The 72,089-nt window shown below is 38.3% G+C and overlaps 2 protein-coding genes across 7 annotated transcripts; both read left to right on the top strand.

Moving 5' to 3' along the window:
• Positions 1-16,357: 16,357 nt before the first annotated feature.
• Positions 16,358-41,937, top strand: PRPS2 (phosphoribosyl pyrophosphate synthetase 2). Of its 3 annotated transcripts, none has more exons than XM_035336820.1 (8): positions 16,358-16,520; positions 27,517-27,700; positions 30,357-30,377; positions 33,778-33,876; positions 34,959-35,083; positions 37,520-37,693; positions 40,541-40,700; positions 41,641-41,937. In XM_035336820.1, exons 1-8 carry the CDS (start codon positions 16,399-16,401, stop codon positions 41,731-41,733), a joined length of 978 nt encoding a protein of 325 aa, XP_035192711.1. In that variant the 5' UTR covers positions 16,358-16,398; the 3' UTR covers positions 41,734-41,937. The 3 variants fall into 3 exon arrangements, with proteins under 3 accessions (XP_035192711.1, XP_035192783.1, XP_035192864.1); XM_035336973.1 differs by having other exon boundaries at positions 16,382-16,520; positions 27,487-27,700; XM_035336892.1 differs by lacking the exon at positions 30,357-30,377.
• Positions 41,938-49,500: 7,563 nt separating this feature from the next.
• Positions 49,501-63,801, top strand: TLR7 (toll like receptor 7). 4 transcript variants are annotated; one of them, XM_035336711.1, is made up of 3 exons: positions 49,501-49,861; positions 50,388-50,435; positions 55,522-60,784. In XM_035336711.1, exons 2-3 carry the CDS (start codon positions 50,433-50,435, stop codon positions 58,660-58,662), a joined length of 3,144 nt encoding a protein of 1,047 aa, XP_035192602.1. In that variant the 5' UTR covers positions 49,501-49,861; positions 50,388-50,432; the 3' UTR covers positions 58,663-60,784. The 4 variants fall into 4 exon arrangements, 3 of the variants coding, with proteins under 3 accessions (XP_035192602.1, XP_035192413.1, XP_035192496.1); XR_004753789.1 differs by lacking the exon at positions 49,501-49,861 and adding an exon at positions 63,662-63,801 and having other exon boundaries at positions 49,889-50,435; positions 55,522-58,739; XM_035336522.1 differs by lacking the exon at positions 49,501-49,861 and adding an exon at positions 63,662-63,801 and having other exon boundaries at positions 49,889-50,435; positions 55,522-58,699.
• The last annotated feature ends 8,288 nt before the right edge of the window (positions 63,802-72,089 follow it).

Genomic DNA, 72,089 nt, shown 5'->3' with positions numbered 1-72,089 from the left:
GCGTCATCTGAAACACTGAAAGAAAACAGGTGTTTCCTTCTCATGAGTACACAGTGTACTCTCCCTAATAATGTAATTGTTCTTGCTACGTCCATTTGTAGAACTGTTGAATTTGATTTTCTTTCTAGGCAGAGGGGTGATTTAAAGAGCTTAGCTAGACCACTTAATTTTTAAAGGAAATTCCATAGTTCCTCAAGAAGAAAAGCATGAAATTCAGGTCAAGCTATCTCTGTCTTATTTTAGTGTTGCTAAAAAGTGCCTACAGTCTAGTGTGTTTTTTTTTGTTTGTTTGTTTGTTTTGTTTTGTTTGTTTGTTTGTTTTGATATATCAATGGGTCTTAAAAGTTTTGTCATGAAACTACATAATTTTAATTTTAATGTTCATAGTTGAATGTTGGCAAGCTAATATGGTTTTATAATTTAATGTCTTCGTATTTAACTGAAAGGTACTAACACTGTCATTAACAGATAATGTCCTAATGTACAATTTATGTACCATAAATAAGAGGAAAACAGTAGTCCTATCCCATAGATATTGCAGCAGAGAATTTAGCTCTGAAACTGTGAAAAATGGATATTCAACCAAAGTGTTACATCAGGTTGCAATTTATGTATTTAATGAAAAAAGATTGTGCAATGCCTTGGTGAATTTACATGTATACTCCCCTTCATCTTCTCTGTCTCTTTTTTTGGAGTCCTACTGGAATGGAAAATGCATGCAGCTGCAATCAGATCCAAATCAGAGCATAAAGCACCTGGCTACTGTGGAGGGAAAATGATATAAATGGCACATATGATATAAAAGGCACATATACTGTGAAAGTTAAGAATATAAATACATACACAAAGTCTTTAGATTGACTATTAGATTGCCTCTGTCTTCCTGAGGCAACTAAATCCTGTCTTTGCCATTTGCCTGTCTTTGCCGTTGTGCTTTGAATAATTCCAATCCATTACTTCCTTTTTTTTTTTTTTTTTTTTTTTTTTTTTTCCCATGGAATAACATAAAATGTGTTTTCTCTTAAATTACAAGTAAAGGTTAGCTTCTCCCTTTTATAAGGATGTTTAATCCAAACAGTAATAATATTGGGGCAAAAACATCTAAAGCCATCTTACATTAAAGAAAACCAGGTAAAGTTCATTTTTCTTCCAGTCATTAAAAACAGGACAAAGAATGACAAATTGAAACTAGTTTTTGGAACTATGTGAGACCTGATGGCAAGAAACTAAGTCTTTTGATACCCAAGGAATTATACTCAGGTCTAAAGGAATGAAAAGCAGGCCTTTCCTCAGTAGCCTTACTGTAGGTAGATTTTGAGCACTGGCTGACATTCAACATTTTTGTACCTCCAGAAAACATGAGGCTTAGCAGTAGGTTTGTTTTGCACTTGCTAAGTGTCTTTTGTTTGCTGGAGAGGTGTGTCTGCATTTATTTGTTTGTTTTTACCCTGGGAAAAACTGTAGGGTTCAGATAAACATTAAGTTCTCCCTCCAGTCCTCAGTGTAGCCTTGGGAGTACTGTAGTTTGCTGTTAAGAGGTATTCATTATTTAAGTAATTCTAAAGCACCTGTCACTGACAAAGTACTTAGGTGCAGAACATTAATCTATAACTAATGGAAAATCCAAATTAATGGACCAATTCTAAGTCCTTAGCACAGAGACCCTTCAATGTTGTACAGATGATCAGAACTATTACAGAATCACACAGAATCACAGAATAGTCTAGGTTAGAAGAGACCTCCAAGATCACCGAGTCCAACCTCTGACGTAACGTTAGCAAATCTTCCACTAAGCCATATCCCTAAGTTCTACACCTAAACGTCTTTTAGAGACCTCCAGGGATGGTGACTCAACCACTTCCCTGGGCAGCCCATTCCAGTGACTAACAACCCGTTCAGTAAAGAAGTTCTTCCTAATATCCAACCTAAACCTCCCCTGGCGCAACTTTAGCCCATTCCCCCTCGTCCTGTCACCAGGCACGTGGGAGAATAGGCCAACCGCCACCTCCCTGCAGCCTCCTTTCAGGTACCTGTAGAGTGCAATAAGGTCGCCCCTGAGCCTCCTCTTCTCCAGGCTAAACAGTCCCAGCTCCCTCAGCCGCTCCTTGTAAGACTTGTTCTCCAGACCCTTCACCCTTATTGGAAATGGGTAAAAGATTCCTAATGAAGTGTAAAATTGTGACAAAAGGTTTCTCTCCACTTAAACAGAGAAACTCTTCTACATGCTTTTAGACCAAAAATCATTTTAAGTGGTGGCAATGAGGATATCTAACTTTCAGACTGCTGGAAGAAGTGATTTTGCCTCTTGTACATGTTATGCTTTCCGTGGCTTAACCTTTGTTGTCATTATGTTTTAACAGGTAGGGAGCACTTGGGACATAGGATTATGCAAGTTTTTCCACCTGGAAAGAATATTTTACAGTGTGATTTGATGTGAACTCTACTTTCAATTTGAAGCAGAAAAAAAAAAAAAAAAGGGGGGGAGGGGGGGTGCAGAAGGGGGGAAATAAATTTCTAGTGCAAGTAGATTAACCCTTATGAGAGGAAACAGTTTCTGACAAAGGAAAAAGATGGTTCTTCTCAGATATTTTGCATACCCAACTCCTGATCACCTTCAAAAGCAGTCAACACTTCATAATTACAGAATCATGTAGGTTTTAAGGGATATCTAGGGTTCATCTAGTGCAGCCTCTATTTAAAAGTAGATCCAATCAAGATCCAATCTTGTTGGTCCAACAACACCCTGGATGGGTTGCTCAGGGTCTTGTTCAATTTTGCATACTTTCAAAGATGAAGATTTTTCTGCCTTTCTGCGCAGCCTGTACTGGTGCCTGACCACCCCAAAGTGAAGTAGGTTTTCCTGTCTTCAATGAGAATTTCCCAATTTCCAGCTTGTATTATTTGCCTCTCATCCTGTCAATGTGCAGCTTCAAAAAGGGACTCCCTCTAATATCTCTACCTCTAGCTTTCTGATATGAGGTAACATCTCTCTGTCTTCAGACTGAACTGTCGCAGTTCTTCCAGCCTCTCCCATTGCATCATGTCCCTCTAACAATCCTGGTGGCTCTCTGCTGGATGCACTCCAGGGTGTTGATGTCTTCTACTAGAGAGCTCGAAGCTGAGCACAACACCCTGGGTGGGTTGAGTAATGCTGAGCAGAGGGGAAGGGAAACATCTCCCTTGACCTGCTGGCCACACTCCTATCATTGCAGCCCAAGGGTGCCATTGGCTGCCTTTGCCACAAGGGTGTATTCTTGGCTCATATTCAGCTTGTCCAACAGGAGTCCCAGGTCTCCATCTGCACAGCTGCACCATAGCTGGCATGTACTGGTGCCTGGACTTTCTTCTCTCTGGGACCAGGGCTTGCCATTTGCTTTGTGGAATGTCATGAGGTTGCTGTTGGCCCATTTCTACATCCAGTTGAGATACCTCTGAACAGCAAGCCTGTCCTCCAGCTTATCGACCACTCTGCCCAGTTTGCCACTGTTCATTAACTTCCTGAGTGTGCACATCTATGTTACTGTTTAGGTTGTTAATTATGAAATTAAACAGTGTTAGCCCTAGCAGCAATCCCTCCAGCATGTAGTTGGTAACCAGCTGCCAGCTGAACTTTGTACAGTTGACCACAACCCTCTGAACCTAATGAGCAAGCCAATTTTCCACTTACCTTATCATCAACTTCTGTAGTCCACAACTCAGCATTTTGGCTTTAAGGATACTGCAGAAGACTGTGTCAAAAGAATTTTACTTTCTAGGAATGTTTGCATGTGACTATTTGAATTCACTACTCTAGATGTCTACCCTCTTCTCTGCTCATTATGTGTAGAGCAATCTCTATTAACCATGGAAAATAAACTGTCTCAGAGTCCTGACACCAGAGATGCCTAATATTAGCCCTTGCTTTTGAGAGTCAGTATAGGCACTTCCAGAAGTAAATTAATTTGCCAAAATATGAATTAACTCCAAGAGAGTTCTCCTCCTTTCCTAGTAAATTAATGGACTTTTTTTTTTTTTTCCTTTTTTTTTTTTTTTTCCTTTTTAACCCCTGCTATGTCCCTTAACCCTTCTGACTTTATACTTATGTGTTAATTTTTTATGTCAATTCCTTCATATTTATGGACAGATGTCTATATGCTTTGTATGACTTCTCTTTAATTTTCATGCTGTTGAAAAACTCTTGGTATAGTCACAGCGACTTTGCTTTCTGGCTTGCATTAGAGACCTTTTCTGTTCTCCATTTATAGTCCTTTTCAGTTACTGTTACCTTCCTGGCAGTCTTCTGACACTTAAATGAAGTTTCCAGAAGACTCCATTTGCTGTGCCAGATCAGTGAGTTTGTCACAATTTGCTTTATTTTTGTTCTGTTTGACTCCTTATTCTCCTTACAATAATAAACTTTTCTCATTCACTTTCACTAACCTTGGTTCCCACTTTTATATTTTCATTCATTTTGTGGTGAAAAACAAATTGAAAATAGCCATGTCACCACTAGCTTCTTCTAGTTTTTTTTTTTTTTTGTTTTGTTTTGTTTTTGGTTGTTGGTTTGCTTTTGTTCGTTTTTTTGCTAGTTGGTTGACTTGGCTTTGGATGTTGTCTTTTTTAAGGAGGGAGAGAAGGGGAAGGGCAGAGCAGCATAGAAATCATTGCCCTCAGAACTGGACTACCTGTGCCTATATGAGGAGATTTCAGGTTGCCTGAGAGCAGTGCTGATCTTTAGAGCCTGACCTGTTAAGCTAACAAGCTGTGAGAATGTGTCTTGGTGCCCTGCCAGCTAGTGCTTTCCCCAGAAACTTCTTGGGTGCAGTTTGACAGACCATCATTCTGGGGCTCATTACCAGTAGGCACCTGTTATGCAGAGGCTGACTAAAGCTAAGAGATTTTATTTAATGACATGCTACTTTGCCTTGATGTACAGAAAAACAAAACAAAACAAACAAACAAACAAAAATCTTGGATGTGTTTAATTCTCTGGTATAGAAGATTGTTCTGCATCCTGTAAATTTGCTTCTCCAAGAGATTCGAAGACTCCGTATATCATCAGGTGCTGTCTTTTCTAGGCTTTTGATGACAGCTTGAAAAATCCCTCCTCCTCCTGATTAACACTTTGCAGATTTTTGTGGTTAAGCAGGCCTGCGGCTCATCTCTTCTTGAGCTTCAGAGGCAGTATACCTTCTTGATGGGAGCCTTAGCAGTGTTACCACTTGCATTTCTGCTCCTTAGTCAACAGGGCATGTCTATGCCTATTCCAGCCAAAAGGACCTCTTAATCACAGCAGCCTTGGTGTCTGTCTGTATTCTTCTCAATGGTAATGGTGGCTATGACTTGGCTACCAGTCATACCATGGACAGGCTTAATGATGTTTCTCTCTTCCTACCTATAGCTAAGAGGATTTGGTTAACCAGTGTTAGCCAGTGACCAAAACAGGTTCCAAGACACAACGCTGAAAGGAACCTAAAATCTTCTGATAATTAGGATTCTGATATCTGATATAAGGGAGGACTGAGACTCCACCACAACTCAGAAGTTATATGAGCAGCATTTTTTAAATGTTTAATGGTTTAAATAGTTGAAATTATCCATTCTATATGGTTTTAAATAGAGATTTTGCTGCCTTTTCACTGGGAGAAGAAAGTAAGATACTAAAAACAGTACTTTTAGACTTGACACATCTTGACACTGTAACATGTGTGAACAGAGTTCTACAGAGAGACATGTCAGGTTAAGCAAATGCAACTGAACTTTATCACCAAATAAAGATCTCCCTCAAACTTTGGCACAGACAGATTGTATGGCACAATACTGAGTATGGGCCTTATTCCACCATATAGTGAGTCAGATTAAGAGCTGGCTCAGTTTCTTTCACAGCAGGTAGGTGACATGCAGTCTTGGGAGAGCTGGCAGAAAGGGATTGGAGTGCTAAAAGGAAGCATAAGGGGAAGGTTGCTAAATGCCAGTGGATGCTCTGAAGCCTAGGAAAGCTGGTCAGGACTTAGGAAATTTGAGGAGTTAATGCATTGGGGATTGGACAGAAGACAAGATTTAGGTGAGGATCAGTGGAATGTCAGAATGTTGCAGAGATGGTTCAGAAGGCCTATTGATAAGCAAAGGGGACAACAGTGTCATAAAACCTCTTCCCCTCCCCGCCCCCAGCCCTGTTTGTAGCTGCTCCCTCACTCTTGTGACCCCTTCCTTCTTTCTCAGTCCCCTGGCATAAAAGATTTGTCAGTACCAGCCTAACAGCAGGGAAAACAGAGGGCTGTGCAAGCAGAAGGTGAGGATTTAGGTTATATGTGCTTCTATAACAGCTGTAGGTTTTAGCATAGGAAAAGAACTCAAGAAGGGATACATTTTTCTATATGTATTTTTTAACTTGTTCATCAGGTCTGGAACCCGGCTTCACTGCTCTCAGAAATGTTTATACAATTACACATTTCAAACAGCAAATGTCCTTTTGGCTTTTGTAACAAAGCCAAATGCTTTGTCGTTGCCACTAGATTGCCAAGGCTACTGATACAGTATATTTGCTCATAGAAATAATTTAACTTCACCTTTCCTGATACAGAATATTTGCTTGTGGAAATAATTTAACTTCACCTTTCCTACTCAGAGACCTTGCCAGTTCATGAATATTGAGTATCCACTGGCAAATCTGTGCTGTGAATCAGGACATGGTTATCATGCCAGAGTTTATGGAGATCCATGGAGGTTCCAACATAGCTACTCAAAAGAAATATAGAAACAAGATAGATAAAGGGGCAAGGCATGGATCTGTCTCTCACTTCTTGAGGGACTCAGATCTCTGTTACTGGCAAGAAATGGCTTCAGGTTTTTCATTCTTTTCTTATACTTACGTATAAGTGGTTGTAAAGAAAAGAATTTCCTTCCTTGCAGAAGGAAAAAAAAATACAGGTTTTAAAGTTTTTTAAAAGATTTAAGGATTTTAAAGATTTGAAAAGACAGCCTTCTTTCAATATAAATAATACATGAATGCTCAAGAATGATTTGATGAAAATGGACCTTCAACACAAGGCAAGAAGTCTGTCTATGCACAAATACAGATTTAACCTTCATCCAGATCATAAAGTTCCTCAACTGTTGCATTATCATTTTGTATATGAGTGATTTTATTCACTGATATGTTTCAAAGAATATTAGAGAAAAATTTCATGAGTAATTTCAAGTCAGAATACAAGACAAGATCAGAAAATGAACCCCTGTAGTACTTTTAGGGTCTGTTACCATGGATCTGAATGTAAAGTATTTACGTTCAGATATTTGTTTTAAATTAATTTCAGAAATTTATTTTCTGAAATTTGTTTTAAAATAATTTCAGAAAGAAATAAGCACTGTCATGTTGCACTTCTTCAATATGTATTTCTCTCTACTTAATCTCAGAATAGACTGAACTTTAACATCTGGATGGTTTGAAGCAGGTTTGTAAATATATAAATATATTGTATATATTATATATTGTTATATATGTATAATCTGTATATTATAGCACATATATATTATACATTATATATAATGTATTTTATTTTGGTAAGGGCTCCAGATTTTTTAACATGGTAAAGTATCAGAAGTCTTTGCAAAACCTCGCTGAATGTAGAAATGTTTCTGTTTTACCAATGCTCCTAGGTTTTGCAAGGTCAAACTTTCATATATGTACTTGAAAGATTATAGTTCCTACTAATCTTGGATGAAACCTTTAGTGTGAAGTAACGACCCAGTTGTACAATTGCCAAGCTGTGTGGAAATAACTGCTGTATTTTTATGGGTGCTTTAAAAAATCTTTTTTGATCATGTATTCAATTTTTTTTTAGACAATCCATGTCTCAGAGCAATTATAACATCCAAGACTTAAGTAGGTCTACTTAAAATAGAAATGTTCTTTACATATGTTTTGTCTTTACAAGTCAATGACCCTTTCACTAAGGAGATTAGCAGTCCAACTGGCAGTCTCAGCAGGGCCGTGGCAGTGCCTATGAAATTTACATAACTGGGGAACACATGCACCACAGCAGTCAGTGCTGTGAACAGGTATTGATCTCTTTCACTCCGCTTCCTCCCAACTCCTAAGTCTGCACCTGATCATGGGAGATGAGATATTTTATTTTTAGTAAGAATGAAGCCAATAAACACAAACCACTGTAATTTCTCCTTAGAGTAAGAATACAGTAAAACCCAAGGTGTCCAATCCTGAACATAATTAATGAAAACATCACTGACTACTGAAACCTGGAATAATCAAAAAGAATCAAATGTTTGTGATTTAGCCTGCATTTGGTTTGATTTGTATATTATGGTAGGCACCATGAACAGACATTTGAAAGGTGGAGTGACTTATGGTGAGTTAGGGGTACCCTAACTGATCTGCATACCTGTAATGTTTCATGTACTTTCTGTTTCTTGGTACTTATGCCACTGTTAGTGAAACTTGATCTGCATACTTGTCTTCATCTCATTAAGAAAATATTCCTTACATCCTTCTTCAATAAAACACACACCATTTACTACTGTTTCGAATAATAATGCTATGGTGATGTTGATTTGGAATGCTTCAAAATATTCATGGAAAAATATTCTTTCCAGTCTATATATCAAATGTTTATTTAGAATTTGAATAATAAGCCTAAATACTTATTATTTGGAAAGAATAGACAGGAAAATAAAAAGTATTTTGTTCCATTTTTCAACTACTACAGAAAGATTGAAAGAAGCTTCCACAGAAGGTTGTGGGTTTTTTAATTATTATTATTTTTTTTAATCAAAGAAAATTGCTTAATTTTAATTTGTTATATCTCTATTATTTTTGTCTGTGACTTGTAGGGATATTCTGACTCAGGAAAAAAATCCTATTTTTATTGCTGCTCTTCTTTATTAATTTTTTATATTTTTTATTTTTATTTGGTGTTATATGAACACTCTATTCCCATTTCTTAAACAAATAGGAGCATTTATAACAATTACACTTGGGATCAGGGAAGGGGAATAGCAGGGAAGGGGTTTTATCTTAGCAGTACATGGGATCCTTTCATAGAATCATAGAATGGTTTGAGCTGGAAGAGGTCTTAAAGACCATCCAGTTCTAACCCTCTGCCACGGGCAAGGACACCTCCCACCAGACCAGGCTGCCCAAAACCCCATCCAACCTGGCTTTGAGCACCTCTAGGGATGGGGCATCCACAGCTTCTCTGGGCAACTTGTTCCAGGGCCTCACCACTCTCTGAGTGAAAAATTTCTTCCTAACATCTAATCCAAATCTCCTCTCTTTTAGTTTAAGACCTTTCATTCTTGTTCTACCACTACATGCCCATGTAAAAAGTTGTTCTCTATCTTTTTTTATAAGCTTTTTTATAAGTATTTTTATAAGCTTTCTATAAGTATTGAAAAGCAACAATGAGGTCACACTTCTCCTCTCCAGGCTGAACAGCCCCAGCTCTCTCAGCCTTTCTTCTTAGGGGAGGTGCTCCAGCCCCTTGATCATCTTTGTGGCCCTCTGGACCCGCTCTAACAGGCCCACATCCTTCTTGTGCTGGGGGCTCCAGACCTGGACACAGCACTCCAGGTGGAGCCTCACAAGGGTAGAGTAGAGGGGGACAATCACCTCCCTCGACCTGCTGGCCATTCCTCTGGTGATGCAGCCCAGGACACAGTTGGCCTTCTAGGCTGCAAGTGCACACTGCTGGCTCATATCAAGCTTCTCGTCCAACAGGACCACCAAGTCCTTTTCTGCAAGGCTGCTCTCAATTAGTTCTTCTCCCAGCCTGTATTCATGCTTGGGACTGCACCTTGCACATAGACTTGTTGAACCTTATTAAGTTCACATGGGCCTACTTCTCAAGTCCAGGTACCTCTGGATGGCATCCCTTCCTTCTGTTGTATCAACCGCACCACTCAGTTTGGGGTCATCTGCAAACTTGCTGAGGGTGCACTCAATCCCACTGTCTATGTCATTGATAAAAATATTAAACAGCACTGGTTCCAAGATGGACCCCTGAGGGAAATGACTTGTCACCAGCCTCCACCTGGGCATTGAGCCACTGACCAGAACTCTTTGGCTGTGGCCACCCAGACATTTCCTTATCCACTGAATTGTCTACCCTTCAAATCCATATTTCTCCAGTATAAGGATCTGTTTTGCAGTTCTTATTTGTTTTGGAGTTAATTTCAGATCTCTTCCTTTTGCTATGCTTTATTTATTTATTTATTAGTATTCTTTTTATTCTTTTTCTTTTCAAGTGGTAGCTGCTAATTAACAGTGCACATGTAGATCTTGTCCTGACATGGAACATTCACTCATATGTGGAAGCAAGGAAATGTTTTGGGGTCTCACTGCATATCTGCCACAGCCAAAGAAAGAACAGGACAGCTCCTAAAAGCTTCACTTAGTGACTTTTACCCAATGCTGATGGAGAGTCTATGTAATCTGAATATGTGATTTTTCCTTTTTAAGTAGAACTACAATTATGTTAGTAGAACAAGCATCACTGACATTGCAGCGACCTACCCTGAGACTTTCAAAACAGACTTGGGGCTATCTCCTTCCAGGGAATCTTTTATTTATTTTGACTTGAACCCCTGGATTTCGGCACTGCAAATGTTAGAACATGGGAAAATACCAAAACAAGGTGAGAAAGCTAAACATGGTCAGACCAAATCTTACACAGTTATCTGACATTCTAGACCTTCTAGAGCCAAAAACAAATGCCTGTGGTTGTGAAAGTATGATGTAGAAAAGGGTGCAGTCTCAAATCATGATTTCTTTTCTTCTCCTTTCTTATCTTTTCCCAGTCAAAAAATGTCCATGCAGAATGGGTTTCTTTTGGAAAATGTGATTTGACAGAATTGAGACACAGAACGGTGAGGTGTTGATTTAACAGAAGATTAGAGTTGAGAATAAGCAGACAGCCTTTCCGGCTATGCCTGAGTCCTATGGCTGCCCAGACATATAACCAAGATGCATAAAAGATGAGCTAAAACTCTCTAAATTAGCCTGAAGCAAAATGCACAAGCTTTTGTCTTGCAAAAGAAACTGAAATCTTTGATCTTTTATCTTGAACTAGGCTATTTTTCTCCAAGTTTTAAAGGGGTATAAGACAGTTTTCTATACAGCTTTGGTCTTTTGCCTCTCATATCTTGAGTGGATGATGTATATTGATCTGCTCTCTCCTTTTGACCTTAGTTTCATGAGGATACACTAGTGTGGTCCCTAGAGTTTGTGTTCTGTGAAGGAACGGCAATCTTCTTTATATACAAACATACAAAGAAATATTTAATTTCATGATTAGTCTGCTGTTTTGCCTTTATGTACTCATGCAAGTGGTAACGCAGAAGATGCTGAAGACTAGCTCTTGATTAACTGGGCAAATCAAAAGTAAAAGCCCTGGTACTAGAGGTGAGATGAAGTGTTCAAGGATGATTATGAGCTAATGTTCCTTTGGAGCTCAAGTGGGCAATATTATGGCAGAAAGGAAAACAAACAACAACAATAACAAAACAGTGAAAAGGAATTAAAGTTAGAGGTATTATAGGAACCAGAACTTCTATAAACACTTGAAAAAAAATGATTTAAAAGAGGAAAAGAATGAAAACAACACTTTTATTTCCTAGAGAAAGTTGAGAAATTACCTACTTATAGGAACTAAATATTTGGGCAGAAATCGAAATGTTTCATGATTGAAATCCAAATTAAAGGACCTCAGGCTAAACCATCAGAACAAAACAAAGGGAAACTGATTGCTTCCTACTTAATAGATGACTCACTTCAATTGGGAGCTTCCTAACAGGGTTAAGGTGCAAGAAAAACTTAAGGATCTGAGAAATCATCTTGAGAAGGAAGCAAATGCATGACAGAAATGGCTGGACAACATGACTTTAATACATGATAGGTCTTAAGGTTATAGAATTTTTTCTTCTCTCTGAGAACTCACTGCTGGTTCCCCAGGGGAAGTCATTTCAATGGTGAGTCAGGGGAAAAAACATCACTATGTCAGAAAAAAATGCAAATGAGAAAAGGTGTTTTAACTTACCTCATCTTCAAAACACTTCCATAATGGTCATAAATGATAATATTTATAGTCCAAAAGAAGCACTGAAATAAGTCATGACTCTATGATGTCTTAATATGGAAAAATTCAAAGTGATCAGGAATTACATTACTGTAAAATCCATAAGAAAATTCTGGCAGTGACGATACCTAGAGTAATAGTAGCATTACAGAAAACAAGACTTTAAAAGGATCTAAAGAATTCACCTAGTCTGACTCTCCTCCATAGCAATACCTACAGACCTACAAAAATACTTTCTGCAGATCAATTTCACTGTTGTTATGTGGCAGACAATTTGTTCTCAGGACAAACCACATATCCCACATAGTACCTTTTTAGACATGAGAATCCAGAAAGCCAGTTTGTAAGCTGTTTGAGGAAACTGCATTATTATGACGTGAAGTATACATGAGTATGATAGCGTGTCATAAGTGCAAGAATAATGAAATGATTGCTTACTGTAGTTGAAACATAACCATCAAAGCTCAGACAGTGAAAAGGTTTCAGATTTTCTCAGCACCAAAAGATATTTCCTGTTGCTCAGTTAAAGGCAGTTTAAGAAAACATCTGTTGGAGAAGATATAACATCACTACCAAGGTAAGTATGGAGGTTAAAAACAGTCAAGGTCACTGATGTGGAAGTGTCCCAACGTACAAAGCTTACAGCGAATACTTAAATTGATATAACCTGCAGTTTCAATATTATTTCCTATCTCCCCATTGATCATGCATTTTAGGTGCTGCTTGTTAGATGATGTTTTTAGCTAAAATATGAATGTTGTGATGCAAATTAGGAGAAATTTATGAAGATGTTTTCCTTAGCATCTTCATTCAGAATAAAACTAAGAAGGACAATAAGCTTTTTTATAGCATAAACGTAGGTGAAGCAGTAGAAGCTTTATCTGCTGACAAAGGGAAATGGAACTAAATGATCAAAGAGATTTCACTAGCAGCTGAATAGTATATCACAGAGCTGTGGACCTGAAAGAGAAGCAGCAGCTGAAATATTCAGTATTCAGAAAATATCCAGAGGTAACATTAGAAACAATCAGAGAAACAATTGGTCATAGAGCAAAGCGGGGAAGCAATGGGGATTTGGAAGACAGGTGGGAGTACAACAAAGAAGAGACTTGACTGGAGATATGTGGAAGCTGGGAACATCCTGCCCATTTGGGGAGCAGTAGGTGGCCAAGATCTTGGAAATTATGCTGAGAGATTGGGTGGTATGAACAGGAGTCCTATGACAAAACCTTACACTTTCTCAGCAGTAGTATGCATTTAAGAACTTCTTATGTTTTTATGCTTGCAGGATAGAAAAGCTTTGGAAGAACCAGATCAGCATTTGAAGACAAAAGAATCACAGGTCACAAAATACAAAGATAACGTGTTTGGACAGATGTGACTGTAATCGTGTCAACTGCTGCTGTTCTGTACCAAGGCCTCCAGTATTTGCTGTCTATACTTCAAGCCAAAGCCCTTAGAGTTGAGAGATTACAGGCAAATAGATATTTTATTATTATTATTATTTTTTTTTTCCAAAGGAGATTCTGAGAAAATCTTTAAATCATGACCCCAATGTACATGAACAGTTAAAAATACACATGACAAATAAAATAGCCTGTAACTGCTTAATTTAAATCTTGGATTTTCATGACTATCTCTTTTGAAGCTGGAGATATGATTTGCTAACTTTTGACACTTAGATGCTGTAACCGAGGGCAAAAACTGGCCAACAGTGTTTTACAGATGATGACTATGAGAAGAAGGAATGGAACAGCTTGATATTCTGATCATATTTCTGGAAAACCAACATGGATTTGATCTGTTCTTTTAAAAGGCTGTTGTGTTTTGCTTTTGTTTAGTTTTTCTCCCAACCAATATTCCCCCTGTAAAGATATGTTGTAATTTGGAAGAAAAGAGTAGTCAGAAGTCATCGTGATACAAAAAAGTGCAAAAACACTGGGTTATTTCAATATCCATTTTTTTTCCAGAGTGCAACATTTTTAATACCAAAAGGAAAATCAGTGTGAGCTATAGAGAAAGATTTGCAACACCATATACTCTCAGTGAAACCAAGATGGGTGAAAACTTTCCAGTTTTCTGCAAATCAGCCTCATGGTAGTCTAATTTCTGCTTCTGATACTTTAAATTTTCTCATTTTTTCTTTGCTCTTGTACCTTAGTTGAATGGGCTGTCTGTTGCTGAAACAGAATTATATACACTTTCCCAGGCTGAGCCGACTAGTAATTGCTGCACCTGCAAGTCTTCGCTCTGGCTAAATTGACCAATACTTCCTAACACAGAGCCCCAAGGAAACAGTTACCATTTTCTTGTTCTTTGCTAATTTATTATGTCCTACATCAGACAAGACTATTTCTTCCCACACTATGATAGCAAAAGGAGACAACTTCCCATTGAAATTTTTTACTTTCTGCTGCTAAGAGGGTAGTTACCATACCATCCCATGTATTTAAAAAAGAAAAAGAGGAGAAATAGTTATATTTTTATTACATTATTTATTAATTTTATTATTATTATTATTTTTGCTCTAGAACAGTGCAAAGCACACACTCAGCTTCACAGGTGATAGCATCATCTTTTGAATTCTGGTCTGCTATTTTAGTCTATCACAAGCAAAGAAAACATAAGTGTACTTTGCATAACAATCAACACAATTTCTTTTGTAAGGCAGTCTCCACAGCTAGTTTTAGTGACTGAGATTTCTATATTGTAGCTATGGAATAAACATTAATTAGCTATTTTGCACAGAAATCCTAGTAGGTTTTTGCCAACCGAGGAAGAAAAAAAAAAAAAATGGGGGGGGGGGTGTCTGCATTTTTAGTTAAGTCAGCAAACTCTAAATTGCACGCAAAGACAAGAGTTTCAATTAGGTATCCTGGGGAAAGAAAAAAAAAAAAAAAAAGTGGGTAAATACATCCTCCAAGTAACCTAGCTCATTGTTGGGTTCAGTGGTGCCAAGTAAATAAGTATATATACACATATAAAGTACATATATATATGTATATTTATATACACACAAATAAAGTATATACACACATATGAACACAAAAGTCTCAGCAGCCCAAGTTTTTTCTTGTCTTCTGAAGACCATTTCAAAAGTTCTAGTGTTCTGAGTCTATGATTAAGTGTGGTTTTCCTTTATTATATTATTTTGAAGTTAAATTACCCTTTCCTGTCTGGTAGTGCTTTCAGTCCCAATGATCTTGAGGTCATAACAGCAAGTTTTATTTTGCAAACCCTAGAAACCACTATCATTAATTAAAGCTGAGATCTCCTGCCACAGAAGTGAAAGATCTTTGAATAATCAATAGTAAAAATCACAATGAAGTCAAATAGCTGACAAAAGTCAGAGCTCCAAGTAACTGTAGCTATGAAAATAGTTTTTGGAGATGATGTATGAACCAGAAGAAATTGGCCTGGTTTTCAAATTCTATCACGGACCTTCAGTGCTGACAGTTAACCCCATTTCTTTTTAATTATGTAAAGAGAAAACACAAAGGAGGGCAAATGGGTGAGGAGGCCATATATGCTGACCTCGTATGTGGAGGTTTAGGCAATGTATTGAATACTGAAATAGATTCTGAAGTTGTCTTGTAAGTCGCAATATCTGGTTGGATGGTTTAGACCATGGAGAAGAGGAATACAAGGAACACAAACTACCAACTCTTGGCTCCCTACTTCAAACTATTTATTACTGAGCTGCTGGTTAAAACATTCTCTTTGGAACATATACTTGTGTTTGTTCTTTTGGGAGTGATTTTATTTATTTATTTATTTATTTATTTATTTTGATGGAGAAAGTTCCTTACTGGCCAAAAAAAAAAAAAAAAACACTAGTTTTTCTTTCCAGAAACTCCATTCTGTTGAAAATCCAGTAATCAGCTGAAAAAATAATTTGTTGGGACTTTTTGACCAGCTCCAAAACTGCCTGTGGAAACAAACTAAGCAACAGTGGGATTTATTTGACCAGGAATAATCCCACCAACAGAGCCTCATTAAGCACACCTTCATGATTCTGCTCCTCAAATCAAAGCAGTGCTTCGGGCAGGAAAACCGACGTGCTGCTTAAGCCACTTATTCCCTGCAATTTAATTACCTTTAACCACGACCTACAACTACTGTAGCCGAAACCTTTCCGCCTTCAATTCCCCGGCGGCAGCTCGCAGGTAGAGCCTCTTTCTAAGCCCGGAGCCAGACAAACCCACGGCCGCCCCTCGCCCCTCCCCGTCCCCTCCCGGCTGCGGGCGGGGGGGCGGTCTGGTGGCGCCGCTTATTTGCCCCGAGCGGGGCCACCGCGCTCTCTCTCGCCCCCCGTCGCCCCCCAGCCATGCCCAACATCGTGCTGTTCAGCGGCAGCTCCCACCACGACCTGTCCCAGCGGGTGGCCGACCGCCTGGGGCTGGAGCTGGGCAAGGTGGTCACCAAGAAGTTCAGCAACCAGGAGACCAGGTGCGTACTGCGGTTGTGGGATGTGTTTTTTCCCCAGGGGGGTGACCCTCGGGTATGGACACCCCCGTCCCTGTCCCCAGGTCCTGGTGGGGTTGCCTCCTGGCTGCTCCCAAAAGCATGGGCAGGTCAGGCTCTGGGCTGGCCATGTAGGAAAAAAAAAAAAAAAAAAAAGGGCAAAATATCCTGCATGACGTCCTCAATGTTTGCCATTTATTTTTATTTTTTTCTTCCTGGTGTTGCCTCTCTGTGCTGGTTTGTCATCTTGGTTTTCTGACCCACCTGCTGGATCTCTTTGTTTTTAATGAAGTGTGTTTTTTTGTTGTTGTTGTTTGTTTGTTTTTTTAATTTGAGGTGGCAGCTGTGTATTTATGGCAATTGGTGGTTGAAACTTTTTAGGTGTGTACTGCGGGAAGTGGTGGGCACACCAGAGGGTCTGGTGTGTGCCTGGTGAGCACCAAGTTGAGCATGAGCCTGCAATGTGTCCTTGCCCCCACAGGAAGGCAAAACAGTATGCTTGGCTGTGTTAGACAAAATATCACCAGCAGGTCAAGGGATGTGATCCTCCCCCACTACTCAGCTCTGGTGAGGCTGCACCTGGAGTAGTGTGTCCAGTTCTGGGCTCCCTGGTACAGGAGAGACTTGGCCATAACTGGAGGAAGTACAACACAGAGCTGGAAGGATGATGGAGGGACTTAAGCACGTCTCCTATGAAGAGAGGCAGAGAGAGAGCTGGGGCTGTTGAGCCTGGAGAAGAGGAGGTTCAGGTGGTCTCATCCGTGTCTATAAATACCTGAAGGGAAGGTGCAGAGAAGACAGACAGAGGCTCTGCTCAGTGGTGCCCAATGCTAGGCCTAGAGACATTGGGCACAAACTGGAGCACAGGGGGCTCCCTCCGAGCACCAGGCAACACTTCTGTGCTGTGTGGGTGGTGGAGCCCTGGCACAGGCTGCCCAGAGAGGCTGTGGGGTCTCCTCCTTGGAGATCTCCAAAAGCCACCTGGACATGGGCCTGGGCAGCCTGCTCTGGGTGTCCCTGCTTGGGTAGGGCTTAGAGCAGGTGAGCCCAGAGGTACTTTCCAACCTCTGTGATTCTGTGTCTGAGACTAGGCTATTACCTGATTCTGAAACACAGGTTCCCAACTATAAATAGCTGTCTAGTCTATGAGATTATTATATGTGTTTTTTGTTGTTGTTGTTGTTTTTTTTTTTTTTTTCTGTTTTTGTTCTGAGTCTCCCAAACAAGCATGTTTTCATTGCTTTCTTTGGAAGATTAATATGTTGTAGCCTGAAGTTGCTCTCACAAAGCTTTTTCTTCTGTTCAGTCTGTGTGTTTTGTATGCTCAATTTAATTGCTCTTGTTCTATTTACATGCACAGATAGCATTTTACACCCTCTGCCATTGCTGCTCATTCCACCTAATGTTTGCGCACTCTTACTCTCTTCTATTCATTCCTGATTAAACGAAGGCTTAAATCTCAAGTCTTTCCAACCCCATAATCACTTTATTGCTCTTTGATCTCTTTTCTCCATGATAAAACTTAATGTGTGTTTGGTTGCATGATTTTCTTGCTAACTTGTGTCTTAATTTTTTATTTTTTATTTTTTTTTGCTTGCTCTCCAGAGACACTTTTCTCTAGTTCTGCTGTTTGCTGTGTTTTAAGCAGAGTTTCTTGGATTTAGATTTCATGCGAGGTAGAAATTTACCTATGAAGGTTGCACATCTAGTTTGATGCAGCTAATTAAATTCCCAACTTCGGGATGGAATAATCTCTAGTCTATTGTTCCACTTATTTTTCTTGGTGAGCAATATTGCCCCCTGCCATTAAGTAAGTTGATAGTGGTGGCTGCAGATTGTCAGTGGTTTGGCTAATCTAGTAATGCCAGTTTATTTTTCTTAGGCAAGTTGGGATGTAGTGGGGTATAGATATGAGGAAAGTATCTAATCTAGTAATTATTTCTGGTTGCTTCTGTTGCAATATTGCTAGGGTGACATGTTTTGCCTTTTTTTCCAAGGACTTAAAAAATGCTTTCACACTTAAGGATCTAAGAGTTTATTTTTTGTACAACTTCATACTTATGAGATTCAGAAATGAAGCTGATGTTTCCCCTTCAGCAACTATAGTTGTAGTCACTATATAATAAGTTCTAAGTGGGTAATCTTTTAGTATCCTTAGCAACTTATTCCAGGATGCCGACCTTCCAGTTTTGTAGACTGATGTTCGTAATAAAAAATTCAGGCATACTGATGAGAGAATTCCTGAACAGTGTATTTAAAACTAAACTATAGCTAAAGTTGGTAAGATATTTATGCTGCAGTGGTCCTTTTCATGTGGCTAGTTTTTTTTCAATCTGTCTCTATAGCAAAATTTCTTTGTGTGTATATAAGCAAAAATATGTTTCTTCCTGCATAAAAATAATTCTCTTCAAGATTTGTGGATAAGTTCGCTGACATTATGAAATACATTGCAGAATTGCAGAATACTCATACCTAATAGTTAAGATACTCAGAGAACCTTAAACCTGCCAGTGGCGCTTGGACAGATCCCTGTGCAAACAGATGAGCTGGGGCCTGAAGGTCAACAAACTCATGCTGTGTCAGATCTGTTAAGTTAGCAACTTGCAGAGAAGATTCATCTTTTGTTTAAAACTCAGTTCTCTTATTTGTTACAATCTCCTAAAAGTAAGTGTGAATTGCATGTATATTGAGAAAGGTGCACAGCCATGGGTTTAAATATTTGTCAAATGGCCTAGCTGGAAGCACTTTAGTTGAAAACTGCATTTATTTGGCTTGCAGAATAGAGTGGAAGGGAAGAGTTATTAAATAATTTGCATTATACTTCAATTCAAATGACCTTTGGTTTCAGTCCCAATCCTGAGCAGGTGTAAGTGGTTTCTTGAAGAACTATATCTATACCCTGAGGTTAGCCAGGGAGCAGGACCACTACTAAGAAAATGAAATGTAGGTTCTCAACTCCATAAAATTTAAAATTGGAAATGCTCCTCTTTGTGATTTATCATAAGGCTAGGGTATCTGGTAGTAATCTCAGTTCTCATGTGATTTAGGCATTCAGCATTCTAGCAAGTTTAAGAATCTTAGCTTAAGAATCTCATGTCTGTGCTAGAGGAAGTGGGACAAACTGCTCCTGAAATTGATAGACCCCACTCACGGTCAGGTGTTTTTATTTCTTCCATCTAAGCAATATGGAAATAGAATCTTAAAATCATTCAGGATGGAAAAGAACTCTAAGATCATCTAGTCCAACCTTCAACCTAGCACTGCCAGGCCCACCATTACTCCATGTCACTAAGCACCACATCTACATCTTTTTGTGAAGACCTCCAGGGATGGTGACTCAACTACTGCCCTGGGCCCTTTCAGTGAATAATTTTTTCCTTATGTTCTATCTCCCCAAACTATTGACACCAGGACCCTGGTCCACTCGCTCTGGTGGCTGGTACCACAGACTGCAGGCCCACACAGCTGGCCTGACTCCAGTAGCTGGCACCAGGGCCGCTTACACACACACACACACACACACACACACACACACCAGTGCCACCAGTGAATGCTTTCCTTCAGCTGATCACCAAAGCAGCCAACCTTAACTAAAGCAGGAAGAGAGCTCCTAAACGTCTGGTCCTGAAAGATAACTGTTTAGAGTTCAAAGCCTGCGTGTAAAGTACATGCGCTGGCCACAGTGTCTTGGTAGGAACTTGGGTGACACCACCTTCCCTCACTTTACCAATAGAGTCTTAGGGCCGCAGGGGAAGCTCAGCCAGTTTATCTTCAGGTCCACACAACCAACTGTTGTCAGCACTGTTTGGAAGGCTGGAGGAAGAGGGCAGGATTGGAAGTCCTTAAGCAGGCATGGCTGTTGCAGCTTCAGCAGTGTGACATGGTGTTTGACAGATATGTAATAGAAGCACACTTACATGCGTGCACACCCACAGTGATTTTTTCACAAATCTCTCTCCAAATATTCTGAGATGGCACTTGATGATAATTGATACATAATTAACTCACAGTGCAGGTATTTTTAGTGAATCAACTGATGAGGAAAATTTCAGTGCATGTACATCACTTCTAAAATAAAAATATTTTCTTACAATATGTTGTATGTTTGCTTTTATAAATACTATTTAATTTTGTTATTTTCGAAATGGAGAAACTGGATTCAGAGATGACATCTTCTCACACTCATATCTCCCAGGAAAGAAGTTACTGTTTCCATCCATTCCCATGGGCTTCCTAACTTCTTTTAGTCAGACTGACTGACTGAAGTGAGTCCTGTAAGTCTTTTTGACAGGTTCAGGAGGGGGGAATTGAAGTCCTGACTGGCACAAGTGAATTTGGAGGCTGCCTGTCTGCAGCCTTTTTTGGCTGCTGTCTGGGGTGTTTTTGAATCATCTGCTTAAGTGTATACAGTTCAGATTTTGCAGAAGAGAATGTTAGCCTGCTGTAAGGCAGGCTAAAATAAAATAAAATAAAAAATAAAACTTTGTTGTTGATATTTGAGCCATTTGTTTGCAAGTAAATAAACTTTAGTCAGAGATAGCAGTTTTAATCTTGGAAGTTAGGAGAAAATAGCTGATGCTTCCTCAGTGAATTTTTATAAGCATGAATGAGGCTCTATTTCATAGAAAATGGTATGATGAAAACAGTTTGTTCTATAAAGTAAGTAATAGATAAAAAAACAAAAGCAAATCTAGAAACGTTTATATCAGTGCTACATATCAAAGATGCCCAATTCAAATGACTGAGATCTATTTTCAGCACTGAACTGCAGTGTTTTCCTCCAACCTACCCTTTGGTGTCATCCACCTCTTCTGCAGTTGTCTCATCTAAGACATGACCTTGGTACTTTTCCTGTACCCTTGTTCCTTTGGCTTCTGCTGCTGCAGAGGCCATGAGCTCACTGACGAAGGTTATTACCCCTAGTCATGGTGTACGCAAATTCAGTTGATAAACTGCTGTTAAATCAGCTGAAGTTGGTAGGGTTTCGGGCATTGTGGGATGTGAAGTCTCTCTTCATATGGGCCAAACACTTAGCAAGTGATTCACAACTGGGGTTGTCCTGCTCAGCCTGGGGTGACTGAGCTGGCTGGTTCCCTCACTACTGGCTGCTTCCCCTGTAGTGAACACGGTGAGCCTGGAGAAGTTGGTTTTACTAACGTGGATGAAAAGGATAAGAAATGTTTCCCTAAGTATTCTATGTTTATGTAAGGAACTCAAGATACACTGAATACGGCCATTGATTGTATTGCTATTAGTGCCAAATCACAAAAGGCCTAAAAATGCTTCAGAACTCCTGGTTTGACGCTTCCACTTTGCTGACCTTGCTGTATGATGTGTTCTTCTTATAGATGCCAAACACATGAAATTCAAAATAAATAAATTGCCTTGCCCGTGCCTGCCATTAGGAAAGGAGCAGTTGGAAATGAAAATCTGGCTGGGGACTGGTCTTGGAGCTTTCAAAGTGAGAGAGCCTAGACTTGAGGAGAGAACATGGGTTCCAGGAGTTCTAGGATACAAGTAAACTTGTAATAAAAATGCCACAGGTTTTTGTTTGTTTGCTTTGGGGTTCTGCTTTTTAAAGTATCGTGTGCAGCACAGGGGATGGGACTGAGTGATAAAACTACTAAAATGGGGAGAGGCTGGGAATCCCCATCCCCTGCCCCAAGTGGAATTTCAAATTATCTACAGATTAAATAACTTGATTTTTAAATGCTAATTTCAAATGGGGATTTCAGCATTTAGGATTTTCCATGAGATCTTGTCTGGTATGCTATGGGGGAGAAAAATCTCACTGCAGCCTGTACCAAAACCGGCCCAACTGAGCTAACCCCTGTGGAGCTCTACAGTCCTGTAGTTGCTCTTAGCACCTAAAGGATTCAAGTTCTTCTCTTGGCTGTGCTCTATAGTGTACCCTGCTAAGTTCAGCTGAGCTCTAGTAATAGATCAATCAGCTTTCACATCCGTTCAGGAGTTGAGGATTACGTGGAGGATTTTTTTTAATACATTTTTTTAAATCCCAGTACCCACTTTTTTATATAACATCATGGCAGTTAAAATATTTGCCCAGTAAGTTGGAGGTCTTGTGTTAAAGACTTTACTCTGCAAATTTGTTCCCAAAGGTAAGAGTTCAAACACACCCCTCTGCTTAGTACTTTCTATTGGCTGCTTTTTGACGATTTGCAAATTCAGCATGTGCATTTTTTTGGATCGCTTTTGAGTTATCGATTCTTTTTGCACTCTGTATGAGGACTCTAGTCCTTAAATTTTGGCAGCTTCTATGGGTGTTAAAGATGCCTAAAGTACAGAGCTACTTTATCTGCACCTAAAGTCCTTGACAAATATTACTTCCTATAAGTATTGCTAGAATTTTATCTGTTACAATTTTTTGTAAGGTACATGGCACCCTTCAGTTGCATGACTTGAACTGGATCCTAGCCATTGACTTGAATTATTTGCCATTTTAGTATGGCTTTGCGAGCTTATTTCCATGCTTCCCTGCAGCCTTTTTTCTAAGTTAAGATATACAAATTTAAAATTCCTATTGCTATTAGTTCTGTTGGGAGTGTATGATAAATTTAGTATAATAAGGGGCTCAGCCTGCTCAACTCCAGTTTTGAATGTTGCTTTGTGAATGTTTCAGCCATATAAATGTGTTTGCAATATAAGTGGTTCTTGAGGTTTGTCCTTAACTTACAGTAATTAACTTTTTTGTCCTTAACTTACAGTAATTAGTCTAGGTTTCTACATAGTAAATTGGACTCTGGAATCAGTCTGTGCAAGGTGAAAGCAGATATCAACACTCAAACTTGTTTTCTGTTATGTCCTGTCTAACATGCATCCTCTCTGGCTAGCAGCTTGTGCTTGTGGATTCCAAGCAACTGGGTCAAAAAAATAATTAATTTTGTGGGTTATTAATTTGTATCATTTTTTCTTTAAAATGCAATTAGGTGTTTTCAGGGCTTTTAATGTACAGGTTCTGTTGACTGTTCTTGAATGAGAAGTTTATTTAAACTGATTAAATCAAATTCAGAGATTTGGTAACAATTGCATAAAACAAACAAAGCTTGTAATCTTGAGGCAATAGCTTGTTCTTGTGTCCTTCCTCTATGTCCTCACTATCGAAAATTGTTTAAACAACAGCCCCAAGTTTATTGACTGTTAATTAGGTCATGGTATAGATAGCCTAAGTGGAATTTAGTAGTGATGTTAATATGGTAACTGGCATGAAGTAGTTTGCCTGCTGCTAGCTTAGTATTCTTTAATAGATATTTGAGATGCAGTACTTCAGATATTTGGTACTCTATAGCATCTTATTGTTTGCCTGTTTACATCTGAATGTGTTTAAAAATTTAAAAGTACAGATAAGCAGCAGTGCATCTGGTCTGGTTGGATAAGTCTACACAATATCCAACTTTGAGAAGGTAGAAAATGAGAGATACCAATCTGTGGTGCAGTCATCTCTAGTTGACTGGGAGAAGATTTGTGCAATAATTACATTGTTATTCTCTGACCCATTTAATTAAGTTACTTCCAAGTGCTATACAAGTATTAATTTAAACTTGATTTATTTTAGTTTGCAAATACGTCCTGTGTCCATGAGAAAATATATTTCTACATGGACATACATTCACATTTCTGTGTGCTGAATAAGTAAGCCATTCAGGCTTGAAAATCATAAACAAAAAATTCTGAAATGCACCAAGAGAGGAAGTAGCAGCAGTTTCGTCTTCTAAGTTGTTTACAGGATGAAAAAGTTATTGCTGGCCCAAGGGCATAGAAAAGATAGTGGTTAATGGTGCTGGAAGCAGCACCACTTCAGGTCTGCTCTATCAACCAGATCTGTATTTATCTGAAAGTACATTCCCTGACCTTCTGAAACTTGTTATTTCTTAGCGGGGTGCTTAGAAATGACTGTTTTAAAGGAGCAAAACAGTCCAGAGTGTTATAATTCAGTGTTCTTTGTGTATATGATGAACATTAAAATCCTATTTTTGTCACTCAGCAAATCTTGTTCCTACTATATTGTGTCTATAAAATCACTGTTTTCTTTCTTTTATTTTTATTTTTATTTTTTTTTGCCAAGTACTAAAATCTTCCACTACCCTACTTTGTCACTGCAATAATATTCTCCAGTGAAAATTGGCAGTACTTTCTTTGTCTCTTTCTACTTTCTTCTCCTTTGTAATGATTCCTATGCTAATGTCAAGAACAGAAGTGTAGCTTCAAACCAGGACTGTGAAAGAGCTGCCGTAGAGCTTTTTGCATATGCTGGTGGTCATCTTTAGACTTATTCCAAAGGTTTGGTATAACAGCACTTGCCATTAAGCAGTTTTGTGCAAGTGCTAAGTCAAGTGCTGATTATCATTTTTTAGAGTCATCATGAATCAACAGTAGTAAGGCTGCATATGTAACCTAATGGGTTGATGCTTTATTTGGAGTTGACCAAAAAACAAGTTTGAAAAATATTTAGAATTTGACAGACTTATTTTTAAACCCTTTTCTCCGAATAGCCCTATTGCTTTGACTAATAATTGGACAGGGAACTAACAGTTGTATAACCACAAGACTGTCTCTCCCCACCTTAATGAAAGACTCAGAAATATTTGCTGGATTACCAATGAGCTATCTGAAGATGACACTGTCCCTAACTACCTCTGTCCCCCCAGAGGTCCTGATGTTAACTAGATGTTTTGTTTTAATTTGGCAATAAGAAATCCTGCTGGTAGTTAAAAACCAGCAGGAACTTACTGAACCAGTCAAAAACTTACTTAATTAAGGAGACAAATGAAGAGAGGATTTTTCTGTAACTTGTTCTGGGAATGGAATAGGGGAGCTGAAAGCATGGAGACTCATTTTCTTCTGTGATCTTGGTGGCTTTTCTAATGGTGTATAGGTAATGTAAAAATGGAAGTATGTTGATTTGAATAAAAACTGAGTAGAAGAGGGGGAGAATTAATCTGATTGTGGAAAAATAAGGAGGTGAAAGAGATGTGTTAGGGTAGTGAGGCTGAGACTGAACATTAGGATGAGAGACAAGGAAGCCAAATAATAACTGGAGGCTGAAATGGATTAAACAAGGAGAGAGCTGTTACAAATACAAGGAGGAGTCAGAATGCAACCAAAAGGGCAGGCTCATGTACGCGCATGAATAATAGGGCAGGCTCAAGTAGCCAGGAGAAAGTGATGGGCCAGAAATTAAATTTAGAGTTAATAAGGTTGCAAAATGAAGCACTCAGGTCACACTGGTGTGAAGGAAGGTTGCTTGTCTATTGCCTTGTGCATCTGGTTTACAATATTTTCTTTAATTGCATGATCACATACATATCTTCCACAAGATTCAGTCGTTCAGTACTCAGCATGAAACTGCACATTGCTCAATGAGGGAGAAACAAAATAATGGCTGCTTGTTAAATCAGCGCATTCTGTTCTCTGTAATTTAATTTTGTTCTAGTTGCACACCTTCAAAGGGAGAAGCATTCTTTCTCTGACAGGTATTTTGTGGCAGTTTTCAGAATGTAACTAGTCAGACAGCACTCAGCTATCATGATGGTAATAAATCAAATGTTTGCACGTCATTAAGATGTGTTTAAGCAGTAAATTCCTTTCTGTGTTCTGCAGCTACCAAAAGCTAATCAGTCTTGCACAGCACCATGGAAGCTGATAAACTAAAGCTGTTTGGACTATGCTTGACTAGAACAAGCCTCACTGTTGAAGGACCCATCAGAAACTATTTTACCCATATCTGAGCCATGTGGATGGTTTCTAGTTAGATCTTTTTGCTTATTTGTGTCTCTTGGGTAAAAAGGCAACCTTTTAAATAACGGTCCAAGATACTTTACCCTTTAATAATTTAGACTAATTTAATGCAACAAGGTCTGATTGCCTTATGTAGAAAGTTTGCTTTTGTATATTTTTCTGTATATTTTGCATGGATCCAGGAAAAAAAAAATGAAGGTTAGTCTGCTGCTTTTCTGAGTAAGTTTTGGAGTGGCAGTTGTGAAAACTGAGAATGGCTCAACAGCAGATTTCTCTGGAATGGGTGTAGAATCAACAGAGAATTGATATTCAACTGTTCTGTTTGAATTTTCCCGTTTGTTTTCAAGCTGTATTTAACTTTTGAATTCTGTGGTATGAACAGTGATCAGTGCCAAAATTTCCCTTGAAATCTGTGGAAGAATAAAATAACTTAGATGCCATTGTAAGTACGTAAGCTCAATTAGAACAAATAGAACAACTGGCACAACACGACAAATTTTGAGTCATGGGGAGCTGTTGATGAACAGGCCTCTTATCTTTTCTCTAAGGTTTTCTTTTTTTTCCTTTTCTTTTTTTTTTTTTTTAACTACATTGCTTAGATGTCATGGTGCGAATTTTAACCAAAATTCTGTTTGTTTTTGTTGTGCTGTGTTGTTTTTTTTTTGGGGGGGGGGGGGAAGGCGGAGGTGGTGGTGATACCTTTGTCTTCTAAAATGCAGTATTTTCTTGAATTTATTAATGTCTTAGTTATCATAGAAAGTAATGGCACTTATAATAGAAATATTTGGATGCAGGTAGTATTTAATAAAAATACTATAAAGTTGGTTCTCTTTCTGTACTTATCTAGTTTTTTCTTTAAATGACCATCTCCTTAGGAGATGGACACAATCTACACCCAAGGACACAATCTACAAACTAAACTAAACAAAAAAGCAGTATTAAACTTGATAACAATGTGTGCTGCATCTGTGCTACAGCCATAATTACATGTTGGTTTGTGCTGACCTTACAAAGGCTCTTCTTAGGTTGAAGCAAATTTTAGAGTGACTTCTATTGAAATAGGCTTTGTATCAAGGGCACAGTTGTCTAAAACTCTGTTTACCCATTTAATTTATTTTTTTTTGTAAACCTATGAATGTTTGTTAAAACAAAAATGTTTTGTTTGTTCGTAATAAAGTTCTTCCTGTAATTCTAGTGATTAAGTGGCCATCTCCTGCTCTTTCAGTGTAGAGATTGGTGAAAGTGTGAGAGGAGAAGATGTATATATTATCCAGAGTGGCTGTGGAGAAATAAATGACAACTTAATGGAACTGCTCATCATGATCAATGCTTGCAAGATTGCATCATCCTCCAGAGTGACTGCAGTAATTCCATGTTTTCCATATGCCAGGCAAGATAAGAAAGACAAGGTAGGTAAGAACTGTAATTTCTGAGGTCTTTTCTCAGCTTTTTCCCTCAAAACTTTTTCAGATGAAGCATATTTTCATAAATATTGAAGAGATTTGTTTCCCCCTATTTTTATGCTAAATTTTTAAATTATATCATCTGCAAGTGAATGAATTGAGACAATACATGACTTTTTGCTTATGCTTTGATAATTGGTTTGTTTTCAGTTTGAAAATTTAGGTACCTCATATGTGTGTGGTATTCTGCAGAGTATTCTGCTAGCAAACCTCACCTTATGGGACTGTTTTTTCCTGCTTTTTTCTAGCCTTTTTATTCTCTGTATATGAAGAGAGTATGCCCTTCTAAACACTTTAATTAGTGCAATTGCATAGAATTAAATCCTAAATTTGAAGTGCTGTAACCATTGTGCAGGTGGGTTTTACCCTGTGTGTAGCCAAATGAAAGGAACTGATTAGATCTGCAATTTGTAAGAGTGATGAATGAAAACACTGTTGTATTATTGTATGCTGTAAAGCAGATATATATATATATGTATAAAAAAAAACTTATATATGTGGAATGACTTGGAATATTAAATTATGCAGACCAAAAATTGTATAGAAATCCCAAAATACTTTTCTGATTTTAGTGTCTGCCCCTGAATTTGGTATGCAGTAACTGATGAATAATATACCAGTTCAATAAAAGCTGAAAAGACAATGACAGAGTCTGACTAGTGAGTTTTTTTTAAAAGGTAGTTTTTCTTTGTTTCTTTCCACTATGTATACAAGAAAACCTAATGTTACATAAATGCTATTTTCATTAAAACTAACTTGAAAGGAACTAACAAGAATAAATGTGAATTTAGCTTTTCAAATTGCCTGCAATGCTTGACTTTTCTGGAAAATTTTCCCTCTCTGATACTTCCTATAAATGGTCTGCAACTTCCTTTCCACTTTGGGCGTTTAGCAAAATCTTGAAATCTTTGTAGTGCTATTTTCATTCATCTATATAAAATGTAATAAGACTGACAAACAATGCACCAGTTAAATAAATATTGATTGCATGTATTACAAAATAGGTAATTATCAGCCTGTGATGGAAACACAAAATTTTAAGAACAAAATAAAATGGAAGAAAATTACTTTCTTTAACTAAAGACCATTTTTAATTTGTTCTTTAACTGTAGGCTCTCTACCATACTAATGTTGTGCTTTGAAAAACTGAATTTGGAAGTTAGATAATATCTCCCTGTTCTTCATATATATCTTTTGGAACTTCATTTTGCTGTGTTTCTCTACTTACTAATGCTCTCACTTGATTAGGAGAGCTGATTTATTTTATTTTATTTTTATTTTTAATTAAAGAACTAGGAAGGGAAAGAAAAAAGACTTGGTTGAAAGGGAAGGAAAGCATTTTGGTATGTTTTTGTTTCCAAATTCGTATTGTTCTGCTGGACCATCATATAAACATTTGCTGTGGGAAAAGGATGTGCATGTCCCAGGTTTTCCATGCATCTAGGTAATTCTTTGTTGGAGTACCCGAAATCAATGTGGAAGGCTTTCAAGAGACACTTAAACCCTACAGTGTAGTGGCCCAGTATGCAGCTTAGGAATATGTCTTTTTGAAATGCCATCCGAAGATACGTAGCACAGGAAAGTAGGGCACTAATAGAGGTTTTGAGCATTATTCCACACAGTTTGCTGGCCATTAGTGAGTTCTGCAATTTTTTTTCTTTCCTCTCTTTTTTTTTTTTAAACCTCTGTTTTGCAATTGAGAAAATGTTTGTCATCTTTGGAAATTAACCTTGGTAGTTGACCTCCGTGTTGCACAGTAAGCTATAATATAGCTGTCGACATTGGGCAGCTTATTGACCGGGTGATCCTTCCTCTCACTGGTGGATTGCATCACATCACTTGGTCTTTGACCCATGTTGAGTGCACAAGGTTTGTGTGCTGCCTGAAGTGTTGGTTCACTGGTGCTAGTCATTTTCTTACTATGGTTATAAGCAGATTTTCTTCTCTCTGACTCAAGATATTGCTGTAGCTTGCTTGAGTATGAAGTGAAGCCTTATAATTGTCACTATCTGGATGCTGGCTTGTGATTTAAGTTGTTGACTTTAATCCATAAAGGACTAAATGGAATGAGTCTTTGCTGTTTGAAATACCACTGTGTTCTTCATGCATCTGTTGCAGTTATGATCACTGAGAACACTGAAAATATCCTTAATTTCTTTCTGCTTTAAATGTGATAGCCAAAGCTATGAGCAAAAATTCTAGCAAAGCGATGTAGAGATCTGTGCAGGTTTTCTTACGTATATAGACAAAGAAACAGAGGTTTAAAAAAAAAAAATAAAAGGTGAGAGTGAAGGGGGGAGGTGGAGAAAAGGAAAAAGCTTGCCCAGAATCACAGAAACATTGATAAATTGATTTAAACATGATCAAGTGTTGCCATAAACTAGAACACTTCTGATAGACGAGCTAGATAATTTAAAAGTAGCTCAGATGTATCTGTATTTTGGCCGTGGTTGCATGTAGGCATCCTATTATTATGTTAACCTTCAAAGCCATGGGCAGGATACATCTATGTAAGATGCTGCAGAGATACCTTTGAGATGTTAGAAGTATAGGTGAGTTTGGTGTTCTACAGCTCATGTAACTGTGTTTTTTTGATTTGTAGAAGGGGGCCGTGGAGCGTTGGGTAGGTATCTTTTTTTTTTTTTTAAAAAAAAAAAAAATCTAACGCTATGCATTTCCATTAACATGGCCTTAAAGGGTGAAACTTACTGGGTTACATTATATATAACTGGGAACATTTTCAGTTTCACTTCTCAATTTCAGTTGTGTTTCGCCTGGGCCATGACAGTAACGCTCTAGAATAATTTGCTAATAGAAAACTCCTAGCTTCTAGTTAAAATTTGTCTGGACATTTAAGATAATGGCTGTCAACTTCTGAAGGTTCAAAGCCTATCCCATTTTTAAAATCATAAATTTAGGTAATAAATTAGTGAATGTGCAGTATCCATATATTTCACAACTGGCTTTCTTGGAAGTGAAAGTTCCAGTTATAAATCTTGGGGGTTTCTTGGATTTTTTTTGTTTGTTTGTTTGTTTTTGTTTAGTATGCATGTGATACATTTTGAGCAAGACAATGTAATAAGATGCTTAAAGGCAATAGAACATTAATCTTAATGGACTCCTTTTACTTTCCTCTGCATAGTTATTCTTGTGAGGTTGTTTTTATTAACTTTGTGGATTCCTCCCTCCTCTGTCCCTGGTAATTTGCAAAATTGCAAATAACTTTGTAACACATCATAAAGGAAGAAATCATTCATATAACTGTCGCTATAAGTGAGCGGGGAATTTGCTTAGGAACTAAAAACTCTGTGATTTTTTTTTACAATTTGTTTTCTGTACATAACTTAATGTTGTGTTTCATACTAATAATTCTGAACCTAATCTCAAACTGTATCAAAGAACAGAACAATTAATATAGTGAATCTTTTTGTGTCCTTACCTCTCCCATCTGAAGCAAGCATCACAAACTCTCCAAGATATAAAGAAGATGTTCAATTCTCATCTATCTTTGTCATCCAAGTTCCTGAATAATGAGGCCAGGTTATCTGAGATTCTCACGAACACACTTATTTTGGTTTCTAAAATAAGCATCAATTTGTATCATATTGTAGCACAAAACTTTTATATTTTCTTGATAAGCAATCAAACCCTAAATCCTTCTGAACATGTCATGCGATGTGTGCTTTTTCTTTTAATGCATAATTTTATGTAGAGGAAACTGTCAGATAGCTGCAAACTTCATTTGCCTTAATCTCCTGTTAGCCCATTCTTGAGAAACAGGTATTGGAGTCTGGCTATCTTTCCCTCCAAGACTCTCTGTCCACCAACATGTAGGCAGTCTGTGATGTGCATGCCTACTAAAACAAGTTTCCTAGTGGTAAAACCTTCAAGTTCTTCCTTCTGGGAAGTCAGCCTGCAAGGCCAGCAGCTGAAAGAAGTACCAACTGGTAATGTATACATTAGTACTTGGTGCAGGAATTTTTGTTGTTGTTTTGTTTTGTGGTGGCAACACTCGTATTAATACACGAGAGAAACTAACTGGTATTCTTGTTGAACAGAAATGGACAAAACAAGAGAAATTCAGTATGCTAGTTGGCATGGAAATGGCAAACCATGTTCTGGGAAGAATGTAATTTGCCTCGAACAGCTAGGCTGCACTGGTTGCTCTTTTCTACCAGAAGTGTGGTCCTGGCTAGCAAGCTTCTATCCCCCTCTATTTGATTTTAGCTTCCTCATCTGGCGGCCACAGGTTCAGACAAACACCAGTGAGCGGTATGAGGGAATTGAAGAAGGGATGGGACAAGCAAGGAAGCAAACTTCTGTTTTCAACATTGTCTGTTAGTCCAGCTCAGCTGTAGCACCAAGCTAGGAGTTGATAAGATAATGTGGTAGAGTCAAAAGAGTTAGAAACTAAACCTTTGATGTAATAGATGTTGCTGGAGACTTGAGAATATTGTGAAAGCCAGATTAGAAATGTAAATTTGAGCTGAATTGATCAGGAACTTAATTGGCATGAACCAAAACTTTGCTATTAATGGTAAAAATAACAAAAAAGTTTTGGCTAATGTGGTCCTAACAGAATCCTTACAGAACTGAACTTAAATGAGAAGAAGCATAGTCCTCATTAAGTGGAAAGTCATCCTCGCTAAAGCTCTAGTGATTGCAAACTCTTATGGAAGCTATTTTCATCTTAATTGCAGGGATTGAGGGAAGTACTATCTGCTATACATATCTTCACTGTATCTTAGTCTAACTAACTGGGGACAATGTTTTTGTACAATACAATAGAGTAAAGTGGTTTTCTAAATGAAGTATTTTAGTAATGGTGATGACAAACTTACCCAAGTCATAAGAAATAATGTAGTGTCTTGGTTTCTTTTCTGGAAGCATATTGTCAATCCACAGGTTAAAACAGGCAAGTGTTGAGTTTCCACCTAAATTAACAGAAGTTTTGAGGAAAATACTAGCCTCTTGAGGCTAGATGAGGCTGATTTCTTTGTTAAAGAAATGTAGCAGGGGAGAATACCTTGCCAGAAAAAACAGCCTGACAGGTGACACCTCTGAATTACATTTCTGTTTTCATTCTAACAAAGTTAGTGCCAGCTACTAACCATGTTTAAAGATTGGTACAAAGAAAACAGGAGGTTTTGCTTAACATTTCCATTCCTGACAGAGTTCTTTATGTCAATATAGCTTTTCAAGAGCTAAAAAGTCTGAAAGAACTTTGGAGCTGACCAAAAAAAAAAAAAAAAAAAAAGGTATCTTCCAGTCAAGATCTTCCATTTGTTACTGTCTGTTTTGCATCCTTGTCAGCTTAAAAAAGCTCTTGACATTGGCATTAACTTTACTAATTAGATTTTTTTTTGCTCTTTCCACCCTCCCCCCTCCCTCCACCTGCCTTTTTTTTCTTCATTACCCTGCCCCTTTAATTAAGCCTGAATTATCAAAAAAAAGGACCTTCTGCTTCTGCCTAGATGGATCTGGTACAGAATTTATTGTATCATGAAGAAATAATGGATATAAACTTTGTAAAGCAGGTTTTTTGATTCATTTTGTTTTCAAAAGTTGTGTTCCCCGTGCCTTCATTCTTCATATTTGGTGATCTGAAAATACATACATATATATGTATATATTTTTTTAAAAACACAATAGTTGCCTAAGAGTTGGATGTTTACATATAGATAGTGGCTTAGAGAATTGGAGATTGCCTGTTTCTGTGCTATGGCAAAGTTAGTTGAAGTTTGAAATAGAGGAGCTGGAAAATTATATCCCCAATTTTATCCATTTGTTGGTCAAATTAATACAAGGCATTATTAGGCAGACTGTGCAAACTGATTTAAAGCTCCTAAAATTTTTTGCTGATTTTCAAAGCCCTAGTGGCTAGATTAGCTACTGACAAGCTAGTTTGGCTGGGTTTGGAGCTCTTCATAACCAAAATTCTAACTATGCTAAAGGAAAATAAATTAAAGTTGCTAATGACCTGATTTACTATATCTTTTTAAAATTTGTTCTTTATTTCTCAGAGTCGTGCTCCAATCTCTGCAAAACTTGTTGCCAACATGCTGTCAGTTGCAGGGGCTGACCACATCATCACCATGGACCTGCATGCTTCTCAGATCCAGGTACCCATAAGTTCTTTCTAACTGTGGCTAGGGCTCTAGTGAATTAAGAGGAAAGGCTAATATTATTTCTCTTTTTTTCCTTTTTTTTTTTTCATTGTTTTTGTTTTGTTCAGAAGTGCAGTTCTCAAGGTTCAGAGAAAGTTTTGATCATCTCAGTATCTGTTTCTAATTAAATCTGCCTTTTGAAAGAGACTAGATCTTATGGAGTGATTTTGCAGGCAGTATGGATGCCCGTACAGCAGAGTCTTCAGTGGAACCTTACAAGTCTAGTAGAAGAGCTCCAAGAACATACAATGTACTGTTCTAGGAGAAGCTCTCTTAATCTTGCACCGATCTTATTATCGTAGTGCCCTATATAGGGTTTTGTTGATACAGCGAAGGGGACAATATTCACTTAAGAGAAGTGGAGATAGAGGCTGGAAACCCATAGCTGACTTTACTGCTGAACCAGAAAATCACAATTCTGTTGTCTCAGATGCAGAGCAGATACTGTTTGTCATTCTAACATGTAAAACTTTTCAAGATACCTTTTCCCCACATTCTGGCATTCTGTTTAATCAGAACTTCAATTAGGTTAGATGGCTGTCATGCAAATAAAAAGCAGTTTCATTTATGGCCCAACAGGGATTTGATGTTAAAAGCTGAACAAAACAAAGTGTTCCTTTTTGTCTGCTGCTCAAGTACTGCTACCTTGAATCTTCCACATATTGAAATACTACTGTTCATGACAAGCAATTGAAATTTATGGAAGTTAAATATTCCTCACTGAATTTTTTGAGAGCTTTTCATATGCATGAATTTATATAGGTGCCTAAAGGTGGTCTACCTTTTTAGGTTAATATAATTTGAGAACAACTGTTCTTCATTTTGCTGCTCTTAGGTGAGATTTTTAGAAACCTTAATATTTGTGTAACTTCCACTGAGTTGGGTAGAAATTGTAGAGGGCAGAATTAGGCCAGTGTAAAATACTAGCTAAAGCCCTGCCATACATGAAAGGCAAAGGCTTGATTCTTTCTCTGTATCTTCATCCCAGGTAAGGCATAAATGTGTATTCATGAAACTGTTTTTCTCATTTGAAATAGGGTTTCTTTGACATTCCAGTAGATAACTTGTATGCAGAACCTGCAGTGCTGCAGTGGATTAAAGAAAACATTTTGGAGTGGAAAAACTGTATCATAGTTTCCCCTGATGCAGGTGGTGCAAAAAGGTACTGTACAAGACTAATACTATTAGCATTCCACATAGTTTGTGATTAATGAACTAGATGGTCTTGCCATCTTTTTTGCTATGTGACCTGTGCCATATACAGAGTACATCACGGGTAAATTCAGCTGCATTGTAAAAACAGAATAACTAGTTCTTCCAATGTTCTTCATGCTTGAAAACGTCCAGGAGCTTTCTGTGCTCTAAAGAAAACTTTTTTCTCTCTCCCTGGATATGGCCTCATTAGCTGAGTCCCTCTGTGGGAGGGAAGAGACTTTTCCTGCTACTTGCTTCTTTAGTCCAGTTGCTGTACCTATTCCTGCTTCATTCTGGAACTGCCTGAGTTTCCCTTCTCTGTTAAGCATATGCCCTATCCCCACTGTACCTGCTGGCATTTAGGTAAGAGTTTGCATACGTCACATTAAGTCACTTTTCTTTTTTCTTTAAGTTATTGCATTCAGGCTGTAAACCTTCTGACCCCAAGTTGTGTGCTGTAAATATTGTAAAAAAAAAAAAAAAAAAAGGAATGAACTTTTGTTTTGGGTAGCAAAAGATGAAAATAGAAAAGTTAGTTCATTGGAGCGTTTCTTCATTTACAGCTTATAAGGCTATCTTCTAGCAAGACTTTTATCTGTTATCTATTGAGTAAAAACTAATGCAAAAACTCAGAAGCATGCCACCTGTAAGGTGGTAAAACATGGTGTTGAGGCAAAATGCTTATTTTCAAGTTATTGGTCATGCTGCTGATAGAAGCTGAATGGGAACAAAGACAAATAATCCTGTAAGCCCAAAGTGATTTCAATGCTTGGAAAGTAATTTAGAGAAAACAGTGAAAGACTACCATGATATGGTTTTGCTTGAAGTCCTTCGATCCGTTGTAAATGTTCATGTTCTAATAATTAATAGGGAAATAAGACTGAGTAGGACTAGGGAGATACTCCTCTTTGGATTACTCAAGTTAAAGATGTGAAGAATGTAAACTATAGAAAACATTCTAACATACAGATCACTCAGTCAATTAAATTTCTTTGTTGGCATCTGAATATTGTTTTTGTCACAAAAATATAATTCGTATGTATAAAAAAAATGTGTATTTTTATTTATTACAAAATACAGTCTTTGAAGACAGCATTTTTCCCCCTAGAAACTATTTGTATGTTTTCGAGTTGGTGATGAAGAGTTTACTTTTGATACCTTTCTGTCATAATGCAACCAACTTCAGTTGCTGCTGAAGTAGGGGAAGATGTTGCTCAATAAATCTCAATAAATTCAGATTCTCCTTCACTTCTTTTAGTAAAGTGTAAAGGTGATGGTTTGGCTTTTCTATTCAAAACATGCAGACCTTCAAAATAATGCTTGAGTTAATGAAAACTGATCAGAATGTGAAGAAAGTTTGTCTTAAAATTTAAATCTGGAAGTATTAAAGACATATGTTCATGCATCTTTTTTTATTTCTTACTATTTACTTGCAGTTTTTCCATTTTATTAAATTTTGTGACTGCAGTAGGGCATGCAAATTCTATTGATATCTAAACGCCTCTGAGATAGTGAGATGTACTATGAAATTACTGTGTTGTTCACAAAAAAAAAAAAAATTACCAAACCATGTGGCTTTTCGTTAATCATTTAGTTGTTTGTTACTGCTTTTCAACAATTTATTCATATTTAAGTGGTAAAGAAACAAAACTCTATTTTCTATTAAATGTGCATGTTAATAACCTTGTTAAAAGCATTCTAAAAATAGTCTACAAAAGATAGGCCACAAGGCTGTGTCAGCATAGTAAAACACAGTATTGTTTATTCCTGAGGTTTTTGTTGTTGTTGTTTTTGTTTATTTTTTTTTTCTGCGTTGTTATACCTACCAGCTCTGGTATATTAAAAAATCTGAGTGAAACAGTCAGAGGTCTGTGACAAATTGTTTGTTATAGGACATTTAGCCACCAGAGGTCACCCTGAACAATTTTGAAAGATTTTTCTTAACTCAATGTATTGCTAAGAGAACTGCTGATGAAGTAAACTACTTGATTACTAGTCAAGTACTGCTAAAAATTATTAATCACTATTAACTTTGTTTTTCGGTTGGTTTTGTTTCACATTCCAGGAATGCTATTTTCAGTTAGGACACCTTAGGGTATGTATTGTAGCAACTTAATAAAAACTTGTGAATAGCTGAAATGTCAAAGACAGATGGTTAATGCCAGATAACCAAAGCCAATTTAGAAAACACTTTTCTGGTGTATAGCTTAAGACGCTCTGGTTGTACTTATTAACAATGAATTAAGGTCATTTCTAACCTGTCTCATTATTTAAAGTTTGTGCTACATTAACTTAAAAGCAAGAGAACTTGCAAACTATGTTTTCAGAGCCATCCTTATGTATTTAGCTTTTCTTTCTTTTAAAATAGTTTTCTAAATGTGTTGTATTTCTTCCTGTCACGTAGGGTTACTTCAATTGCTGACAGGCTGAATGTGGAATTTGCTCTCATTCACAAGGAAAGAAAAAAGGCAAATGAAGTGGACAGAATGGTCTTGGTTGGTGACGTGAAAGACCGAGTAGCAATTCTTGTTGATGATATGGCTGACACGTGTGGCACAATATGTCATGCAGCAGATAAGTAAGTATTATGGTGAACTGGACTGATGCTTCATGGTGCTGTAACCTGCAGAACAGCAGATGAACTGAGAGAGATGTTGCATAGCTATAACTCCATCTGACCTCTGTGGAGTGAGGTCACTGATTCTTGACTTACCATCCTGTGAACAAGCTGTGGCCTTCCTTAAAACATGGAATTGAGATAAGATTTACAGAAATATATAATCTGGATTTAGAAAAAGGACAGAGTAAAGGAAATGCCATATATCCCTTCAGCCAGGGACTTGGGCCATCTATTTATTTTTTTTTTTCAGTACTGAGACAGAAATGTCAGAAAATCATTCTTTATGTAAAAACTCATCATGGAGCCTTTACTAGCTTCACTAGCTTTAATATTGGAAAGTATTTTCTTCCAGTGTTCAGTGCAGGTTTAATATTAATCTTTAATGTACATCTTCAATATAAAACTGCTTATCCTTTTCATCATGGGAGATGAGAATAGTTTTTTTTCATCTTTTGTCTAGAAGGTAGTTGAAGATTGTTTTCATCTAAATAACTAAATAACTCCCATTTCTTCAGTCTTTCCATATGGTTTCTAGACCTCTGCTCTGTTGCTGATGCCCTAAGGGCTCTTTTCCGTTCCTAAAAGGGTCCAATTCTTGAAGTGTATCATGTGAACGTAGGCCTACTATCTAAACTCAGTCACTAGCAACACTAAGCAGGAAGGATTACTTTAAGATTTTCAGGCTGGCTTTGTGCTGGTACATCCCAGAGTACTAGTAAATTCTTTTTTTCTGCAGAAGTTGGCATTATTGTCTACACTGAACTTGGGTACTGTCTGTAACCTTATTTTTTTTAAAAAAAAATGCTTACTCATGAATGATTATTTTCTCCTATTGCTGTAACTTCACAACTCAAAATGTATGACAAGAATTCTAGTTTCAAATCTCTCTTGATAAAATCGGAAAAGTGGACTGAAATTAACATTAAGAACAAATATTAGGCATTAACAGGTGGGCAATGCTAGACTGAAGTGCTCCTGCCTTTCTGTTCATATCCCAACACATGCTGCCAGCTTTGGTTTGGGAGGGTGCGATCAGAGGTTTGAGGTTTTTAATCTGTGAACCAAAGATCTTGTATTTTGATATGGTTTATAGCAAAGCCCACCCCCAAATAATTATATATAGTGCATGTTGGAAGAGGGAGGGAGCTGCTGAGAAACAAAACATGGGAATGTTTTAAATTGTTGCTGTTGAACATTGACTGTAGTGTTGCTACCCTTGGATGTAATCCTTTTTAAAGCATTTATAAGAGTCCCAGTTAAGAGCACTTTGACTTTAAATTCCTGTCCAATACTTACAGGCACTGTGATTGTAAAGAACAGTCTCACATCCAGAATAGGTCCATGTGGTACTTCGTAACAGTGTTTCATGTTATGTTAAAGTAATAGGGTGAAGCTTAAGTGAGCTAGATGTTGCTGTTAGCAGTTTGAAGTGAAGATCTTCCCACAAGATTGCAGTCTTTAGTTGAAGGCTTGCTGTTTGCTTCTAGATGATCAGGATGTCAAAAACAGCCTGGAAGGCATTCATGTAGTATTCTGTTTATATTTCACTTTGATGAAAATTTGATGGAATTTTGCAAATATATGTTGTGCAATTGTTTGCTATCCTCACACTAATCTTCATCAGACCTAAAAGCATGTTTATAGGCTGCCCACTTCAAATAAAGGAGGCCTTTATTTATTTTGTTATAAAAGTAGTGCTTCCTTATTTACCTATAATAGATTTTTATAGAGGAAACTCTAAAACTATGAGAAACCTTCAATGTATCTGCACAGTTCACTAGAAAGATGCTTTTGATTGTGTGATATGGACTTACATCATGTTCTTGTCATGAAGTAGTGCTTTTCATTATTGACAAATCTAGGTGAGATGGGCTTTGGTATTACTCAGACTTATTCACTGAAATATTGCAGGCCGCTTTGCATCTCAGCAACCTAGATGCATATCCAGCAGATCAACTAAGAAACTTATTTCTAGATAGAGCACATCAACTTGCTTAAGTTGCCTTCTTAGTACACACTCACCTTGTTGTAGTGCATAATCCCTGTAGAGTGATCAGCATTCTTTGATGCTGGTGAGTTGTTCAAAATGAGATGTTTCTGTGTTCTAATCTTTTTTTTTTACCATCTTACTCTTTTCATGCTATGATCTAGTAACATTATCAACTGTTGAGGTCCTCCATCTGTCCTAGCTGCATTTGTAGTCTTGCGTAGCTGAGTATCTGGAGGCAAAGAGGCCAATCAAAGCCAAATTTGATTCTGACTCATACACAAGTTGTTTTAGTTCTTTCATTGGTACAGGTTTTCTCTCCTGTGCTGCATCATTTCACGGTGTGATCAGCAGCATTTCATCCCACAAGCTTGCAGTAAGCTAGGCTTTTAATCATTAAATATTTTTTGTCCTCAGTAGCTTTGTCCAAACAGAATTGTTTGAATTGCAAATGAAAATAAAGGTGTATGATAATGGAGGCACAATAAAGTTGTGAATACTGCTGTCTAACCTACTTCATTTCTGCCTGATTGAGGTAGAATATACAACTGATTTCCAACATAGTTTTTCTGCTAATTTGATCAAAAGTGCAAGATTTTTGTTTAGTATCCCTGCTACTGATAAGAACTTTTATTTAAGTTATTTAGCAGTTATTTTGGGGGAGACTTAGAAGTCATACAACCTGAAAAAACTCTTCCTGTACCTTTCAGAAGGAATTTATGTATAAAATGTATTTTACAGAGATTTGTAGCTTTCATCATCTATAGACATGTATTTAAACATGCATCACAGAATACTTTTTCATTTCTGTTCTACAGGTTGGTATCTGCTGGAGCCACCAAAGTTTATGCTATTCTTACTCATGGCATCTTTTCTGGTCCTGCTATTTCTCGGATTAATAATGCAGCATTTGAGGCTGTTGTGGTAACTAATACAATCCCCCAAGAAGAGAAAATGAAACACTGCCCCAAAATTCAGGTACTGTGGTGTTTTTGTCATTTGTTTAAAATCTGAATTTTTATTTTTTTTACTATTCTCTGATGCTGGAATTTGTGCCTTGAAATGAAAACAATATTCTCAGATACATTGTGTAGCTTTATCATTTGCAAAACATCTGCTAAATCATACTGAAGAGCCATTTTAGGGGGATTCAGGTAGCATAATAGAGTATAAAAATATTTCATACTGCAACAGATTGAGTTTGCCTGACTGAAAGAATAGCAAATGTAAAGCTGTCTTTTTTATCATTATTAATCAATCAGTATTTGCATGTAGGAACTCTAGGTTATTGTGGATGCCATAGAAACTTTAAGCTTCTTTATTTTGTTTGAAAATACACTAATGAAAATGCCCAAGATAACAATAACATATATATGTTTGCTTTCAAAAGCAAACTGAAAAAGCAAAACTGACTTATCTCAGCAACTTCTATGTTGTTCTGTAAAGGCATGTGTCTTTTTCCTTAGTGCAGGGAAGAGGAAAGTATAAAATAGTGCTTTTTTAATGTTAAATTTAAAAGTTTTTTTTTTTATATTTAAATATATTTTTTACTTATTGAAACTAGGCAAGCATTCGAAAGGTATACTTCCACTAAATTGTACTTGTGTGAGGTGGACACTGCCATCTGATGGCTGAAACAGTTTCTTTTCAGGGCCTGTTGTCAAATCTTCATCAGTATGCCTGTGCAGAAATCAGTGTTTTCTTACTTAATTTTAGAGTCTGTTCTTTATATTAGTCCTACTCTCATACCCAGGTTAATTACCTAATGCTTTGATGTTATTTTACCTCCTAGAAGAGGTAAGAGCAGAATAGTAAATTGAATGTTTGCATACAGGTTGTTTGTTTCTAAACTGCATAGTTTGTTTTTGTTGGCATCCTTTAAAAATTACCTCCTTGATTATTATTTTTTTTCTTTCAGTTTATTGACATTTCCATGATCCTGGCTGAGGCAATTCGAAGAACACACAATGGTGAATCTGTATCTTACCTGTTCAGCCATGTCCCCTTGTAATTGCAGGAAATTACACTGCACCTTTGTGACAGAGGTCCTGTCAACTAGCACTATTGTTTTTAACAATGCATTTCAACCACAAGAAATGACTATATTTTTAAAATTTCAGAGCTTTTATGTTTAATTATGATATTTGTTTTATAATTATCATTTATTCTTTGTAAATGGACAATAAATCTCCATCTTGCATAAACTTTTAATGAATCTCCTTGAGAGTTTGTCTGTCTTCTGTGTTTTCTAAGTTCTCTTTTATGTGCGCATTGACACTTTTTAAGATGCTGCTTCAGATCTTTTTCTTTACAGAACTACTGAATGTCTGTTCATAGGTCTCAATGCAATTTGTACATTTAGGATTTTCTGTGTGAAGTGGTGCAGAGTTGGGCATCTTGCATCTATTCATGTTTCAGTTTAACAGCTGTTTTTTGTTCTGTTATGTTTAACTACCATGAATATTATTTTGTAAGCCCTAACAGAGTTTAAAAGTCATGTTAATTTTAGGAAACTGTTGACACATCATACTATTAACTGTTTCATGCACTACGTTTTCCAAAAAATATATTTGGCTTCTGTTTTCTTATGTAAAGCTCTCAGTCTCAATCATTTGGTTAATGTCAATTTTGTGCAGTTACAGTCTTCTGTTGTAAGATTAATGCTTCAATATTGTTGGAATGATTCATTTCATGTGTTCCAATAATAAGGACCAATCTTTAACCGTGATCAGTTTGTTTATAGTTCCATTTTTTTCAATAGTTGTATGAGTCATTTCATAGCAGTTTTCCTGTTAACATTGTAAAGCTTCATTATGCATAGTCCAAACAGCAAATTTAAGCACACTTAATCATAAAAGTTGGTTTCTACCCACATTTACTTGATACAGAAATGTATTTTCAGCTGCACAGTCAATAGAGCTTCAGCTTGCTCTATCTACCACAGTACTTTTCTGTGCAGTTAGTGAACTATGATAATTAACCAGTCTTGAATACTTTAATATTAAAGAATTAAAATCATTATGAGAACAGTTTTGCCTCTTGAATGTTGGGAAGGCTTAAGGATAAGTACTGGTAATGCAGCCAGTAAGGATTCTGTGGAGGAAAAAAAAAAATCTGACATTGCACTTCTAGGTCTTCCATTTTTTTTCTGTGGAGTGTTTTCAGTCTTCCTGCTAGAATTGAATATTTTGTGTGTATTAAGATATTATTCCTGCACCTAGGTCATGGGAGTACTTAGTTTTCCACCTGAAATTTCAGTTGTTAATTACAAAAGCATTTGCTATGCTTGAGAATGCTTCTTTACAGTGGAACTGCATCAAACAGCCTTATTTCATCCTACCTTGCTTATTCTGGGATAAATTTATAGTTATTCAGTGTTGTACCATGAAGTGGATTTTTTTTCATTTAAGACAATCTTAAGACAGAAGGTATTGCTTTTTAGTTTCCCTGAGAAAGCAAATTACTAAAAAAAACTATAAAGACAAAATAGATTCAATTTCTTCTGTGGGTTTCTTTGTCTATATTAAATATGAGCAAAATGTGTACTGCTTTCAGTGATAAATACGAAAATGAGTATTTAAGATACTGTGGTGAGAATTCAGTTCAACTGTCCGTTCTCAGAGGATTTCTTCATTACAGTTTATTTTTTTTCAGAATACTTTATAACACAATAAAATAATTTACATTATTATCTTATTTGAAAAACAATTTTTAAATGTAATATTATTTATCCTATTGTCTTGAAAATATTACTGTGCAGTTTAACTGTTAAGTAAAAGTATGTGGCCACAGAATTATACCAAAGTTCAGACATTATCTTGGTCTGCATAAGGTATACAATACATTTAATATGTGAAATTAACTCAGTTGTTTTATAGATTAATCTTTGTTACAAGCAAAATGCTGAATTGTCTTCCCTTAATGTTCACAAGTATTGTAAACAAAACTCAGAAATTACTTGTGCTAAGAGAGAGCTTGTGGTTTTTATTCTTTTGTTGCATTTTTTTAGGTAATTTATTGTTTTAAATTCTGTGTCCTGCATAGGTGAAATGGGGAAGAATGTGTTGATACTCATGCAAACATTGCTCATAAATCATGCTACAGCTGTCTTGAGCTTAAGAATGAATTGTTAATCACACGAGACTGATACACATCTTTATAATAAGATCATCTTTCTCCTTCTTTATACAGCCTGATAATGACACAGTGTTTAAACTTCATTGAGAATGAGTTAACACTTTATGAACAGCTGAAATTCTTATTTCTCAGATTGTTGTAAGCAAAACCAATCCACTGTATTTAACAAGATTAGATGGGAGAAAAAGCAGAAGGATAATAGAGAAATAAACTTGCTATGTCTACCACGTTTTGCAAACTTGAAATGATCATGAAGTTACAGGTGCATTCCAACAACTCTGTGAAGTATCCCATCCATTTTGACAAAACGTACAGAAACAGGAGATGCAGAAAAATTATGTGGTGTTTCACAGAATCACAGAATTTCTAGGTTGGAAGAGACCTCAAGATCATCGAGTCCAACCTCTAACCTAACACTAACAGTCCCCACTAAACCATATCCCTAAGCTCTACATCTAAACGTCTTTTGAAGACTTCCAGGGATGGTGACTCCACCACCTCCCTGGGCAGCCTGTTCCAATGCCTCACAACCCTTTCAGTAAAGAAGCTCTTCCTAACATCTAACCTAAAACTCCCCTGGCGCAACTTTAGCCCATTCCCCCTCGTCCTGTCACCAGGCACGTGGGAGAACAGGCCAACCCCCACCTCTCTACAGCCTCCTTTACGGTATCTGTAGAGAGCGATAAGGTCGCCCCTGAGCCTCCTCTTCTCCAGGCTGAATAAGCCCAGCTCCTTCAGCCGCTCCTCGTAGGACTTGTTCTCCAGGCCCCTCACCAGCTTCGTCACCCTTCTTTGGACCCGCTCAAGCACCTCGATGTCCTTCTTGTAGTGAGGGGCCCAAAACTGAACACAGTACTTGAGGTGCGGCCTCACCAGAGCCGAGTACAGGGGGACGATCACCTCCCTAGCCCTGCTGGTCACACTGTTTCTGATACAAGCCAGGATGCCGTTGGCCTTCTTGGCCACCTGAGCACACTGCTGGCTCATATTCAGCCGACTGTCCACTATCACTCCCAGGTCCTTCTCCGCCTGGCAGCTCTCCAACCACTCATCTCCCAGCCTGTAGCTCTGCTTGGGATTATTATGCCCCAGGTGCAGGACCCGGCACTTGGCCTTGTTAAACTTCATGCAGTTGACCCCAGCCCATCGGTGCAGCCTATCCAGATCCTCCTGCAGAGCCTTCCTACCCTCGAGCAGATCGACACTCGCACCTAACTTGGTGTCATCTGCAAACTTACTGAGGGTGCACTCAATGCCCTCGTCCAGATCATTGATGAAGATGTTAAAGAGGACCGGCCCCAGCACCGAGCCCTGGGGGACGCCACTAGTGACTGGCCTCCAACTGGATTTGACTCCATTTACCACAACTCTCTGGGCCCGGCTATCCAGCCAGTTTCTAACCCAATGAAGCGTGCGCCAGTCCAAGCCAAGAGCAGCCAGTTTCTTGAGGAGAATGCTGTGGGAGACGGTGTCAAAAGCCTTGCTGAAGTCAAGGTAGACCACATCCACAGCCTTTCCCTCGTCCACCCAGCGCGACACTTTGTCATAGAAGGAGATCAGGTTCGTCAAGCAGGACCTGCCTTCCATAAACCCATGCTGACTGGGCCTGATCGCCTGCTTGCCCTTCAAGTGCCGCATGATGACTCCCAAGAGAATCTGCTCCATGAGCTTTCCTGGTACTGAGGTCAAACTGACAGGCCTGTAGTTCCCCGGGTCAGCCCTCCGGCCCTTCTTGTAGATGGGTGTCACATTCGCTAACCGCCAGTCAGCTGGGACCTCCCCCGATAGCCAGGACTGCTGATAAATGATGGATAGTGGCTTGGCCAGCTCCTCTGCCAGTTCTCTCAGTACCCTTGGGTGGATCCCATCCGGCCCCATCGACTTGGGTGTATCCCATCCGGCCCCATCGACGTTTGTTTATTTATGCTCTTTAATGCTTTTAATATTTCCTGGTCCTTTCTGGGACTTTAGTCTGAAGATTATTTAACAGAGTTGAGAGTGGTGAGAAAATGTTCTTTCAGCAGAATTATTTTCATAACAAAAGGGAAAAATTACTGTATTGCATAACAGAAATTAAAGGTTTTATCTCGTATCTGTCTGCAAACCTTGTTTTGAGTAATCCTGTACTACCATCCTACTGGAAGTAAAATTTTTGTCTTTCTTGATAAAAAATATTTCTGTTAGTCAATCAGTCCATTACAAATCTTGATGCTCTGCCCTGTCATGTGTTGCGTCATGGGTTTATGTTGGCTGGCAGCTTAGACCTCAACAACACTAGCAGTAGGGAAGAGGCTTGGAAGGGTGGCAGCGAGGAAAAAAATGTGAGTTGAGATAATGACAGCTTAATAAGAAATAGAATAGATGGAGGGGGAACTGGTCCAGAAGCAACCACTCACCACATTCTGCAGGCAGACTGATGCCCAGCCACACTGAGCAACGGCTACTTTGGGGAATCACCCCTCTCCCCATCTAGTTTTATTGCTGAGCACAATGTCAAGTGGTAAGGAGTATCCCTCTTGTGTGAGAGGGGGTCAGCTGTCTTTTCAGTCTCCCCTCCTGGCATCTTGCCCACCCGCAGCATGTTTTAAGTTACTTTCAGGGAGAGGAGGGAGTGAGGTGCATGTTGCTGTCCCTCAGCTCAGAGGCCTCTGGCCATACAAATGCTTGTGTGATTCAGGTTGCAGGGACAGGGCCCCAAGACCACTGGTGTGAGGACTAGGGGAGATGCTGCCAGAGCACTCGGGGAGGAAGGGCACAGGGCTGTGCATGAGCACCTGTGCGGCTGCAAGGGGAAGGCTTTCACTGTCATGCAGGCTAAGGCACTGTGGGGGCCCAGAGAGCCATCCTGAACAACCCACTTGGAGGTCACCAATGTTCAAAGTACCCCTGGCCTAAATTAAGTTGACATAACACCAGGCAATCAATTGAGAAGTATTATTGATGGAAGAAGCTACTCTGACAGAAACTGATTAAACCTTGTTTATAATGGAAGCTATATAAGCCCTGTTATTTTTACAAAGGGCTCAGTGGGCTGTAACATATGATGAAGAAAGAGAGAGAGGGAGAGTAAGTTACAAAGGTAGAAGTAAGGGAGAGGTCTGCATCACCACCCTGGGTTCCAGCTGCATCTCTGGTCCAGTTCTTGGGTCAGTGACGGTGGTGGGTGCATGAAATGGGAAAGCCTATTTCTGTGATGGTAGGAGCTCCCCCAGTCATATCTTAGCTGTCAGGACTGTTGGGTAAGCTCTGTGTAGATCTGTGAAGATGTCCTCTCTCACCAGAGAGGTGAGAGGGAAACCACTTGCCATCCTCTGCCTTTGATGTAGGCCAGTCTTCTCTGGTGTTGTCTTCTGTTTGCTGTTTTGGTTGTTTTTAATGTCTACAAACACAGTTCTGCAAATGCTCTCATCAGGGATTTTTATATTTGTACATCCCTTAAGTCTACTGCAAGTGATTTTGTTACCATTTCCTCAATTGTGCTATCCATTTCTGTCTGTGGTTCTCTTTGTACATCTGTCTGCATTGGTTTAAACAGTTAGCTTATATATTTCAAAATTTGAGCAACTTATGTGATAATTTCCTTGGTAAATTGTGCAACACTGCGCCCTGAATGTTTATTAATGGATACTTGTGGTGCTATCATAATTATTGTTACAAGGATTGCCTCTTTCGGGAAAAAAAAAAAAAAAATCATCATAAGACTTCAAGACTTTAACTAAACTACCTAGCTTTAAATCAAACACAGTAGAATCATTATTTTGATAAACTAGAGTAATATGCTGTAAGTTCTAATTTAGAAAAAATATATAGAGAGAGAGAGAGAGAGAGAGAAGTTCAGTCTTCACCAGTCGATTAAGAAGTTTAAAGAGTCTTGCTCTATTTTAAATGATATTCTCCATTCAGAGAGCCAGCGAAGTACCCGCGTTGTTACCAGCATGTCCTTTCCCGACATGTGGCGCAGTAGGAAGTACTTTGCTGCTTTTGGTTACTTTGTGTTTCACAGCAGGCGAGAGAAATTTTCGTAATGTCTAAGGGAAAACTGAACTTCTAAAACAGTAAGTCAGTATCTCCCTGAGCCTCCAAAAATCAAATTATAGCTATGAAGTTTGTGACTGCTGAGCTCCCCTGCTTTTGCCCACCTTATTTTGCGGGGAAATATTACTGTATTTTGCTACCCACACTTCTTAGATTAAAAAAAAAAAAAGGGGGGGTGGGGGGTGGCTTTGTGATTCTGTTAGTATTCAGCTAAAGTTGCAGTTTCACTCTGCGCGGAATTGAAACTCTCATGCTCTTGATGCTCTTGGTTGAGTGACAGTCACTTCCTAATATAAAAAATAAAAGCAAAGTGACAGTAAAGCTATTAAAGTTTCTGAAGTTTGTAGCTATAGACTGCCAGAGAGATTTCCAAAGGCACTGACTACCTGTTGAAAATCATGGGGTTAGGTGACTGCACACTGTGCTTTAGAAAACCTACTTACAATCAAAGTGAGTGGACGTTAAGCACCTCATGCTTAAACTCTGTTCCAGTGTAATAAATCAGAGGCATACTTAGGTGCTTGCAAAAAATTAGCTTTCACAATCCAGCTTGTGTGCTGTCATTCTTTTAGGTACTATTGCACAATTAAGTAAGCACATTTGTTTTATAATAAGATGAATAGCTATAGATTAACTAAAGATAACTTTCTGCTCTGATGACATACAATCTATGAAGTATTCTAGGTGGAATAGCTAATTTATGGTATTGCAATGAATGTTTTCCTCCTCCCAGAAAAGTGTTGAATGGTCTTGTAGAACTCAGCAGGATTTTAGTGAGACATCTGCATTATTTATAAATTTTATATTTTATAAATTGTAAAAAAATCCGGTTACCTGTCAATTGCAAGCTACTCTTATTATTATTACAGTATTTTAGTAATCAAGTACAAAATATGAGAAACACAGTCTTGAACCTATTGTGAATTAATGAGCCCTTTCCTACTCCTTGATTGAAATGGTAATGACACTAAATGTTTTCTTCTGTGTGCTTTCTTGGTTTTGTTTACATGAGTCAGCCACTAAAAGCAGGGGATTTTAAAAGTAGGAGATTTGATTGCAAATTATGTCTCTGTTCTTTCTTCAGGTTCCAGTCTTGCAAAATGAGGTCAGCTCCACAACAGTCAGAGAAATTATGAAAGGATATTCAAAATGTAAACAAAAATATGTATGGAAGAAAGAAATAAAATTAATAAATTAACACTAATAAATATCCTAGCCGTCAAATTATCTTGTACTGTTAAGCATAGCAACTTCTAAATATGAAACTCACAGCACTTTCTACCTCTTTGTATGCTGTTTTCCATGTCCTTGCCACTTTTTTTTTTTTTTTTTCCCCTATTTTCCTTCCCCCTAAATCCCATTCACTGAAGCTGAATTCTTAATGGAAAAAATATCTATTAAGAGATTTGTCTGTTTGTATTGGGCATTCAAAAGATTATTAGTAAAAGGCTCTTTTCTTAGTAAAAGCAGTATTCTTAGTGTAAAAAAAAAAAAAAAAAAAAAAAAAAGCAGTATTCTTAGTAAAAGCAGTAGAAAGGAAGCCCAAATAATCACAGAATCACAGAATGGCTGAGGTTGGAAGGGACCTCTAAAGATCATCTAGTCCAACCCCCCTGCCAAGCAAGGTCACCTAGAGCACATTGCACAGGGTAGTATCCAAGTAGTTTTTGAATATCTCCAGGAAAGGAGACTCCACAATAATAATAGAAGTTATTAAACTTCCAAATCTAAAATATTGTTAATGTCTTTCTGTGGTCATACAGGTTGCACTAAAAATGAAAAAACAAACAAACAAACAAAAAAAACAGAGAAGAAACTTGAGCTTCTATAAATCTTTGTTGTCTCAAGTGAATTCTACCCTTGCATAACACATTTCTCTCCTGTCTGATTAACCTCACTTTCTCATTCTGAATATTTTGTAATTGCCCTCCTTCAGGATTCTCCATGGCTTGACTGTTCAACTTAGAGTAGGTCTTCTTATAGTTTCTTGAACCATGAGACTGTAGGTAGGTGAAACACACAGTTTAAAATGAAGAGCATGTTCCAAAGTGGCAAGGAAGAGAGCAAATTGTGGCATAAGAGACCAAAAGAAAAAAAAAAAAGAAAAAGAAAGAAAGAAAAAAAGAAAGGAAAAAGAACAAAAAAAAAAAAAAAAGAAAAAAAATCATTTGTCTCAACAGCACGTGGATTTATGAGTAATGTGAGAATTTGTTTAAAAGGCAAAAAAAAGTACTCAGTTCTTTTAATGGGGGTGGAGGAGTAACTGAGCTACTACTGTTTTAATTTTAAAGACAGATATTTGAGGAAGTAGACTGCAGCAGTTGTTTCATGTTTAATTATTTCTCAAGTTGCCGTTCAGCTGAAGAGAAAACAGATAAAGTAGTATTACTGCTGTTGTCTTGAGTGAGTTATGTCATGCTATACTCTCCTCTCTACCTGACCTGAACCAGTGGGGACCTCCTTCATGCTGTTTTCTTCTGCTCTGATTTACAGTTTTCTCCAACGACAAATCTTTCAGCTGTGGAAGCACACAGAAAAATGGTATGTGAAACTTTCATTTTATGGTTGTTGTTGTAACTCTGTAATTGGAACTGTTGAGAAAGGTTTTCAAGAGTATGTTTTGTTTCTAACGTCTATATATGCTGTTGTGGCTATAAGCTGCAATTTATAATGACAGGAAAGGAAATCTGGCATTTATTTACACTGATATGTTTGCAGGAGTATTATAATGACGTATTTTCTAATAGTTATTACTTCTGTGGTGTTCTTTGCTCTCTAGCCTTTCAATCTTTCACTTTTTAAAATTCATATGCAGCAGCTACAGAAACACTTCATTAAGAGACACACAGCTATGTTGTTTCTGAATATTTGAAGAATACTACAGTTCAGACGGATTTCAGTTACAGATTTGCACATGTGCTCAGTTAATATCAGAATATAAGTACTTTTGAACTTTTTATAAACAAATGTAGAGAAATTTCTCTCTCCTTCAGAGAGAAAAGGACAGCTCACATACATACTCTAGCTGTACTTTTAAACTAGTTTCTCATTACAAGGACTTTGCACAAGTCATTGCCTATTTCTTCAAATTACAGCAGGTTTTTTTTCTTTATTTGTTCTGGTTCTATAACAAAGTGTTTTGCATATGAACAGTTAGACACAACAGAATGTAACAATTTGCAGTTAAAATAGCTAAGACATTAAAAGGGTATGGGAACCCAAAGTATATGCAGAAATGAAACACAAAGAAAGTGAGAGCTAGGCTTGCTGTGCAAAGGTGCCAGGATACCCCAAAATAGAGCAACAAGTAGGAGTTGAAAAATCTGAGCGTTTTACAAGTCTCAGTTGATTTATTTATTTATTTATTTATGGACATCTGAAGGAACTTTAAAGCATATTCATGAAGACTTTAAGGGCCCAGATTCATTGCACCTGCTTCCAGGCACCTAGCAGTGCGGTTCCTTGTCTCTGGTAGGCGTGCAGTCAGGCAGAGCTCCCTCCATGTCTGGAGAGCTGAGCAGCGCCTGAGGAGAGGCCCCCCTCTCCTACGTGCCCCTGGCTGTCAGTGCAGCCCAGGTTGATGGCACTGCATTGAGGATCCCAAGTGTGTAAAATTTGATCCCCGGGTGTAGTGTAAGAATACAAATTCACATAGAAAGTTTGTGATGATCTAGGCAGCAATCTCATGTTGCCCAAGTCCTAATCTATTGCTTGGGTTTTAAGTTGGGTTAGCAATCATTAAAGCTTGATTCTGACTAATTTTTCCTCAAGAGCAGCAAACCTGTGGTTTTCCCCCAGTTAGCAGCAGAGGTTTTCCTTCCTTATTTTACCGTTAGACAAAGGTTCCAGTGATTGGCAACCCCATTCTTTTTCCCAAGCCTGGGGACTGGAACATGGCATGGCATGACCATGAATGAACAGCACCAATAAATAAAATAAAACACACTCTCACTTAGGATTTTTTCTAGTCTAGTAAAAAGTCATTTACATGAATAATATGGTATGGTCCTTGGAAAAGAAGGAAGGCAGAATACTTACAATAATATATCTGTATTTTTCTTCTGCAATGTCTCTTTTCATTCAAAGACAGACCTTCTGTTTTCCACGTAATGAATGTTAGTACCCTGTGTTGTACCTCCCACTTTTCTGCCCATATTAATGGATAAAAAGATAATACTTTAAATAAATAAAGAAATAAATAAAAAGCAGGGTAATGTATTTTATCTTCTCCAAATTAGCTCCCCACCTACTCTGATTATTCTTATTCATTTTTTTCATCCAAGTGCTTGTCTATATCAGGAAATCAGAAAAGTTAATATTCCTCTAAAGCTGATTGGTTAGATTGTACTGAAGCAATGGTGAAAAATCGTATTCATGTCTTCACTTTGTGTGAGTTTCCAAAGTGAATTACTGTAAAGCAAATTAACGTAATTTTTATTAAAAAATAATTCACAGAAGTTGAAAATAATGAAATGACTCATTGCTTTGGATGTCATGGCCATATTCTGGTTAGTCAAGATCAGCTTTTCCTGAGTAATTTATAAATTATAGTCATGGCTATCAACCTGGATATTTAATAGTTCATAGAACCACAGAATGGTTTGGTTTGAAAAGGATATTAAAGACCATCTAGTTCCACCCTCCCTGCCATGGACAGGGACGCTGCCCACCAGATCAGGTTGCCCAAAGCCCCATCCAGCCTGGCCTTAAACACTTCCAGGGATGGGGCATCCACAGGTTCTCTGGGCAACCTGTGCCAGTGCCTCACCACCCTCATAGAAAAGACTTTCTTCCTTATAGCTAATCTAAACCTACCTTCTTTAAGTTTAAAACCATTACCCCTTGTGCTATCACCACACTCCCTGACACAGAGTCCCTCCCCAGCTTTCCCATGGGCCCCCTTTAGGTGCTGGAAGTCCACTAAGTCCACTAAGGCCCCCTTTAGGTGCTGGAAGTCCATAAGTTCTCCCTGGTGCCTTCTCTTCTCCAGACTGCATGACCTCAGCTCTCTCAGACTGTCTTTGTAGGAGAGGTGCTTCAGCCCTCTAATCATCTTTGTGGCCCTCCTCTGGACTCATTCTAATAATTCCATGTCCTTCTTGTGAAGGGGGCCCCAGAGCTGAATGCAGGACTCCAGATGGGGTCTCAGAGGAGCAGAGCAGAGGGGGAGAATCAGCTCCCTCAATCTGCTGGCCACACTTCTTTTGGTGTAGCACAAGATACTGCTGGCTTTCTGGGCTGCAACACACATTGACACATTACACATTTAACAAAATCTTCCCTTTCTTTGGATCTTCTGAAGGGAAGTAAGCTCTGTGTCTCTTTGTGGGAATGGGAAGGGAAGTAATGGTAGAGGAAGGGCTGTGGTGTAATGCACTACTAGGAAACTGATATGGTTTTCATATGCCAACATAGTGGAAGATCTGCACAGGATTTTAACATTTTTTCTTCTGTACTGAAGCTTTATATTCAGAAGCTGACTGACTGAATCCCCAAAGTGACTCCACTCAGTTGTTGAATCTAGAATTGCAGTGCTGTGAGAGACTTGATCTAACTTCTCTTCCACTGGCTGCCCTGCTAGTCAATAGAGTGCTCCTCCAGATACAGAGATGAACCAGGAGATTTAGCATTGTTATCTGAGGTAATGCAGAAACACTAAGTTGTACTTGCATACTGAAGGGATATAGTGGCGTAAGTAAACGGAGCATAAAACATGAATTCCCAATTAATCTGTGTCATCTACAAAGCATATCTAAGGAAACACTCAGCAGTGTTTTCACATACTGTCTATATAATGAGAAGGTCTTTATATATTCGTGCTAGCCAGATAAAGAGCCAAAACATTTCCAAGTATCTTGAACACTTTACCTAATCACATGATTTTCAGCTGCTTACCTGGTTATCTACATTTAGTCAGTATTATTCTATGAGTAACTAATTCTGTTTTTTAAAGAACATTGAGTACCATGTTTCTATCTGCAGTCCTTCAAAACTGAGTTCTTCAGGTAGAAATGAATTATTTTGATTTATGGTCATTTTGGTGATCTTGAAACCTCTTGGCCTGCATCAGACAGAGGCAGTTATGAAGCTATGCAATGCAGCAAAACGGTCACAGCTCCTCTGCCTGGGCTAGGCAAGCCAAGGCTGGCAGCACGCCTAGCTGGCTGGCTGTCACTGGTGTCAGGGCCAGGGCATCTTTGTCACTGAGAGCTGCTGAAGAAGTAACTAGTATGTTATGAATTATTAAAATCCCATTGCTCTTCCCATCATACCCACTACCCTGTAAAGTAGTCAAGATCACAAAGACTTGAAAGTGTGTTTTTTTCAAGGCTCTCAAATGTTTATGGGATTTTGGCTCTGATTATTGAATTATTACAATTCTTTTAAGATACATGTTCCATTTTAAATCTGATTTTCACTTTCAGACCTACCACTGATACAGTGCCCTCTTGGCCCTCAGTCTTTATTGGACAGTGAAAATGCAAGCTGGTATTAAGGTATATTGAATCATAGAATCATAGAAACATAGAATGGCTTAGCTTGGAAGGGACCTTAAACATCAGATAACTCCAGTGCCCCTGAAATAGGGCCCAGGTTGGTCATCCACAGCTTCTCTGGGCAACCTGTTCCAGTGCCTTACCACCCTCTGAGTGAAGTATTTTCTCCTAATCTCTAAACTGAATTTATCCTCTTTTAGTTTAAGACCATTCCCCCTTGTCCTGTCATTACCTATCTGAGTAAAGAGTCCTTCTCCATCCTTTCTATAAGACCCTTTTAAGTATTGAAAGGTCACAATGAAGTCTCCCTAGATCTTGCTCTTCTTCAGGCTGAACATGCCCAGCTGTCACAGCCTTTCTTCATAGGAGAGGTGCTCTAGCCCTCTGATCACCTTTGTGGCCCTCCTCTAGACTCATTCTAACAGGTCCATGTCCTTGTGCTGGGCACCCCAGACCTGGATGCAGCACTCCAGGTGGGACCTCATGAGGGCAGAGTAGAGGGGCACAATCCCCTCCCTTGACCTGCTGGCCACACCTCTTTTGATGCAGCCCAGGACACAGTTGGCTGCAGCTGAGACATAGTCATTGACTGGTTTTGGTCAACCATGCATTTATTCTGACACATAATAGAGGAAGAATGCTTATGTGAAATTTAAATTATACATGCATCTGTTAGTTTTTGAAAATTTATACTAGATCTTAATTGGCTATAGATTTTCTTTATGTTTTTATCTGCTTTTAAATCTTAATTTTACTTATTCATTCATATTATTCAATTTCAATCTGCTGGATGTCTAACACTGTTTCCCCTTAATGAAAATTCACAGACTTTAATCATCCATCTTGCAATCTTTAGCAGATTTTTTAACTTTTTAAGGTTCATTACTTAGAAAATGATATTTATCTTATCACTACTATGTTTAGTGATAAGAGAAGAAAGAAAGCATTTGAGGAAATACCAATATAAACCTTCCCCTAGACTTAGAATCCTTCCTGAACATCCACTTCTGGCCACTGTAAGACAGGATCCCAGGTGAACTGAATATTTAACCCAGTACATGGTTGATCTGAGGTCCTATGACATGTTCCCATTGCACTCAATTAATGCCTCCCTATTTCCTTATTTTTAGGTACCTCATGCAGACACATCAAATGCACTGCCATTTGTCTTGCTCTTCTTATTTCCACTGCTGCTGTCAGGAGCTTGGTTTCCTAAAAGTTTACCCTGCGATGTAGAAGCCTCTGAAGGTACAGTGAGAGTGGACTGCAGCGATCGTCGCCTCACAGAAGTCCCCAGAGGGATCCCTGCAAATGCTACAAACCTGACCCTGACTATTAATCATATCCCCCATATCCATCCAACATCTTTTGCTTATCTTGAAAGGCTGGTGGAGATTGACTTCAGATGCAACTGCGTGCCTGTTAGACTGGGGCCCAAAGATCATGTGTGCACCAGGACACCAACAATTGAGAATGGCAGTTTTGCTGCTCTGACAAGGTTGAAGTCATTATACTTGGATGCAAATCAGTTGTCGGAAATACCCCGAGGTCTTCCTACTACTTTAAGTCTGCTAAGTCTGGAAGCAAACAGTATCTATTCTATCAAAAAAGCTAATTTCTCAGAACTAAGAAACATAGAAATATTGTATCTGGGTCAGAACTGTTATTACCGTAACCCATGCAATGTTTCATTTGAAATTGAACAAACAGCCTTTCTGGATCTGAAAAATTTGACAGTACTCTCCCTGAAGTCTAACAACTTAACTCAAATTCCACCCAACTTGTCCTCTACTTTAAAGGAATTGTATATTTACAACAACATAATTCAAGAGGTTCAGGAAAACGATTTAAGTGCCCTTCACAACCTAGAAATTCTTGATCTCAGTGGTAACTGCCCACGTTGCTATAATGCCCCATATCCTTGTATTCCCTGCCCCAATATCACACTTAAGATACATTCAAAGGCTTTTTACTCCTTGAAAAAATTAAGAATTTTGAGACTTCACAGTAACTCTCTTCAGAGTATACCCAGCAGCTGGTTTAAAAACACCAGAAATCTCAAAGAGCTTGACCTCTCCCAAAATTTCCTCATGAAGGAGATTGGAGATGCTCAGTTTTTGAAGTTTGTCCCCAGACTTGTAGAGCTGGATCTGTCCTTTAATTTTGAACTGCAGATGTATTCTCCGTCCTTGAACCTGTCTAAGACATTTTCTACCCTCTCAAATCTGGAAATCCTGAGGATCAGGGGTTATGTCTTTAAAGAACTGAAAAAAGAAAATCTATTTCCATTGCTCAAGCTTAGAAATCTAACAGTGTTGGATCTTGGGACTAATTTTATTAAAGTTGCTGACCTAACAGTGTTCAAGAAATTCCAGGCTCTTAAAGTCATAGATCTGTCAGTGAATAAAATTTCTCCTTCTTCAAGTGAAAGCAACTCCTATGGAATTTGCTCTAATCCCAGGATTTCAGTAGAGCAACGCAACAGGCAAGTTTTACAAGAGATGCATTATTTCAGGTATGATGAGTATGGCCGAAGTTGCAAGTCCAAAGACAAAGAGGCTAATTCCTACCGACCTTCAGTTAATAGGGATTGTCTGGGTTATGGAAAAACTCTGGATTTAAGCAGAAACAACATATTTTTTATTAGCCCCTCAGACTTCCAAGATCTTGATTTCCTCAGATGCCTCAACTTGTCAGGTAATGCAATAAGTCAAACTTTAAATGGAAGTGAATTCCGCTACCTATCTGGATTGAAATATCTGGATTTTTCTAACAACAGGATTGACTTGCTATACTCGACTGCTTTCGAAGAGCTGAAATTTTTAGAAATTCTAGACCTAAGCAACAACAAACATTATTTTCTGGCAGAAGGTGTTACTCATGTTCTTAGTTTCATGAAAAACTTGGCCTATCTGAAAAAGTTGATGATGAATGAGAATGAGATTTCTACCTCTATTAGCACAGGAATGGAAAGCCAATCTCTTAAAATTTTAGAATTCAGAGGAAATCGTTTAGATGTTTTATGGATGGATGGGAATGCTAGATACCTGTCATTCTTCAAGAATCTGACCAACTTGGAACAACTGGATATTTCCTTTAACTCACTCAATTTTTTCCCTTCTGGTGTTTTTGAAGCTATGCCTCCAGAACTCAAGATACTCAACTTAACCAATAACCGGTTGAAGACTTTCAAGTGGGGAAAACTCTACTTGCTGAAGAAACTAACAACTTTGGACCTCAGCAACAACCTTCTGACTGCAGTTCCCCAAGAACTGTCCAATTGCACTTCCACACTCCAAGAACTGATTCTCCGAAACAATCACATTCAACGGCTAACCAAATATTTTCTCAGAGGTGCAATTGGACTGAAATACTTGGATCTCAGTTCAAACAAGATCCAAATAATTAAGAAATCTAGCTTCCCTGAAAATGTCATTAACAACCTGAAGATGCTGCTTTTGCATGGCAATCCTTTCAAGTGCAATTGTGATGCAGTGTGGTTTGTTTGGTGGATCAACCAGACTCAAGTGACTATTCCTCTTCTGGCCACAGATGTGACGTGTGCTGGCCCAGGGGCACATAAAGGAAGGAGTCTGGTTTTCCTGGATCTGTATACTTGCGAGTTGGACACCTCCTATTTGATCATGTATGCATTATCAGCTTCAGCCGTCCTAGGTTTTATGGTGTTTGCTGTTATGAGCCACCTATATTTCTGGGATGTGTGGTATAGTTATCATTACTGCACTGCGAAGTTGAAGGGCTATAGACGTTTACCTTTACCAGATGCTTGCTATGATGCTTTTATTGCATTTGACAATACAGATCGAGCTGTGAACGAGTGGGTGATGACAGAATTGGTTGAAAAGCTGGAAGATCAAAAAACCAGAAAGTTCAATTTATGCCTGGAAGAAAGGGACTGGCTTCCAGGACAGCCAGTCTTTGACAACCTTTCCCAGAGCATTCAACTGAGCAAAAAGACCATATTTGTGCTAACCAACAAATATATTAAAAGTGGCAGCTTCAAGACAACATTTTACATGGCCCACCAGCGACTTCTAGATGAAAAGATTGATGTGATTATCTTGATATTTCTTGAGAAGGTACTGCAGAAGTCCCGGTATGTTAGGCTGAGGAAAAGGCTATGCAGAAATTCTGTCCTGGAGTGGCCGACTAATCCTCGATCGCAGCCCTACTTCTGGCAGACTCTGAAAAATGCCATAGCTACATGCAATACCCTGGCTTACAACAACCTTCTTCAGGAAACTGTTTAGATCTACCATTCACCGTGGAACATTGTTACTATACACGGTGAGGAAAAGAAAGATACTGAACTTGATATGGAGAACGTGTAAGTTTGCTGTGACAGGATTCAATATAAACTATTGCTAGCAAATTTTTAGCTGACACACACCTTGCCTGGCATTTGTTACTGTACAGTGAGAGAACATGCGCTCCCCACTGAAAGTCCCTGGTTTAGAATAGAATGGCCACTTCCAGCTTTCAATTCACTGGAGGCTTCCAGCATCTCCTGTGGTTGGGTCAAGTGTGTGTGAGACACTTGTTCAACTTACTCTAGACACAGGATGCCAGGAGGAGTTGGGCCATGCCCAAAGTTGCTGTTATTTGGATCACTGTTGGAGTAAATGTGATTTTATTAGAAAATTATAGTTAGTGTATTTGTATATATTTATGGAAAACAGGGACAGCATTTACTGACACATTCTTCTCAGAAAGTACCTTAAGCAAATTTCACACTTAGGAGTCAGGAAAATGTAAGCACAATTAACTTTTCAACTCAGGCTTCCAGCAGCTGAGTCTACCACTTCTGTCTGAGTGGGCAACAGCCCTAATCACTGGGGGAATGATGTGCTGGTGGGAATGCTGCCAAGGGCTTGGGTGTGGGATGGGAGCTCTCCTGCTATTGGATTGTCCAAAAGGTCATGAATCTGAAGAAGCATTGGAGAACTCGCACGGGCTAAAATAAGAAGGTATGAGAGAAACAAGTTCAGAAGGGCTTGCAGGCAGTGGGTTGGAAAGAATTTGGAAAGGGAATCCCTTTGCTTGGAGCTGCTGCATGGGAGTGAGGAGGGGGAGCAGGACAGCAGGTAGGCTGAGGGAAACCTTTGAAAATGGCAGATGGAGAAAACTGTGGAAAACAAAGCAGATGAGATAAAGAAAGTAGGGAAAAAGAAGTGGGAAAGAATAGAGAAAAACAGTAGCTAAATTATGGCATGATAGAAGTAAAGAAGGATTTACTGATAATTTCCAAGCAATCTGTTCACTTTCCCTTTCATCTGCTTCCTTGGCTGCTGTTTGAGTTGGCTGCTCCCTGAGATCTCAAGGCTTCTGTCCAGTGATGTGTGGTTGGCTTTAGGAGCTCAGCTTCACCATTTCCACCCAGGTCCTGTGTCACAACCCCTTGTGTATTGACAGGGAGACTGTCAGCAGGTCCAGACAGAGATGGGATCTGGGGCCACACTAAACTGTCAGAATCACTTACCTCTGCCTGCCCAGACCTTCTCCAGAGAAAAACACCATCAAAATACAAAACATGTAAGATCAAGTCATACAAGGAGAGAAACCATCTGACTATTTCTTTAGCCATACCATGATTGCTTCAGAGCATTTTCAAGCCCTCCTTTCATTCTTGTTCCCCAGGCAGATCTCTACCACATTGACAGTTTAAAACCTAATCTGGGAATAGGCCTGATTTTAGAGATAACCTGAAGAAGAGAACAAATTCTGCTTAGAAAAATAAAGGCTTGGGCCTCTTCCTCACTCTGGTTTATGGAGCATCCTCATAAAACGTGTCAGTTTTTCAGCTGAAGTCTTTAAAAAGGCATCATTAACCTTCGTGTGTTGCTCAGATAGTTTTGGGAGAAGCAGTGTGCTCTCACCTTGCACTTCTGTCTGCAGTACAGTCTGGGCAGCTTCTCTCCTCTCTTTTAAAGCTTTCTTCTCCTATGGTTACTGGTCTGTCCCAGGGGGAGCAGATGCTCTTTATTGATTTGAATCTGTTTATCTCAGCTGCCTCCTGCATTTCCACACTGACATTTCTGCCTGGTCCTTTCTTCAAACAATACATTTTTGTTTTAGTTCTAGGCATCCAGGCAGACAAGAGCACAAACACAAACAAGAAAACCAACCTTGACATAATATTAGAGATAAGAAGAGTGTTATTTTTTGCCTCAGTTTGTAGCAAGCAGTTTTATTGATGAACAAGTGAAACAGGAGAAAGAGGAGGACCTCAGTGGCAAAGTGGGTGTTTTATAGCTATATTTTAAAGAATGCCTTTTAACGGTTATGTTTGTAAGCCTAAACAATCTGTGTCTGTAAATATAATACCATGAGCTGTAATGCAACTCTCTTCACAAGGTAATGCTGAAATAGGAACCTCTGTTCCTCCCATGACATGTCCCTCTCTCTGCCCACACCACTTCTTCTACCTGAAGCAGCTTCCCCTTTCTCAGCCTGTGTGGTTAGGGCACAAGATCACTTGGCCTATCTAAGGTTATGAGAATTAATTTCTCCTCTTCCATTGAGAAGTGATGAAAGGATAGGTACGGGATGAGTAGCAATAGGTATATGTACAAAAGTCTGAGCTTACGGTATGGTGAGAGGCTTACTTATGCTGCAGTGCAAGACTGCAGAGACTCCAGGGATGCTGCACCAACCCCTTTGTGAGTATCTGAGAGAGACAACAAACTGTGCTGTGGTCTGCAGTGGGAAACAAGTAGTCCTCTGGCATGGCACTGCCTGCTGTCAGAGCCAGTGTTCTTGAACACTGTTCTTGAACAGAGGCTTAGTCACAAGGAGAAGAGCCTACCACAGCTTTCACATGGCAAAACCCTTCCTGATACCCTCACCCTTCCCCTGCAACAAACACACAGCCAGGGGAATAAGGAGGGATTGAGGAAGACTGCAACACTTTAACTTAGTACTAAAGTCCACCACTAAAGCATGCTAGTAAGTTCTACATCTACATGTTTCTTGAAGAACCATGGATGGTGAATCAACCACTTCCCTGGGCAGCCTATTCCAATGCCACACAATCCTTTCAGTAAAGAAATTTATTCTAGTATCCAAACTAAATGCAAACAAACTAGTCCAATTTGAGGCCATTTTCACATGTCTTGTCACTTGGTGCTTGGGAGAAAAGCCCAATCTTCACTGCTCTACAACCTCCTTTAATGTAATTGTACAGTGTGATAAGGTATCCCCTGAGCCTCCCTTTGTCTAGGATAAACATCAGTTCCCTCAGCTGCTCCTTGTAAAATCTGTTTTACAGGCCCTTCACCAGCTTTATCCCTTCACCAGCTTTATTGTTCTTCTCTGGACATGCTCCAGCACCTCGATGTCCTTCTTGTAGTGAGGGGCCCAAAATTGAACCAGTATTATAAAATCCTCTTTTACCTCTTTGATCTCCTTATTTTTAAGAACTGGCATATCAGAAACTTACAGCTGACTCACTGTGAAAATAATTTACATTGGAAGGGACCTCTGGAGGTCAAAACAGGTCTAATTTCAACAGGTTGCTTAGGTCCTTGTTCGTATATAAACTTGGAGCACTTTGTAGTAAAAATGACATCCCATATAGACACATGATAACAGCTTCTGTAAAAGATCCCTTGAAAATCAGGCGCTCTTGTTCTGTAGTAATTGTATATGGGTCACAAGCACTCCAAAACAGCAAACATTTTTTGTCTTCTGAATGCCCCCTGCCTGTTCATTTTCTAAATCTCGCTCTGAAAGTACCTGCCTGTAGAAATAATCCCTGTGATACACTGTTCATTTGAAATATTCAGTCATCAGTGACATTCTTCCATTTACTCTGAACAAAATATTCATCTAGGTCATAATTCTTCCCAGTTGCCTCTCTAGGACCTCAGCTTCATCAAGTGTGTATGGAAGTTAGACTCTTAATTTGGGAAGATAAATTTTGTGTCCAAATGCAAAAGACATACACAAAAATCCACCATTATCTCCACAAGTATAAATGGGAAGACTAAATCACAGAGAAGTCAAACCATTTCTACAATGTCCATTTGCTGATAGTGAACCTGAAAAAGAGAATTTAGACATGAAATCTTTAAAAGAAACCTGAATGCATTCCTTAGTTAATGAGTACATTCACATTATTTATACATGAGATTATTTACTTAGGAAAATAGACAAGTTGAAAATCAAGTGTGGACATGGGGACAAATTCTTACTTTGGTTGTACAGATTATTGAAACAAAGCTGAGGCAGTTGGAAATCCTATTAAGATATTTAAAACTTGTTTAGTGGTTGTTTTTTTTAATTTTATTTTATTTCTTTTTTTTTTATTTTTTTTAGGTGGGGGGAGTTTCTTTACTCTAGGTATGCAGCTGAAGAAGTGGTATCAGAATAGCAACAGATCTAAATCAGTGGCCTTATCTATCTGGCCTTTGTCTTCCTTCGTCTGTTGTTACTGAGACATACTGCTAATGGCAAAGTTCTGAGCAAAAGCAGATCTAGATAACTGTGTGGGTTTTTTGTTGTTGTTTTGTTGTTGTTGGTGGTGTTTTTTTTTTTTTGTTTTTTTTTTTTAAATAATCACACACTAAAAAAACATCTTTGCCAGTGCAAATTCAGAAACATTTGAGCAAATAAAATTTCAGGCTTTTTGTAGCTGTGTCATTATTAATGGACTGACAATAGGTTTATATAATTATGGAAAATGTGGCAAGCTTGCAAAACTGAAGGATTCAGGTTTCAGTTTCTATCAGTTTCAATGTTTTATTTATTTATTTATTTATTCTGCATATTTTCTTTCTTCTTACAAGCCATGTTCTAGTTTCATTGCCTTAGCTTTTGGGTTTATCTATGCTATATTCTTCATATCACAGAATCACAGAATAGTCTGGGTTGGAAGAGATCTCCAAGATCACCAAGTCCATATAAGTATCTGCAATCCTGACTTTACATACTTTATCAATATATTTTTTTTAAAACTCCACAAGAATGAGAGGTTCTGGAAGTAGGTGTTACTTAAAAACACACATGACCAGTCTTGTATTTTCCTAATTATATTGACTTTTTAATTAAAGACAGTCTGTCAATTAGACCTTCTTTTTGACACAACTATTTTTTGCTGTCCTGTGTTTCTTCTGCTGAAGAACTCAGTTGAAACCAGATTTTTAACTGACATCCCTCAATGGGACATTGCTCTCAGTGTTCAAAGGAAAAATTCCTGAAACATAAAACAAGTGAGTTTTTACCTTATATTCTTTTTTTTCTTGTTTGCAGATGATTATAACCTAACCCTTACTGAGAATATTGAGATTAATTCATCTATGTGGAAGAATCATATTCATACAGGATTATGCTCTTGAACACTGCAGCTGAATTCTACATTTTATTCTTAATAAAATCTCATAACCTAATTATCTTATTGCCTTGGAAAGTGACTTATCTTACTTTTAGGTGTGGTGTTATGTAAGAGAAACTTAGACACTAAGTGTTGTTTGTTTACTTAGTCTGAACTCATGTGTGAAGAAAAAACAGTAACTTCCAAAAAAGAATTTAATTGACCCTTGCTCCTTTGGAAAAACAAATCTAAAAGTCCTTCCACAATTTCCAGTGCTTTCCAAGAAGAAGAAGAAAAAGAAATGGTGTGCACCCTATAGTTAATTCCAGGAAGTGTAATCTGAAAAAGGAAGTCACAACTAGTGGTTTTAGTTTGTGATAGCTTCCAGGGATCAGGTTAGGAAAGCCAAAGCCCTTTTAGAATTAAGTTTGGCAAGGGACATCAAGGGCAACAAGAAAGGGTTCTATAGGAACACTGGTGATAAGAGGAAGATTAGGAAAATTGTGGGCCCTCTCTGGAAGGAAATGGGAGACCTGGTCACCTGGGATATAAAGAAGGCTGAGGTATTCAATGACTTCTTTGCCTCCTTCTTCATCAACAAGAGCTCCACACACATAGCCCAAGCCCCAGAAGGCAAAAACAGGGGCTAGGAGAATGATGAACCACCCACTGTAAGAGAAGATCAGGTCTGAGACCTTCTAAGGTCCTGAAGGTGCATAAGTCCATGGGACCTGATGAGATACATCCATGGGTCCTGAGGGAACCAGCAGATGTAATTTCTAAGCCACTGTCCGTCATATTTGAGAATTTGTGGCTGTCCATTGAAGTTCTCATTGACTGGAAAAGGGGAAATATAACTTTCATTTTTAACAAGGAAAAAAAAAGGAAGACTGGGGGAACTACAGCCCAGTCAGTCTCACATCTGTGCCTAGCAAGATCATGGAGCAGATCCTCCTGGAAACAGTGCTAAGGCACATAGAAAATAAGGAGGCAATTGGTGACAGCCATCATGTCTTCATTCAGGGCAGATCACGTCTGACAAATCTGGTGACCTTCTGTGAAGGGCTTACAGCACTGGTGGATAGGGGAAGAGCAAACTGATGTCAATTACATGAATCTGTGCAAAGCACTTGACACTGTCCGCCATAATATCCTTGTCTCTAAATTGGAGAGAAATGAATTTGTTAGTTGGACCACTTGGTGGGTAAAGAGTTGGCTGGATGGCCACAGTCAAAGAGTTGTGACCCACAGCTCAATGCCCAGGTGGAGATCATTAATGAGTGATATTCCTCAGGGGTCAGTACTGGGACTAGAATTACCCAACATCTTTGTCAGTGACATGGACAGTGACATTGAATGCACCCTCAGCGAGGTTGCCTATGACACGGAGTTGTGTGGAATGGTCAACACGCTGGAGGGAAGGAATGCCATCCAGAGGGACCTTGACAGGCATGAGAGGTGGGCCTGTTCAAACCTCTTAAGAGTCAACAAGGCCAAGTGTAAGGTACTGCACCTGGGCCAGGACAACACCAAGCACAAATAGAGGCTGGGTGGAGAATGGATTGACAGCAGCCCTAATGAAAAGGACCTGGAGGTGTTGGTTGATGAGAAGCTCAACATGAGCCAGCATTGTGTACTTGCAGCCCAGAAACACATCCATATGCTGAACTGCATCTAAAGAAACGTGGCCAGCAGGATGAGGGAGGGGATTCTCCCCCTCTGCTCTGCTCTCGTTAGACTCCACCTGGAGCACTGCGTTCAGCTCTGGGGTCCCCAGCACAAGAAGGACATGGACATGTTGGAGAGTCCAGAGGAGGGCCACGAAGATGATCAGAGGGCTAGAACACCTCTCCTACAAAGACAGTCTGAGAAAGCTGGGGTTGTTCATTCTAGAGGAGAGAAAGCTCTGGGCAGACCTTAAAGACGCCTTTCAGTACCTAAAAGGGGCCCACAGGAAAGCAGGGGAAGGACTGGACAAGGGATAATGGCTTTAAATTAAAGAGGGTAAGTTTAGATTAGATAGAAGGAAGAAATTATTCTCCTTGAGGGTAGCGAGGCACTGGAACAGGTTGCCCAGAGATGTTGTGGATGCCCCATCTCTAGAAATGTTCAAGGCCAGGTTGGATGTGTCTTTGAACAACCTGGTCTAGTGGTAGGGGGGTGGAACTAGGTGGTCTTTAAGATCTCTTCCAACCCAAACCATTCCATGATTCTATTATGTAGCTGATAAAACATTTTCTGTTGTTTCAGAACAGAATATCTCTGCCTGGATATCTCTTGTAATTCTACCCATGAAGCTCATTCTAGCAACTGGCATCAGAAAAGAATAAGTTTCTCATGTGGATGACTATCTTGGTTTTTGGTTTTGCTGTGCACTTGGTTTTTGTTTTGTGCTGTTTTAGCTTGGGTCTGGAAAGAGAGGGAAAGGAAGAGGGTGCTGTTGAGGGATTGCAGGTGGGCAAGCCAGTTCATCTCACTGGTGGTTGAGAGAGAGACATGCTGCACCTTGAAGGATCACTCTAAGTTTTCTAAATATTGTGAAACACATCCCAGAGTAAGTGATGCACATAAAGAATAAATTATCTCATGACTTTACTTGTGTAATACTTATCCCTGCCCTACACATCCTGTTTTCTCATTTGTTCCACTTGCTTAAGAAAAGGAATAATGTTGCAAGCATGGACAATGCTTCCTCAATGCATTTTTAAGGATAAGTAACAATGTCCGGAAGATATTTATTTATCAATCACAGCTGCCACATGCATGTAAGGAATAAATCAAAGACAAAGACTGAAGACTCCCTCATTCTCAGCCACTCTACTTCTACCTTAGCTTCCTGTGGCTGGCTGTGAATTAAACCCTGAGATTAAATTTGAGGTGGAATTCAATTCTTCCAAAAATCTTGCCCTCTGATTAAAGATTCTAATCACAGAGCAGTTACTTATGTATATATATATGTATATATACCTGCTTAGCAAAATAAACCTTCAGCTTTAAATATATACATATATATATCATTTTTGATGTCATGAACCACAAAACAAAGAGTCTTCCTCCCCCCCCCCCCCCAAAAAAAAAAAAAAAATATATATATATATATAATCAGTCAATGAATCTCACAGAAAGAATGTGGTTTATGTGTTGGAAGAAAAAAGAAAAGTAAGACAAACGACTTTTAAAGCACGCAATATATATATAGATCTAAATAAAGAGGAACCTAAGAGCACAAAACAAAACATTTTCTCAGAGCAGTATTCTACTCTCAGGAACAACAAAATTGAACTGATGGTCTAAGTCTGGCACAGTTCTCAAGTATTTTTTTATATTAGAAATTCTACATACAATTAGTGACTTATTAACATGTATTGAGAATGAAGTTGTTTCTTTTGTCATGTATTTCTTATACAGTATTTATACTTTTTTAATCACTGAATTTATTTTGCAATTGAATATTTTAATCAAAATTAATATGACTGCTGCAGTATCATCTAGGGAAATATATTAACTAGTTATTAGCATCTAATAACCTAATTAGTTATCCAGTGCTGCTATTATTTCTCTGGAAACTAGAGACAATAAAAGCAGATTTACTTCAAATTTACATTTAATTCATTTAACAATTACTTCAAATTCCTTTTATTGTAAAAGATCCTCCAGTACTACAGAGTTAAAACAAAGGTGTTAAAATCTTGTCGATTGCGATGAACATCTTTGTTACACAAAATGGATAATCTAACAATGAACAATGTTTGCTTAGCACTTAATCTACTATTCACTGACTTCCTGCATTACAGTCTATTATCCGAGATGTCCAGTATATGCTCTAAAGACTTTAAATTGTAGTTGACTCTTCCAACATTAAAGCATGCTCATTATTTCTGAAAATAATAATAATAATAATAAAGCAAACAAGCAAACACAATTTCTGATGTTTATTTCCCTGGATACATCCTTCAGATCTCTTTCTATTCATTTATCTGCCAAACTGGAGAATGTTCTGCTTTAAGATACTTTCCCCTATTTTTTGCCCCTTAGGGGCAAAAAGCTGGCTCTTCTTTCCCAAGAGAAAAAGAAAAGGTCTTCTGTTTAAGTCTCTCATGGGAAGGCACTTTGAACTAGTGCAGGTGATATCATGGTTATAGCATGGGAAAAGAGCCGATGCTCAACGTGCTTCTGCTGTGGGCAGCTGGCCTACATGACAAAATTAGGAGGGAACAATTTAGGGAGCTGCAACCCAGCTCCTGCAACAAACAGCACCTCCAGAAGGAACTGGGCTGTCACAACACACTGGAACTCCTAGGTGCTCCTTAATGCCCTTTCCTTGGGAAAAACAAAATTCACAGTTGGGGGCCACCTGACAAAACTCTTTTCTAATACCTCTATAATTAAGAAGGTAAACTTAAGAACAATGAGCAGAGATGGAGACTGTAGAATGAGGTAATTCTGCAGACACAAAGAACCCCTTAATGAAAGGTGAACTAATTAGGATACCATGATAATACCTCATTGCCTTGTCAATTAATTATGCTCTTTCCCTCTCATTTCCAAGTCTTCCTCTACCATGTTCTTTACTGTGATTTGTTGATCTTATGTTGCATAATGTATGAAATAAATAAATAAATAAATAAATAAAGTGTTTAAGATTACTTTAGCTGCTGTTTATAAATTCCTGATAACTAAAAGACTTTCTGGTAACTTTATTCTCTCTCTCTCCCTTGCCCTAACGAAGGATCATAATATATTGTCAAGCTTACAGCAGAGCACAGTAGCTCCTGAGCCTTAGTAATATTTTCAGTTATTTTTCATGGACATAAATGGAAAACTGCTTCTAGTGTAAATGAATAGAAAATGTATGGTGGCAGAACAAAATAGTGCAGCATGACAGGAAACTGAATTTGATATATTTCTGTTCTTGAATGAGTATTATGAGATGGCCAGCTCTCAATGAATTCACCACATTCCTCTGCCTGCTGATCACCACATGCCCACTCACCTATCAAGTGAACATATTGATTCTACTTCTTATTTTTCTTTACACTTTGTACTGTTCTCCTCCCTTATCTTGCTTCCACTTCCAGTTTTATGGCGTCTCTTTCTGCAGAGCAAATTAATTGACTCAAAGTTAATCTCAAATATTTATATTTCTCTAGTAATTATGTTTTATCCTCATTTTAGATGACAAAATATCTCATGCTGACTATTCACTATGAGATATTTTATATGAATCCATATGCATATGCATTTAATAAAAGCATACCCAGGAAAAACTTCATGTCATTTTACAATGACACAGAAGACACATGCCAGTATTGCATATCCACAGACATATCTTTATCTCATTGCAGTAAACCCACTAAATTAGTTGCCTTCATCTCATCTGTTTGTCATTTCTATAAGTAAATAGTTATCTCCATCAACATAAATCCTTTTTGTGGGAGTGTGGCCTTGGGGTTGACATGGGGGTCCGTGTGGTCTTTATGGCACTTTTTTTTTTTTTTTTGTTCATCCTGGAAGTGTATTTTTAATTTGTGTGATTGTGCATGACAATGTTGGAATGCATGACGATGTAGGAATAGCTGTGCTAGAAAATTGCAGTGTTTCAGGTTTGTTCCTTCATGTGACATTAATGTAAACAAATTTTGAATTATTATTGTAGCAAACTAATAACATTTTTCATCATAAACACTTTTCCTTTGGGCTACTTCTTAACTTAACTGGAGAGTTTTGAAAGCTTGCAATAGCTCATGTAAATTCTTCCTACGTGCTTTATCCATTGAAGGTGTTTGCTTGCCCTCAAGTCAATGACCAGAATGAAATCTAGCTTTACTTTGACCATTTTAATACAGACTATGGGCATACTGCTTGGTCTATACCATATTATTAATTCCTTATTTTAGTATGTGAAAGGTAACATCATTGAGCTTTCAGTTTAAGTGAGGACTGGGAAAAGTATAGGAATAGTGTATCATAAAATCATGATATTGTAAGAGTACTGAAGATATTTTTCAAGAGAAGCTTGGCAATTTTTAGAACCTTCAGATTTTGATATTGGATAGGAATTGACATGTTAAGCCCAAAGAACATAAATAAGAGAGGTCTCCAGCTTTTGAATATATCAAAATTTTTGTTTGTTTGTTTGTTTGTTTTAAGTTAAAGAAACTGCATCTTAATAGCAACCATTACTGAAGACACTGCCCAAGTCTTCACCTACTGTTACATGGTGAAGTTTTTTGTCAAGCAGCATTGTCTCCATTGCAATTGGTTCTCAGCACCACAAACTTGAAGGAAAGGTTGTGGAAGGAAACCTGAAGGGTGGGGATGAGAACTGGTGCTTGGTGACCCCTATGGACAATCTTCTTCCTGAGGAATATGGGACTTTCCCACTCTCACTAACACAACCATGTGGTCACTGTCCCACTGTAACCTGACCTGGGTGCCATCCTGCTTTCCAGTATCTCTACTTCATCTATGAGCTAAGTCATAATAACTCAATTCTACATTTCCATATGAATGTTGCTCTGGAAACCCCTTCAAATGCATCCTTAGCAAAGTAAAGTCTTCAATTTTGATTAGCATTGCACTCCCTCAAATACCTGCTATATGCTTTCAGAAACTGTCAGAGCTCCAGGTGTGTCCCATTTGCGCTTGACTACTACATGAGGGTGGTACTGTCTGGAGTCCTCATACAGGGTTAATCTGCTCAAACAGAACAGGTTTTATCTTTCAATTATCAGAAGCAAATCTACTCCCATTATCTAAATCTTTCTCAGCACTTGTCAGCTCTAATATCTTTGCAGTATATGAACTTAGCATTGAAGTCATTATATGTTACAGGGCATTTTCAAAGAGCTAAATAAAGCATGTGTAAACCTCCTACCCTTAAAAAGCTAAATGGCCTTGATCTCAGTCCAAACTTCATTAGAAAAGCTGACATGTCTGTTTACAAGGAATTTGATAATTTGTCAGACCTGTCCATGAAAGAAAATAAAATAAAATGTTCCTACAAACAAAGGAAAGCAATATTTTTCTTAATTGTATGAGAAAGTTAAAAAAAAAAAAAAAAAAAAAAGGCAACTTGACAGATTACCCTTATAACTGATGTGGAAACCCAAGTAGCATGCATCACTGACATATTCTGATGGTGAAAAAGAACAAATATATTATTCAGATAATGTAAATAATATCATAAAGTTTTGTATTTGGGTCTAAAAGGTATTCTCTTCATTAATGCAAATCAGTTTAAAGTTCTAAAGGGTACAGTTCATTTGAATTTTTCTTCAGTTGCCCTTGGTGAGCCTTTCAAGGACAATGAATTCATCTTTCAACTAATCTGTAATATTTATGTGTCTCTTAACTAACTGCATTACAGCAGTTATTTTGCATTTAGAGAATTACATAAACTTGAAGTATTAAACCTGAGCTACAACAAAATTTATCTTTTAGTGACAGGTTTGAAACAGAACCTCCTATTTATTGAAAACGCTCCCAAATTAAAAAATTTAAATTTAAGCTTGAATGAGAGTTCTCCATCAGTAACATCCTAACTACGAAGTTCTTCCCTTCAAGAATTAGGCTTCAGGGAAAATTATTTTGTTATAGTATGGCAAAATGGAGACTTAGCTACTTTAAATCCATGAAGCTGTATGATTTCAGTCAGAACTGATTAGAGACATCTATACAATTAAAAACTACTGCAATTACACACAGCTGTTTCATACTCTGATTCTGTGACAGACCAAAATTGCTATGATTTCTGTTGAATTAACTAAGGGAGTTTCAGCCCACTACGTCTAGATTTGCATTTTAAGCAGCTGCAAGCCTCAGGCAAGCCAACATTCCTTGTGGAAATTATAGAGTTTCCCTTAAATGAAAGAGGAACTATTTTCATTACATTGTTCATTCCAGGAAAAAAGAAAAAAAGAAAAGAAAAGAAAAAAAAAAAAAAAAGACCTATTTTACAATTGGATGGGCCACATGAACTCAGTCAACCAAACACACACATTCACACACATTGCATAGGACACCTGAGAGTGACCTACAAGAAAGCACAGCTTCAATTTGGCCTGGAGGAAAGAGGAACAAGTGGGCCCTGATTTGCCCAGTAGGAAGGGCCTGGGAGCTGGGAATGGCTATGGCCAGCAGCTAGGTGCAGAGTATCTAGGAGGCAGAAATACTGTTTCTGCCCCCATGAGAAGTGCATGAAAGGGTCTGCAAGGTGTTATGACCATGCATCTGTGGCAGCTGCCAGAGGGAGAGAAGGAATTACTGAAGCATTTTTAAATGGCCACTATAAATCCTATAGACTGCTACCAAAAACAAACAAATAAATACACAGAAATGTTATAAACTTTCATTTTGTTGAAGTTC

The sequence above is a fragment of the Oxyura jamaicensis genome, chromosome 1, assembly GCF_011077185.1.
Source record: "Oxyura jamaicensis isolate SHBP4307 breed ruddy duck chromosome 1, BPBGC_Ojam_1.0, whole genome shotgun sequence".
Classification (NCBI taxonomy): domain Eukaryota; kingdom Metazoa; phylum Chordata; class Aves; order Anseriformes; family Anatidae; genus Oxyura; species Oxyura jamaicensis.
This window is presented reverse-complemented; position numbering and strand designations above follow the sequence as displayed.

Bases quoted from the DNA above. Each gene is read 5' to 3' on its own strand.
- PRPS2 (XM_035336820.1), top strand. From the start codon at position 16,399: ATGCCCAACATCGTGCTGTTCAGCGGCAGCTCCCACCACGACCTGTCC. The intron at 16,521-27,516 runs GTGCGTACTGCG...CTGCTCTTTCAG, and splicing joins TTCAGCAACCAGGAGACCAG to TGTAGAGATTGGTGAAAGTG. The intron at 33,877-34,958 runs GTACCCATAAGT...CATTTGAAATAG, and splicing joins TGCATGCTTCTCAGATCCAG to GGTTTCTTTGACATTCCAGT.